The 72,089-nt window shown below is 41.6% G+C and overlaps 1 protein-coding gene across 1 annotated transcript; it reads left to right on the forward strand.

The window, feature by feature from the left end:
* The first annotated feature begins 1,063 nt into the window (after positions 1-1,063).
* On the forward strand, positions 1,064-46,102 carry DRAM1 (DNA damage regulated autophagy modulator 1). The gene is made up of 7 exons (XM_028121670.2): positions 1,064-1,369; positions 18,772-18,839; positions 20,227-20,369; positions 26,138-26,315; positions 30,315-30,373; positions 41,874-41,966; positions 42,540-46,102. The coding sequence occupies exons 1-7, from the start codon at positions 1,239-1,241 to the stop codon at positions 42,582-42,584; spliced, it is 717 nt and encodes a 238-aa protein (XP_027977471.1). The 5' UTR covers positions 1,064-1,238; the 3' UTR covers positions 42,585-46,102.
* Positions 46,103-72,089: the final 25,987 nt, after the last annotated feature.

A 72,089-nucleotide genomic window follows, 5' to 3' on the forward strand; every position in this document is an offset into this window, starting at 1 on the left:
GACTTCCAACACATATCCTGGGCTCAGAATCTATAACCCATCCTCAAAATCACCATACTCAGAAGAGCCCCCAGAACACAAATCCTTTTTGCAGCATCAATAAAGTATTTTAAAAGGTTTTTTTTTTCTCCTGACACAAAGCAAAAGTGGATGTATTTATTTTAATCTCACTTAAGCATCAATGCCTAATCCATCATTTGGGGTCATGTATTATTATTATTTATTATATATTTATTATCCTCTAATACCATATATATCACATATGGTATTATATATATAATATTTTATATTATAAAATATTTTGTTGAATATACAATAAATCAGCATTTCAAAGTGAAAAAAAAAAAGAAATGTACGAGGTTACCGTTACTCATCTTACGTCATGGTTCCCAGCGTGGGCGAACCCTGATCCGTGAGAGGAGAAAGGGAAATTTAATTTCTAGGAAATAACTCCAGGTCGGCTCTAGTGAAAAGCATAACTATGAGGCATAAGTTCTTGGCTGGGTGCAACTCAGTCCCACCTCGACTCCCACCGGCTCCTACACACTCTAGGTTTTCTCGTGGGCACCATCGAGGTGGGTGCCACGTCCGTGCCCCGTGAGTTGGCGAACGTCACCAAACACTTCTGTCCGGACCCCTGCAGCAGCAGCGGGATGGGGTGGATGTCGCCACGCAGTGGCCACACTCTCAACCCGCGACGGGCAGGCGGTGGGATCACGGAAGGGAAGCCCCCCGGGGTTCGAGGCCCCATACCCCCGGAAAGCCCCAGGGAAGGAGGGCCTGGGAGGAGCTGTTCGTTTCTACGGAGTTGCGCAAGAGCCGGGGCGGCCGGGCGGGCTGAGACTGCCCCGAACACCCCCGCCCGCCCGCGCAGACCCCCGCCGAGTCCGAACCAAAAGCGAAAGGAGCCCGGCGCCGCGTCCCTGCCGCTCCCACGTCGCATCCGCGGGGAGGTCGCCGCGCGCCTCCAAGCCCGCGGGACCGCCGCTTTGTGACTTCACTGGTTTCGCAACAAGCCTGGGCAGCCCGCGCCCCACCCACCCCCGGCCAGCCGCCCGCCTAGCCGCCCGCCGCCTCGCTCCGCTTTCCGCGCTTCCCTCCATCCGGGGCCGGGTCTGCCCCGCCGTCGCGGAGCCTCGGGTCCGGCCGCTGCCTGCGGGCCAGCACGTGCGCGGCTCCCGCGCCCCGCGTCCCGCATCCGGCCCCGCAGAGCGTAGCGCCCTCCCGGCGGCCGCGCGATGCTGTGCTTCCTGAGGGGAATGGCCTTTGTGCCCTTCCTCCTGGTGACCTGGTCGTCCGCCGCCTTCATCATTTCCTACGTGGTCGCGGTGCTCTCGGGGCACGTCAACCCCTTCCTCCCCTACATCAGGTGAGGCCGGGCCGGGCAAAGGAGCCGCGGGGCAGAGCTGCCCGCGGGGAGGGAAGGGTCCAGACCTGGCGGGGGCGTCCTGCGGGGAGACCCACGTCTGACGACGAGGGGAGCGCGCTCCGGGCGGCCGGGACGGGTAGGGAGGCAGCGGGTGCAGAGCCAGAGCGGTTCTGACTTCACCCTGAACATTGAACACTGAACCCAGTGGCGTCGGGAGGGGCCCAGGATAGACAATAGAACTTGAGACGGACCGTGGGACAGAATCCCTGAAGATGCTTCTTGGGTGGTATTGAAACAAGAATGGGGCCTGATGGATGCCATTTTTTTAGTGTGTAAGAGGCAGGTTCAGGTGTATGCTAAAACAGCTCACATATTTCACTTCCACTTCCCAACATCCTCATGGTGGATGTCCCGCGTATTTTTCATGCAAGGAGTCTTGTATGAGCAGACGTCGAAATATCATCAGTGTAACACTAATGTCACAGGTAGGAATGGTGGAAGCAGAGTTCACACCCAGATCCGTCCAATCCAAAAGGAACGCTGTGTCACCTCCAGGTCTTAGGGATCGGGCTTAATTAAGCTCTCCTGGATGGAGCTGCCCAGGATCCCTCCGGGTACTGCGCCCCCAAAGTCAGAGCCCTCAAATTGTCAGCAACTTATGACATATCTTGCGTTGTCATACCGTTTCTTTTTTCATGAGTTTTGGCCTCACCATTCCTGAGGGGTCCCTTCATCAGTGCCCAGGTCGTCTCGATCCTCTTCAAATGGCTTCCAGCTCTGTGCCTAGCCCCATGGCAATGGGCGTTCCTTAACCATTAGACCTATCCATCCTTATCCAAGTGCTGTGACCTGCATTGATTGGTGAGGAAATAATAAAGTTGGTGACAACCAAGGTTTGTTACCACTTTATGATTATAGAGATTGTAGGGCTTCTCCATCCTGCAGCAGAGCCTTATGGTGAGCAATGTTCTGTAATGTTTGTGGGCACCGAAGGGGAAATGAAGGTGAGGCAAAAAGAGCCTAGAGTTTGAAGCAAGGAGGAGAGCAGTGTGGAGAAGAGTTCAGAGAAGCAGTTAACGGTGGTGGTTTTGCCCACTCGGGAGGTGTTCCAGGCATCAAGGAGACTTTCCCATCAGACCTGGTCCCCTGCCGAAACCTGGACTGGGTTTCTCATGGCTCATCTCAGTCTCACATGGCATTGTCTCGCTTCTCTTGATTCTGAAGCTGATAGATCCTCTTAGACTTGCATAAAAGGGAGGAGTTTCTTTCCCTCTAATGCTTTTTATTGAGAAAATAATAGCTGTCCCGGATCTAAAGTTCAGGAACACATAATATTTGATATTCATTGGCGGGGGGAGAGGGGTGGAGAGTGTCAGAGGCAGGAGGGCTTGAATCTTTGTGATGTCCGATATAGTTGTGATTAATAGCACCACAAGGTGAACTTGAAATGGAAGACATTCAGAAATGGGGAAATGAGCTGACAAGATGAACCACTTGTGAGATGCTCAATCACAGACAGTCCAAAGAATAGGTATTAAATTTAACGAGGAAAGGAAGCCTTTAGGAAAAGCAGAAGTTATGGAGAAAAAGGCTGGAGATTGTCACCTTATTGCCAGGAGCCCCCAGCCTACAAACAACAAACACATGTTTTGCTTGCCCACATGTGTTGGGGGCTTTTAGGTTGTCTGCTCTCTCTGCCTATTTGAGCAGCTGGAGCACTCCATTGTCTCTCTGTCCCTCCTAGAAAACCAAGTCATTGAGGCAAAGGCAAGATTTAGATTAAGAACAAGGTACTGGAAAGTGATGGGAGTAACGCCAGATTTATCCATTTGGCCCCAGAAATGTTCAGCCTTATGTCCTGTAACTCATTTCTGCTGTCAGTGCCTCCCGGTCTCCCTTACCCCCACTCCCTCCACTTCCCTCAACTACACTGGCCTCCTTCCTGTGTCGTAAGCTTGTCAGGCACACCACCTCCTCATGACCTCTGCCCTGGCTATTCCTCTGCCAGAATGCTCTTCCTCCAGAAATTATGAGGCTTTCTCCCCGACCTCTTCCTCTGTTCAAATATTGATGAGGCCTGTTGCCCTATTTAAAACTGTCCGCTAGCACTCCTGATCCCCCGTACCTAGTCTAATTATTCACCATAGCATCTATCATTTTCTAACAGATTAAATACTTTATCTGTCTTCCTTCACTGGAATGTAAGATCCATGAGGGCTTTCAATATTTGTTGAATTAATATTTCTCAGGCATTCATTTTCAATAGAGTTATTCTTCCCCCTAGGGCCACATCCCCTTAGGGAAGCCTCGGTAAGATCATTGGTCATTGATCAGTGATTTGGATGTATTCAGGATGCTTCCCTTTTACGTGATGACATTGTTCAACCAATCCGATGTTTTGACAGTTAACGTTAAACACTGTATTGATTTATTTTTTAACAACGAAGGATTTATTTATTTGAGAGAGAGTGAGCGTGCTCACATGGAAGTGGGGCGGGGGAGGGGCAGAGGGAGAGAGAGAATCCCCAAGCAGACTCCCTGCCGAGTGGGGAGCCCTCCACGGTGCTCAATCCTAGGACTGAGACTGTGACTTGAGTGGAAATCAAGAGTCATCCACTTAGCCAACTGAGCCACCCAGGTACCCCCAAAATGTGAACACTTTAAATAAGAGCCATTGCACTTTAAATAAGAACCATAATCCTGGGAGGACCTCTTTGCAGTATGACATTCAAATTCAGCTTCCTCATTACATATCTTTTTGTAACATTGTTATTCTGCAGCATATTGAATAAAAGGCAAATAGCTCTTAGACCTGTGGAAAGATGCTCAACCTCATGAATGGAATAAAAATTCAAATTAAAACTGATGCCATTTTTCATCATTGGATCAGCAGGAACCTAAATTCTGATAACACACTCTATTGGTCAGACTTTGGGGAAATAGGCTTTCATGTGTTGCTGGTGGGAATGTAAATAGATTCAGTCTCTATGGAGGGATGTTGGCGTGTATCAAAAGGACGAACATATATCTGCAAGGTTACTTACAGTATTGCTTTTACTAACAAAAGGCTGGAAGCAATGCAGATTTCCATCAGAGAGGATTGACTAAATAAATATGGTTTATCCAAAGAATATGTCAAAGGAAAGCTCTCTATACATAGAATACTCTTTTTAAAATTAATACATTAGTGTGGAAAAATCTCCAATACATTGTTACGTGGAAAAAAGCAAGATGCAGAGCAAAATATGCTACCATTAGTGGGTGGGGGTGAGGGGAGATAGAGATTGGTGGGGGTAATAGTGTATACTTGTATTTGCTTGCATAAAGAAACTAATAAACGTGGTTTGTGTATAAGGAGGAGGTCATGGTCAGGGAGACTTTAGCAGGTGGAAAAGAGGGTCTTTTTTATTTTTATTTTTTAATTAATTAATTATTTAAAAAAAAGATTTTATTTATTTATTTGTTAGAGAGAGAGAGAGCACAAGCAGGGGGAGTGGCAGGCTGAGGGAGAAGCAGGCTCCCCGCTGAGCAAGGAGCCCGATGCGGGACTCGATCCCAGGACCCTGGGATCATGACCTGAGCCAAAGACAGACGCTTAACCAACTGAGCCATCCAGTCATCCCTGTGCCATACTTTTTAAAATTAGTCTTTTTATTTTGAGATAGTTGTAAATTTACATGCAGTAATAAAACAATAATGCAGAAAGATCCCATGTGTCTTTTACCCAGTTTCTCCGAAGGGCAATATTTCCGAGCCTGGCATGTCTTATTGTATGTATTTATTTTTTAGCCACATGGACTGATTTCCTATTAAAATTTAAATTAGAAACATGCAATTCAAACAGCCTCTAGACTTAACAAGCTGAAATAGCATATTGCAATGTTTCTGTATTAGGAAACCATTAATGCCCTTAAGGGTGTCAAAATGAAGGACAAATAAAAGTCAACCTCAAAGGATTAGTTTAAATTTTTACAAGGTCACACCCACATTCTTGAGCACAGTCATACTTAATTTGTTATACTTTCTTATATTCCCTCTGTGACCCAATCTCTCAGGCTATCTTGAATCAACTTCACTTATCAACTCCTCCCAGCTGATAAGCCACTCTCTTTTAAAAAATCTTCTTCTTTGGACTGTGTCTCATGCTTCCAGTATATTCTGTGGCCCTTTAAAGTTTTGTCAGTTCTGCATCCTGGTTGCTTTTTATTAACCTGGTCTCATTTTTTGTGCAAATACTGTTTGCTGGGTAGATTGAGATCTTTGGCCACTCCCATTGTTCCTCCTCATGACCACAAACCTGCTCAGTGGTTGGTGGCAGAAAACCGGGTCACCTAGAATTAAGCCACCTTAAAAACGAAGACCAAAATGGTGTAGTAAACAAAGTAAAAGAGGCTGGATCTTTAACTCCAAAATGAATCTAAAAATTAGGGAAATTTTTTTATCTTTCACTTGGTTAACAATTATAAAATTTAGGTTATAATCACAGGTGCTAGTTCTAACAATGAACAAAAGTCATTATAATGAACATATCTTGTCATGAACAAAGCAAAATGAAAAGACAAAATTCTTAAAATAAACAAAAATCTTAAAATGATTCAGGTGTGGATTTTTTAAGGGAGGGAACTTTCCAAGACAGTTTTATGATTGTGTGAAGTCCTTGATTTCACATTTGTCTTGTGAAGGGAGATAAGAAGAGGCTTATTTTTGCAAAAATGTTTTGTGACTTCACTTTTCCCAATGACCATTCTTAATCTGTGGGTAAGGTTATTGTCTTGATTATTGTCTATTTCTCACACAAAATATAAGTGTCATGAGGGTAGAGATTTAGGGTTTGTCCACTGCTGCATCCCTTGCATTTATGACAGTGCCAGACACGTAGTAGGTGCTCAGTAAATACTGGTTGAATGCGAAGATAATTTATGCCAGATGGGCCTGCTTTCAGTATGCATTTTGTTAATCTTGTCAGCTTCTCCTTAATTAATGGCTGATTCTGCCAGTGCTCATTGTTCACTAACTTGGGCTGCCATTCCAGCTCTTCTCCAACACCATTTCTGTTGGCTTCATGAGATTCTGCATGTTTTACAAGATTTGCAGCCTCACTATGTAGTCCATTTGACTTACATTATTGGATATTTACAACCTTTGATTATCCACCATGGTAGGTAAAGGAACAACATCGGAGCAGGCAACTTTAGCTGGAATACAACTGCGCTGTGTGCCCTCGCTATAGGACCTTGGACAGGCTACTTGATTTCTCTCTGCTTTTCTATGGGTTAGTAATAGCACATCCCTCATGCATTAAGGTGTGAACTTACTTAGAACTCATTAGCACCCTGCTGCAAGAAATTAAGTTCTCTGTAAGAATTTGCTAATAGTATTATTAAGGGACCAGCCCACATTGGTCTGGATAGATGCTAGGGTTAAGTAGGAAAGGACATTTGATTGAGGGCTAATTTTATAAGTAATCAGTTTATTTGTCATTATAGCAGGTTTTCTTTTTTAAGTAATCTCTACGCCCAATGTGGGACTTGAACTCACAGCCCCAAGATGAAGAGTTGCATGCTCTAACCACTTATCCGCTTATCCCCAGGTGCCCCCTATAGCAGAAGTTTTCTTAACCAACCTCAGTCAGCTTGCTGGGTTAACTGTAACCTCATTCTCTGAAAAATAAACGGACTGAAGCAAGTGGTCCCTGAAAGCCTCTCCCAGCACTGGTCGCTCTCTGGGCTGCTTGCTGTCTTCTGTCACCTGTTTCTTTTTATGCTTATCCGATGCTGGCTGTGTTTGTTCCCAAATGTGTTTATGCCAGTTGTATTTTTTTTATTGTAATTACATGATTAAACTCACTGTACATAAACTGTTGGTCTGTGAATGCAAAAAAAGAATTGTAATTTTAAAGAAAACTCTGTTGAATGCTTTGGGAAGATTCAAAAGAGACAAGTTGTCAAAAAATTGCAGTCTATTTAGTATTGTTTATGACAAATGTGAAGACTTAAAAGTGATTAAAAAACTAGAAGGATTCTGCACTCAAATTGCTTCAAAAGTATCTTTAAGGTTTCCTTCTACTTTAAAGAACCCAAAACTAGAAATGAGATCATTTGGAGTAGATGTGGTTTATATGCCAGGGAGACACACAGTGGACTGGTACTCTCATAACGGCCTTGGCCATGTCAATAGGTAGGCAAATGAATGTGCATACATTTATTTGCTTGTCATGTGTATGTATCCACATAAGTTTTTTTGTATCCACATAATTTTTGATGACTTCTGCCTAAACCAACTTTTTTGATTACTAACTACATTGCATTTCAGGCAATGGTGACTTTTGCTTCCATTTCAACCGTAACAGTGGGGTCTGGATATTTATAGCAGCATTATCAACAATAGCGAAACTATGGAGAGAGCCCAAATGTCCATCGACTGATGAATGGATAAAGAAGTTGGGGTATATATACAGAATGGAATATTAGCCATCAAAAAGAATGAAATCTTGCTGTTTGCAACGACATGGATGGAGCTGGAATAAATTACGCTAAGTAAAATAAGTCAATCTGAGAAAGACAAATACACCATATGATCTCACTCATATGTGGCATTTAAGAAAGAAAATGAACATATGGGAAGGGGGAAAAGAAAAAAAGGAGAGAGGGAAACAAGCCATAAGAAACTTTTTTTTCTTTTTTCAGAATAGAAAGAACTGTATCATAGAAATAAATAGCAAACATGGATCGAACATCCTAGGAATCCTAGGAATTTCTCATTTCTCTTACATGTTCATACAAACTTTACCTGTTTATGTATTTCTACATTTCCATGTTTATATTTACATTTTTTTATAAAATTGGATTCACTCCTACATATTTTAAATTTTTATTTATTTATTTATTATTGAAGTGTTATATTAGTTTCAGCTGTACAATATAGTCATTCAATAATTCTATACATTACTCTGTGTTCATCAGGGTAAGTGTAGTCACCATCTGTCACCAAACATTATTACAATATTATTGACTGTATTGCCTATTCTGTACTTTTCATTTTTGTGACTTATTTATTTTATTACTGGAAGTTTGTACATATCATTTTGGATTGTACTTTTTCACTTCTGTTTGTACTGTTACACAATATGCAGTTTTCCAGTAATAATAACTTGTGAAGGCACATTTTACAATTTTAAAATAAAAATGTAATAATCATAGTGAAAAAATCAGAAATACAGAAACAGAAAATAAATATTTCAAATCTCAACTTTCTAGAAATATATCCAATATTATTGGATTGATTTGCATAATTTTGGACTCTATTTACATACAATCACTCAATTATATCTAATATATATGAGGAGGGATACAAAATGCCTAGGGTTCATCAGTACAATCCATATAATACTCATCACTCATCTTGTAAGATATATTTAAGTATATCTGTAAGCATATTTATAAACAATACACATTTTTTCTTTTATACCATTAAGACCATGTCACATACAGTGTTGATGCCCTCAATTCATCATTTACCCCCATATTATGACAACGTCCCACCATAAGAAACTCTTAACGATAGAGAACAAACTGAGGGTTGAAGGAGGGAGGTGGGTGGGGGAGGGGCTGGATGGGGGATGGGTATAAGGAGGGTACTTGTTATGATGAGCACTGGGTGTTGTATGTGAGTGATGAATCACTGACTTCTACTCCAGAAGCCAGTAATACTGCACTGTATGTTAACTACCTAAAATTAAAAACAAACAAAAAACAGTGGGGTTTGGGATAATAATCAGATAATGAGGTCTGTGTGTATAAAGTCACATATTCTGACGTGATGCTAATGACGCTTCAGTCTTTTTTTTTTTTTAAGATTTTATTTATTTATTTGACAGAGATACAGCGAGAGAGGGAACACAAGCAGGGGGAGTGGGAGAGGGAGAAGCAGGCTTCCCATGGAGCGGGGAGCCTGATGCGGGGCTCGATCCCAGGACCCTGGGATCATGACCTGAGCTGAAGGCAGTCACCCAACGACTGAGCCACCCAGGCGCCCCAGATGCTTCAGTCTTTATAATGCGGTGATTATTACTTCATAGTATCTCTAAGCCATAGTATCATAAGGATGAAAATGTGGGCTTGCCATTGAAAACTTTTTTGTAGAAAAGTATCATCCTTGAAATGATAATTTAGAGCATCACATTTTCTTCAAAACGTTACCCAAATTAGTTAATCCTAAGAAAAGCATAATAAGAAAATTGAAGATCCCAAACTTTCACAGCTCAAAAATTAATTGAGGTGATGGATGCAGTATTGTGTGGCTTCTGAATCAACCATAAATGTGTGTAATTTCTCCTCTGTGTAAATTTTCCATTGTCATTGGATTACATAAAATTCTTTTTTTTTTCATGAAAAATAAAATTGGGAATGTTTTTCTTCTATTATTCCCACTTCTAAAAAGACAGTCGAGTATTGCTCAAAAGTCTGACTGCTGCAAGGCTGACAATTTTTAAATATAAGGTCTCAATTTCAACTTAAAAAAAAAGAGTGCTCTACTCAGCAGTCCCCCTTACCTGACAGTAATTGCATTTCAGTCCCTCAGGTACCTGCGTTGTAGACGCAGTTCTTGCCAAGGACATCTTACTAAGGCTCCAGAGGGAACGGCAGATGAGAAACTGGCTGTAGTTACATAGCACTACAAACTCACATGGAAATGACATGTTTTCATAAAAAGAAACGTAAAGTACTTTTCTAAGACTAAGTACTTTTCATCATCTTTAAGATGGAGATAAAAAGTACTTGCCTTACAAAGTTGTGAAGACCAACTAAGATGTGCCTGGCCGAGTGTAAGTGCTGAAGAAATGTTAACTTTAAAATTTCTTTTGTAATATTAGCAGCCGTAGTCCAAGCAGGGATGGTTTTCTAGAGACCTCTCTCAGAAAACTTCCCAAATCTGTCCTCTTATCACCTCCGGCTTCATTACCACCCTGGCCCCAGCCGCTGTCATCTCTTGACAAACTATTAAAATAGCTTCCTGTTTCATTGGTCCACGTTTGCCTCTCCATAGCCTTTTCACAACATTCTTTAAAAACATCTATCAACTTCATATCACTTCCCAGGGCTCAGCCCTCAACGGCTTCCCATCATCTTAGAATAACATTCAGAGTCCTTACCGTGACCCCGGGCCTCCCCGAGGCTCCCTCCCCTATATGCACACACATGTTCTCACTCAGTCCTCTCCAGCCACAACCGCTTCCTTGCAGTTCCTCTGACATATTGCCACCTTAAGGCCTTTGACTTTGCTGTTCCTCTGCTTGTAAATTTCCTGGCCCAAATATTCCACTTCATCCAGATCTCTGTTCAAGTCCCCTTCCCGGAATACCCTGTCTCAAGTAGGTGGCTCACCCCTCTCTGAGTCCTGTATCCAACTTACCTTTTCTTCACAGCGTTCATCACCCTAGACTCTTTTTACTGCCCTCCACAGATTATAAGTTCCACGAAGGAGGGGCTTTTTCTGTTTTATCTATCACTGCTTTCACCATGCCTACAAAATCACCTATTGTGTTGAAGGCAATCAGTAACTATGTATTGAATCAGTGAGTCCTTTAATTTTGTGTTGGATACTAAGCTTCTTGAAGGTTAGTGAGTTATCTTTTCGTCTTTGTATCCCCATCATGGGGCACAGTTCCCGACACTTAACAATTAAAAAAAAAAAAAGAAATCTGTGGGATGCCTGGGTGGCTCAGTCAACTAAGCATCTAACTCTTGAATTTGGCTTAGGTCATGATCTCAGGGTTGTGGGACCTAGCCTGGCATCAGGCTCCCTGCTGGGTGTAGAGGCTGCTTGAGATTCTCTCTCTTCCTCTGCCCACAAACTGCGCCCCCTCGCCATTTTTTTTTTTTTTTTGTGAACAAAGAGGGAAGTTGGACTGATAGAAAGGGGGGTAATTTGCATGTGCATGGGGTGAGAATAGAGTGAGTTGTTTGCATTTATGAGGAGGAAATTTCTTTTTAAGTTTAAAAATGGTTGCTATAGCTATATGGTGCCTCCCAGTTCAGAATAATCATCAGCAAATGAAGCTGCCAAAAAGCCCTAATAATTAAAAGTATCTAATAAAGTGTAATGACTTTTTATTATCATACTTCTTCCCTTCAAATATTACATTTAGATATTGTGAAGATAAAGGAATTAATGGTCTCCTTTATTGGTGCATTCAGTGTCTTCAGGTTCTAACTCCTGAATAATTTTTCCAAGCCTAGAATTTTAGTGCAATCCAATAAACTTCTGTCTGGGCAGACAGATAATTTTGCATATTGTCAGCTTGTCAGTCCCCCCACTCCTCCATAAACCATGATTCCAGGCTTTGGAATGATGGAATTACTTGTATCCAGTGATTTAGAGAACAGCATTCCATCAAGCTTATATTATCATGTAGGTCGTCTTTGCATTGTTTTCATTCCTGTGAGCATCAAATGATTATGCACTGGTATAAAATCATAAATTAGTTTGGAGAAGGATGTTAGACAACTTGGAATTTTCCACGGTGAACTTAATTTGTAGAGATGTAAATACAGGAAATGTAGATGTAAGTTGATTTCCTAGACACAATCCTACCCTAGAAACAACTGTCTACAAACAATAGCCTCAACAGCTTCTAAACCACATGCAAATGAACAATTACTTTCTATCCCTGTTGCAGTTTCCAGGAAGTGCGTTATTTACAAGGAGGCAAGTGAGGAGGCGGCTGGGATGGGGCAGGGCCAGAACCATGTGGCTTAAGCCATACTGTACAGAACCATGTGGTGGGAGTTGGGTGGGGAGACTATTTTGCAAGGTTGGGAGGCAACTGGTTTCACCTCTTACTCATTCTCCAGTTTCCTGAATCAGCACCCAACCAAATACTACTACCTCTGCCTTTGCACAATGAGATCATTTAGTTTGAGCTTAAAAAAAATAAAAATAAGAAGAGTCTACCCACAGTTTCTCTTGGTACCCCCTGGGTGTTATGCTCATCTGGATTCCAATGTCAGGCAGAGGATGTGATTTGATATTTATTAATGATATAACATATTAGCTCAAAGACTGAAAGACTTAAAAGAACATTTTAAGGTAAAAGAGCCTTTCATTTTTATTGATGATAATGGGCAACCACTACTATTCTTTTTTTTAAATTAAAGTATAATTAACATACAGTGTCATACTAGTTTCAGGTGTACAATATAGTGATTCAACAATTCTATACATTACTCAGTGCTCATCAAGATAAGTGTACTCTTAATCTATTTCACCCATTCCCCCTGCCCCCACCCCCCACCTGTCTCCCTTCTGGCAACCACCAGTTTGTTCTCTGTATTTAGGAGTCTGGTTTTTTTGTTTGTTTGTTTTGGTTTGTCTCTTTTTTCTTTGTTCATTTGCTTTGTTTCTTAAATTCCACATATGAGTGAAATCATACGGTATTTGTATTTCTGTGTCTTATTTATGTCATTTAGCATTATACCTTCTAGGTTCATCTGTGTTGTTGCAAATGGCAAGATCTCATTCTTTTTTACGGCTGAGTAGTCCTACATTGTGTGTGTGTGCGTGTGTGTGTGTGTGTGTGTAACCCATATCTTGTTTATCCAATCAGTGGACACTTGGATTGCTTCTGTATCTTGGCTCTTGTAAATAATGCTGCAACAAACGTAGGGGTGCATATATTTTTTTGAGTTAGCGTTTTCATTTTCTTTGGGTAAGTGCCCAGTAATGAAATTACTGGATTGTATGGTAATTATATTTTTAACTTGTTTTTTTAAAAAAGATTTTATTTATTTATTTGACAGAGAGAGAGAGAGATAGCAAGAGAGGGAACACAAGCAGGGGGAGTAGGAGAGGGAGAAGCAGGCTTCCTGCTGAGCAGGGAGCCCAGCCCGATGCAGGGCTTAATCCCAGGACCCTGGGACCAAGACCTCAGCCAAAGGCAGAGACTTAATGACTGGGCCACCCAGGCACCCCTATTTTTAAGTTTTTGAGGAACCTCCACATTGTTTTCCACAGTGGCTGCACCAGTTTACATTCCCACCAATAGTACACGAGGGTTCCTTTTTTCCCCACATCCTCACTAACACTTGTTATTTCTTGTCTTTTTAACTCTAGTCATTCTGACAGGTGTGAGGTGATATCTCATTGTGGTTTTGATTTGCATTTCCCTGATGATGAGTGATATTGAACATCTTTTCATGTGTCTGTTAGCCATTTTTATATCTTCTTTGGAAAAATGTCTATTCAAGTCCCCTGCCCATTTTTAATTAGATTATTATTATTTTTTGGTGTTGAGTTATATAAGTTCTTTATATGTTTTGGAATATTAACCCCTTATGGGATATATCATTTGCAAATATCTTCTATTCAGTAGGTGGTTTATTGATGATTTCCTTTGCTGTGCAAAAGCTTTTTATTTGGGAGTAGTCTCAAATAGTTGAATTTTGCTTTTATTCTTAAAAATTCTCAGAAGTGTCACATTTTTATTTGCTGCTTGGAAAATTTTCTTGAAATATATTCTTGAGCGAGGAGCACTTGGGTGACTCAGTCATTTAAGCGTCTGCCTTCAGCTCAGGTCATGATCTCTGGGTCCTGGGATCAAGCCCTGCATCCGGCTTCCTGTTCAGCAGGGAGTCTGCATCTCTCTCTCTCTCTCTCCCTCTCCCCCTCCCAGCCACTCGTTCTCTCTGTCAAATAAATAAATAAAGTCTTAAAAAAAAAGAATATTCTTGAGCGAAATTTCACCATATGTAGTTAGGTACCTTTTGTCACTTAATGGAAATAAATCACACACTGACCATTCTTACCTGTTAGATTGGGTAATTTGTGACTCAGATTGTATCTAATGCATAGTAGGTATCTCTTAAATATTTTGTTGATGAGCAGTTAAATTTCATGGTATTTGTGGAACCAAATAAAAAAATTTTAAAGCTGGTTTCATTTAATCAAACAACTGGTTATGAATGCAGTACACTAATATTTACCCAAATTTGTAGTATAGTGCCAAGTATAGGAATGTAGGCCCATTGGTACTCATGCACTGATGGTAGGCATTGTAGACTCTAGTCCTGAAAGAAAATCAGACTTATTATGATAGTCAATATTTGTCAAAAATATTTTACAATCAGTTATGGCATTTGAGGAGTTATGAGGTCTTGCCTAGTTTACACTTTCCTGGTATACAAGAAAGGCATGATGATCTCTTTTCATTACCATCATGGTTCATTCCCATGGTGTGCTGGAGCCAGCTAATATGTGCTCCTGAGAGCCAACTGTGTATATTTCTTCCCAATTCAATGTTCAGTGACCTACATTTTGGCAGCTTGAACTTTGACATGTTGGGAGCATTTACACCATGGAAATTGGCCTGTGCTACAAATCAGGCTCCCTCCAGAGCTAGTTGTTAAACATTTACCGGCACATCAGTGTTCATTCTCCTCGCCCACCCGCAATCATTCTAACTACTCCGTTCCTTGCCTGCTTTAGAGCACTACAGAGGCAGGGAAGTCAGGGAGTCAGATGCCTGGATTGTGTTAACAATGAAATTTAACTGAATAAAAATTTAAAGATCTTATTGGCTTTATTCATGGATTCATGATTTGGGCAGGATCCAGTCTAGCAGACAGAAAGGGGCTCTGAGGACCTGTACAAAATGAAAGACTTTTATAGGCAGAAGGGAGCAGGACAAGGATATTGATTATTGCAAGCTTACTTTCCCTATAGAGGGCAGGGGTCTTATCAGGCACATTACATAACTAATGCTGATCAGGTGATTCCTGAATGACTGGTTTAAGATTCCATTTCCAGGAGAGCTGAAACTTAAATTAAGTCTCAGTTTGGTGACTCAGGGCTTAGTATAAGCAATTCCATTTTGGGTCTGTTGTGTTTAGTAACTGGAATATAGATTCATCTCCTTAATAACCCCATGACCTTGAACAAATTATGTAACCTCTCTAATACCACTTTCTTCCTTAGTAAAATGGGGTTGAAATAAGACTCACCTCAAGGTTTTGAGGGTAAAATGCAATGATGTATGGTAACCACCTAACAGTGTCTGGTATGTAGTAAATGCTCAATAAGTGGTGTTTACTAGGTTTAGGTGGTTTTTTTTTTTTTTTTATTGCTAGTACTGATAGTCATTCATTCAACAAATACATATGGAATGGTTATTTACAAAGCACATTTGATTCTGCCTGTATGGTTTTACTTTATTTTTATTTTTTATTATTGTTATTTTTTAAGGTTTTATTTATTTATTTTAGAAAGAGAGAGGCAACATGAGCAGGAGGAGGGGCAGAGAGAGAGAGGGACAAGCAGACTCCCCACTGAGCAGGGGACCCCGAAGTGGGTCTAGATCCTGGACCCTGAGATCATGACCTGAGTGGAAGTGAGATGCTTATCAGGCTGAGCCACCCAGGCACCCCATATGGTTTTAAATGTACAGATAAACAAGAATAAAGCACCACCCTGAAATTCCCCTGAGCTTTCAGATCACATGTTTTATGCCATGGGGACTGTACATCTGGGCTCTTGACAAATGTCTTGGTTTACTATCAATGGGCAGATAGTTCCAGAGTCTGGTCGACTTATCTCCTGTCAGGGCACCTTCTTCTCTCCAACTACTTACCTATTCCCATTCCCATAAATAGCCTCACTCTTCCATTTCCTTCCTTTCTCCACAAATAAGCAAACAATCTCCCTGGCATGTGGCAGGTGCTGTCAGGCCTGTGATCACAAGTACTCTTGCATGACTCACCTGGAAGCTGCCTTTTTATATCCCGAGGCCAAGAACAGAAGGCTTGATTTCTACGTGAGATTTAATCTTTGGGCAAAAGGTCCCCCCGAGGGTAAAAGCTGTCTACCTTTTTCCATGACTGGTTCCGGTCCTCTCCTCTTACCCCACGTCATGCTCAGAAAGACATCCCACACACGGTGTAGCCTTTTCCCCCTCAAGATTCCTTTGGGGAGAAAAAAGGTTATTTGTAGGAGAAATGATAACGTGAAATTCTAAACCGTCCAGATTCTTACGGGTGCAAGTGCCACTGAGATTGAAATAGGAATAGAAGTATTTGTTGTAAAGGGGTGTCTTAACCTCTTTATACTTTTCAAATATTAAGTGTGCACAAAACTGGAAGACTCCTGCTGCCTTCTGCACACATGGGCTTCTTGTAGAATTCCTCAGATCATTTGAAGTGTGTCTTTTCAACATGATCAGTGTTTCAATACTTAAATTTCAGAGCTGTTTTAAAATGGGGTAACACTTAAGATGGGTACAAATTGTTTCATGCTGAGAACTCTCAGGCCATCAGTTTTAAACTGTTGCTTTATGGGAGCAGCTTGATGATGTAAAAATGTAAACCTTCGCTAAAATTAACAAGTCAGGAAACGACAGATGTTGGTGGGGATGCGGAGAAAGGGGAACCTTCCTACACTGTTGGTGGGAATGCAAGCTGGTGCAGCCGCTCTGGAAAACAGTATGGAGGTTCCTCAGAAGGTTGAAAATAGAGATACCCTGCAATCCAGCAATTGCATTACTTGGTATTTACCTCAAAGATACAAATGTAGTGATCTGAAGAGGCACCTGCACCGCAATGTTTATAGCAGCAATGTCCACAATAGCCAAACTGGAAAGAGCACAGATGTCCATCGACAGATGAATGGATAAAGAAGATGTGGGATATATATACAATGGAATATTATGCAGCCATCAAAAGGAATGAAATCTTGCCATTTGCAACGATGTGGATGGAACCGGAGGGTATTATGCTGAGCGAAATAAGTCAGTCAGAGAAAGACATGTATCATGATCTCACTGATATGAGGAATTCTTAATCTCAGGAAACAAACTGAGGGCTGCTGGAGTGGTGGGGGGTGGGAGGGATGGGGTGGCTGGGTGATAGACATTGGGGAGGGTATGTGCTATGGTGAGCACTGTGAATTGTACAAGACTGATGAATCACGGATCTGTACTTCTGAAACAAATAATACATTATATGTTAAAAAATAAAAAGAAGAAGAAGATAGCAGGAAGGGAAAAATGAAGGGGGGGAAATTGGAGCAGAAGACGAACCATGAGAGACTATGGATTCTGAGGAACAAACTGAGGGTTCTAGAGGGAAGGGGTGGGGGATGGGTTAGCCTGGTGATGGGTATTAAAGAGGGCACGTTCTGCGTGGAGCCCTGGGTGTTATGCACAAACAATGAATCATGGAACACTACATCATAAACTAATGATGTAATGTATGGTGATTAACATAACATAATAAAATTTAAAAAAATGTAAACCTTGGTATGAATGAGTAGAAAACAACACATCAAACACTACTTTCCAGCTCATTTAATTAATTTTTTTCCAGCTCATATAATTAATGAATTGATTGCGCCAGAAACGTCTTATAGAAACTATTTTTTTTAAAATAGTTTATCACAATTAATATAGCCTTGATATCCTATTGCTTCCATAAAGTTCTAATAGGGCATCAGTAATATTGCTCAGCTTCCCACCATCCTATTGTTAGCAGCAGAAACTCTTGTGGATAAATCAAATAATTAAAAAAATGTAAATGATGTGTTTATGTGTATTTAAAATCCAAATAGTTGCTTTTTCAAACTTGATTTTAGGCTCTTTTTCCCCTAAAATAGTCACATTCAATTCTTAACGAGAATGAACACACATCAAGTTTATTGGGCTTGATTATTTGAGAATCACCACTATCATTCACTTTAAATATTTCCTAGCTTTTTACAACGGAAAAAAAATTAATGTAACCTCTTATGGTAGAAAATGAGTTTTAGGTTTTTCAGAGCCAAAATGAAAATACTTTAGGGGCACCTGGGTGGCTCAGTTGGTTAAGTGACTGCCTTCAGCTCAGGTCATGATCCTGGAGTCCCGGGATCGAGTCCCACGTCAGGCTCCCTGCTCGGCAGGGAGTCTGCTTCTCCCTCTGACCCTCCTCCCTCTCGTGCTCTTTCTCTATCATTCTCTCTCTCTCTCTCAATAAATAAATAAAAATCTTAAAAAACACAAAATGAAAATACTTTAGAGCAAAATCGGACCAAGTCTTTGGAATTCAAAGTGGCCAAACACCCAGAAGAACCACTATATTAAAATTGCGAGTTTCGTGTCTCCCAGAGGTCTGAACATAATTCCTTTTTAATAACTTGGACATTTCGGGCGCCTGGGTGGCTCAGTTGGTTAAGCGACTGCCTTCGGCTCAGGTCATGATCCTGGAGTCCCGGGATCGAGTCCCGCATCGGGCTCCCTGCTCAGCAGGGAGTCTGCTTCTCCCTCTGACCCTCCCCCCTCTCATGTGCTCTCTCTTTCTCTCTCTCTCATTCTCTCTTTCAAATAAATAAATAAATAAAATCTTTAAAAAAAAAATAACTTGGACATTTCTCTTTGTCAGTGATACAGGAACAACACCTCCAGAGAGTGGGATTTTTGGATTTATGATAAACTTCTCTGCATTTCTTGGTAAGTACACAATAATTATTATAAATAAATGAAAAATTCCTAGTCTCAAGTGAAGTGAAATGTGTTGTTTACAGTTTGTATATAATTTTTTTAGCAGACTTTATTTTTCAGAACAGTTTTAGGTTCACAGCAAAATTGAGCAAAAAGTAGAGATTTCTCATATATGCCCTGCCCTCCAGCCAGGGTCTCCCCCACTATCATCATCCCCCACCAGAGTTGTACATTTGTTACAGTTGATGAGCCTACGTTGACGTTGACGTATCATTATCACCCAAAGTCCATAGTTTACATTAGGGTTCACTCTTGGTGTGTATAATTTTTTTTAACGATTTATTTATTAGAGAGAGATAGTGTGTGAGCATGCGGGCACACGAGCGGGAGGAGGGGCAGAGGGATAAGCTTACACAAAACCCAGAAGCTAAACGGTAAAGAATTGAAAGATTTAGTAGATAAAAAATTAAAACTTCCAAGTGACAAAAGATACAAAAAATGAAGTTAAAGATGGACCCGGAGAAAATTTGTAATATTTATAGCAGACAGTAGACTAGCGTGCATAATGTGTAAAAAGCAACTGCAAATTAAAAATGAAGAGACAAACTCAACAGAAAAATCAGGAAAAAATTAAATGCAAGTTTCAGAAGAAGAAATGCAGATGACCAGCAGACATACTGAAAGTTGCTCAATCTCACTAATGAGCAGAGAAATGCAAATTAAACCAACAGGTTGCCATTTCTCATTCATTGTATTGGCAATAATTAAAAAGGCAAGGGCATGCAGAATTGCTTTCAAACTCTGCTGTGAGAGTATAAATGCTAGAATACAGTGTTGGAGCAATTTGCAGATACTTTTTGGCATTTTAATTGTGCACAGTTTTTGCTCCAGTAATAATACTTCTAGGAATTTGTCTTCCAGAAGCACTGAAAGCATGCCAAGGACTTGTATACAAGGCTGTTCATTGAGCATTGTTTGTAACAGGAAAAACAGAGAGACAGGGTAGAAGTCCAACATCAGGGGAATTATGAAATAAATATATACCATGATGAGACCCCTAAGAACAATGAAGTAGACTTATTTCCACCAGCATGGTGAGATCTCCATGGTGATTTTCTTTATGTGGAAAAAAAGCAAGTCACAGAATACATGCACAATAGCATTTATGTGAAAAAGATAATGGGCAAGTTGGTGTGTGTTTGTGTGTATGTGTGTGTATATCCATCACACTGAGGAGAGAGTAAGAAGGGGTGAGGAAGGACTGGGTAGGTGAGTGGGAGACCATGGCAATTAATAAATTGAAATACAGACTTTAAAACAGCAATGCAAAAACTTTCCCTGTGTTTTCGTTCTAAAAGGTCAAATAAAAATTCATCAAAGTGCTTTTCTTTTTCAGGTGCAGCCACAATGTACACAAGATATAAAATAGTAGAGAAGCAAAATCAGACCAGCTATTTCAGCACGCCTGTATTTAACTTGGTGTCCCTAGTTCTTGGATTGGTGGGATGTATCGGAATGGGCATTGTAGCCAATTTCCAGGTATGTCCTGAGGTTGGTTGTGTTCTTGGGGATGATGGAGTATGTGTGTCTGGAGGAGAGAAGCAAGAACACAAGAGGATCCTTGTGCCAGGATCAAGTAGTTGATGGGTTTATAAAAGTTGGGATAGTGTGCTTCTTAGAAACAAATCTTTCTCATTTGAAAGTCAGTCCTGCCTGGCACTTGGGAGAGGTGGGGTGCATGTTTGCATGGTTATGAGAAAGCACATTTTGCTCCATGTTCCGGGCTCTGCATTGCTCCATGTTTAGTAACATGGTTGATGGCTTGGGAGAGCGACTTCAGTCATTGTAATAGTTTCGTTAAGAGTGTGAAAATATTTGGGGCACCTGGGTGACTCAATCAGTTGAGCCTCTGACTCTGGATTTCGGCTCTAGTCATGATCTCAGGGTCCTGAGATTGAGCCCACATTGGGCTCTGCGCTCAGTGAAAAGTCTGCTTCTTCTTCTTCCTCTGCCCCTCCCCCTGCTTGAGCTCTCCCTCTCTCAAACAAATAAAATCTTTAAAAAACAAAGAGTGTGAGAATATTTGTGTGTATGAGCGTGTGCGTTTACCAAACGGAGAGCAGCATCTGATTTCTTCCTTTGTCAGGTGAGGATATAGGTAATGGGGGTGAAATCCTTTGCTCAGGGTTACTCAGCTCATTCATTACAGAGCCAAAACATGGCCCCAGTGGAGGAAATTAACTTATATGGTGACTCCTCTGGAGTCTGCTCAGTATATTCTTACTGTTCGAAGTATTTGAAGAAACCCTGCTTGTTCTATTCTAACTCGGGGCTACCTGTTCATCCTGAGGTCTCTTTCAGGAAGGCATGGGAACTGTTTGTCTATGGAGACGATATTTAATATTTTAAAAGTATTTATTGCATTTCAGGTTTTACTAGTTATAATATCCTCCCCTCCTAGGGTTATTGTGAGGACCCCACGAGCTGATGTATACTCACAGCAGGCCATACTTGGCAGCCGCCATGGCTGCCATCATTACAGGCTTACGCTGTGTTGGTCTTGCTCTCTCCACCACTATGTTTTGTTTTGTTTTTTTTTTAAGATTTTATTTATTTATTTGTCAGCGAGAGCAAGAGAGTGCACACAAGCAGCCGGGAGCCATAGGCAGAAGGAGAAGCAGGCTTCCTGCTGAGCAAGGAGCCAGATGCGGGACTCGATCCCAGGACCCTGGGATCATGACCTGGGTGGAAGGCAGACGTTTAACCGACTGAGCCACCCAGGTGCCCCCTGAGTTTTCGTTTTTGAATGTTATAAATCCACAATTATTGTTTCCCTGTTAACACTGAAAGGTAGGTTTGTAGCCTCCCTGGAGCAAGTATCCAGGGCTTCATGGAGGGCACTGTGCGAATAGATTGCTTCTGGCTCCATTATTATTTTCCTACCCTTATTTTGCCTTTAATGGAGAAATGACACAAAGGCTGTAACACATGTGGGTGCAGGTGACATTGGTCACGTGGTGGAGACTCTTTCTTTATAGTTTATGATTGTATGCATTTGGTTTTTCATGACAACCAATGTATTGAAAATCTCCTGTTTGACAGACTTTACTTTCGTAAAGTAGCACATTCAGTGCTTTAACTTCTGTCATCCCAATAATGACCTTAGAAGTCAGGTGGTATTATTTTCCTCATTTGCCAGTGGAGAAATGGAGGCCCAGAGGGCTTCATCCTTGCCCAAGATTGAATGAGCACAGAAAGGCAGATGTGGACTTTGAATCGAAGCCATCTCTCTAGAACCTGTGGGAAAGAGTTAACTTCAAGGCCAAAATGGGGAAATCTCTGAAAGAAATAAAGCAGTTCTCTGAAACCATTCACAGTTCTAGTGCCAGAAAGCGTTACAGGAAGGGAAATGGAATTGGAGGGGCGAGAAGACGTGGAATGATATGATCACTAGTAGATGGTGGATATGAATTGTTCAGTGGGGAAGAGTATACACTATATGATATCCGATGACTTTGCTCTCCAACTAACTCACAGGATGAGCACAACAGCTGTCAGCTTTTCAACCAGAAAGGGCAAATGTTAGAAAGAACACTTGGAAGTCAGACCATTGAACTTGTGGTTCTCTTTAAGGTTTCAATGAAGTGATTACATCTTAACAAAAAACCAGCAATAGAATCTTAAACTTTCCTGAGAGCAAAGTATTTGCCTTGTCATTGTTCCCATAAGTATATCTTTACAACTTCCTTGTTTGATATCCTGTCATTCATTTTCAACATGTGGGGAGCAAACCAACTCGAGCCCTTCCTTCCCGAGGAATTGGAGGTGTGCAGGCAAGAGGGCACTGGCTGTCTTGGGGGTGGGGGTGTTCCTTGCATAGGAGCAAACTGCACTCATCAGAAGTTCAAGGAGCTGTCTGTCCTGAGCTGGTTGGGTGGGACGGCTACTTTTTGGTGTGTCTTCCCCAACCTCTCTCAGTCCTTTACTTTCCTTCAAGAAATTTCCCTTTTGGAAAAGTCAAGTTTTCCAAGATTTAACCCTCTCAGTGTTCTAGATTTCTTTTTACTACCTTTTAAATTAACAAGAGAGTTTTGAAAGAGAGATCCAGAAAGCATGCCGGATTTTCATTTTTATCCTCTATCCAAAATTCATGTCTGATCTAAGAATCATTTCCCTTCAAAAAGACATCTTTGCTCTGAAAAACAAACTGAGGGTTCTAGAGGGGAGGGGGGTAGGGGGATGGGTTAGCCTGGTGATGGGTATTGAGGAGGGCACGTTCTGCATGGAGCACTGGGTGTTATGAACAAACAATGAATCATGGAACACTGCACCAAAAACTAATGATGTAATATATGGTGATTAACATAACAATAAAAAAAATAAAAAAAAAAAAGACATCTTTGATGAAGTCAAAAAGACTTCACAGGGGGAAAAAGCACATCCAAATACAACTCCTGCTGACTCAAGGACCTTCTGATCCGGTAATGGCAGGGTTAATGTGGGGGCCCATGAATTTGCAGATGAAGATCCTAAAGGATATGTTGAATAGAAGGGGGTTGAGGAAGCAAATTCCCTGATAGTGCAATTGGAGGAAACAGAGTATATAAATGCAGGATGTTGATTTACTTAGCATAAAAAAGAAAACAGCGCATGGAAAGCATCAAGAATCTCAGAACATTATTCCTGAAAATTACTCATTAGCAGTGGACGCCTTTCTTTTTGTTCATTTTCCCTTGCCCAAATGTGCCTAACATTCAAAGGGGGGCAAAGATCTGTGTCTTCATTCTTTTATTTTATTGGTTTAATGTTGGTTTTATATTTGGTTTAATACTGTTGGTTTTATATTGTTTTTTTTCCCCCAGTTTTACTGAGGTATCTTTGGCATATAACCTTGTATTAGTGTGTAACAGAGTGATGTGATACATGTATATATTGCAAAATGATCACAATAAGTTCGTTAACATACATCACCTCACACAGGTACAATTTTTTTTTCTTGTGATGACAACTCTCTTAGCAACTTTCGAATATACGATATGGCATTGTTAACTACGGTCACCATGCTGCCCGTTACATCCTCAGGCTTTGTATCTGGAAGCTTCAGTCTTTCGACCCCCCTTTCCCCCATCCTCCGTCCCCACTCCTACCCCTCACCTCTGGCAACCATTGATCTGTTTTCTGTATCGATAAGTTCAGTTTTTTATTTTTTTTTAAGATTCCACATATAAGTGAGATCATACAGTATTTGCCTTTGTCTGACTCGTTTCATTTGGCATCATGCCCTCAGCATCCATCTGTGTGTCACAAATGGCAAGATTTTTTACTTTTTCATGGGTGAATAATTGTGTGTGTGTGTGTGTGTGTGTCACATTTTCATTATCTGTTCATCCTTTGACAGACACAGGTTTTTTCTATGTCTTGGCTGTTGTAATGCTGCAGTGAACATGGGGGTGTAGTCATCTTTTTGAGAGTGATTTCATTTTCTTTGAATTATTGCTGTTTTTCATTGTAGTAAAATACATATATAACATAGAATTGGCCAACTTAGGGGTGCCTGGGTGGCGGTTAAGCATCTGCCTTTGGCTCAGGTCATGATCTCAGGGTCCTGGGATGAGCCCTGTGTGGGGCTCCCTGCTGAGCAGGGAGCCTGCTTTGCCCTCTCCCTCTGCCCCTCCCCCCCTCAGGCTCGCTCTCTCTAGCTTTCTCTCTCAAATAAATAAATAAAATCTTTTTTAAAAATTGGCCATTTAACCATTTTTAAGTGTACAGTTTAGTGGTTTTTCAAAATTCTTTAAGTACTTAAAGGTATATAAATATTTTAAAGGGCATAGAATGTACTTTATTTTTCATATATAATCTTCCTAAATCTATATGCCCATGTTAAGTATCATAGGAATAAGAATCTATACCTAATAAGTGTGTAATTGATATTCTGTGTTGCAGAATGTTAATGCAGCCATATTTTATTATAACATAAATCAAGTAGTGCATTTTCCCCTATATTAGTAGGTTTGATACCAGGAAATAAGTTTCCTTAGAAAATAAGTTTGACCCAGGGTCCTGGGATCAAGCTGGATGGTTCAGTTGGTTAAGCATCTGCCTTCAGCTCATGTCATGATCCCAGGGTCCTGGGATCAAGCCCTGTGTCAGGGCTCCTGCTCAGCAGGGAGCCTGCTTCTCCCTCTACCTGCTGCTCCCCCTACTTGTACTCTCTCTCTCTCTCTCTGTCAAATAAATAAATAAAATCTTAAAAAAAAGAAAAGAAGTTTGAAAGTTTTTTTTTTTTTAATCTTCCTTTCCCATGTGGACAATAAAGACTTGATAACAGTTTATTTGTGAGCAGATGGAGAACACCCTGGTTCTGGGCAAGGCTGGATGGGTCCAGATCAAAGAAAAATCTGGGAGGGACAGGGTGTGGGTAGTGAGTTGGGGCCAGTAGGGGTCTAGGACCCAAACCAGGCTCTCTTGGACAATACTTTAACTTGCCCCTTTGCAAAGCTCACGTTTTCAAGTTCAAGCAGAGACAATCCATTGCTCAATACAACATCATTGTTACACCAGAAGGTAGGTGCCCATTGCACATTTGAAAGGAGCCTAAAGTGAGCTCCTTGAATGGTCCATCATGAGCATATTTGTGATCAATACCAGATTCTGTGCCTAGACTGGGTGTAGGGGTGCTTTCTGGTTGAAATGGCTGGGGGAGGATGGGGGCACAGGGCCTTGACTTGAATCTGCCTTTGCATGGCAAGGGCAGTGTCTTTACTTACATTTGTGTGTGCATGTGGGGTGCCTGGGGGAAGACAGAGATTATTGGGGAGCAGGGAGCCTGAAATCCACGCTGGGCATGTTCATGGAACCAGTTGTATACTTTTAAATGGAATTCATCATATAATCTTCACTGCAAACCTGCAAGACTGGAATTATTATGCCCATTTTACAGATACAGAAATTGAGGTTATAAACTAAGGTCACAGAGTCCAGTGGCAGATTTGAAATTTTTTATCCAGTTCTGCTGCACTCCAAAGCCCTCGGTACTCAGTTCTCCCACCTCTGAGGCAGACATCCCTCTGTCCTTGTGCAGCGTGCCCCCATTTGCTGTGGAACAACTAAGAGCATTTACTTTAGGGTCTGGAAGGCATTTCTCTTGGTAGTCCTCTGCAGGCAACTGCATTCTCCAAGGAGTGGTGGGTGCACCTGTGATGACGGTGGCTTTGAGTAGCCCAGCGTGGGTGGGGGCATGGGTCTTGCTGCGCGCAGACTCGTGCAGACTCACGCAGAGTAACAGCTCTTTGTGACTCTCTCTCTAGGAGTTAGCTGTTCCCGTGGTCCACGATGGCGGTGCCCTTTTGGCTTTTGTCTGCGGTGTGGTCTACACGCTCCTGCAGTCCATCATCTCTTACAAATCATGTCCCCAGTGGAACAGCCTGTCCACATGCCACGTGCGGTTGGCCATCTCTGCTGTTTCCTGTGCAGCCGTGGTCCCCAGTATCCTTTGCACATTTGTCAGTGTCTTCACGGGCTTGACCCTTCTCCCACTCCCCCAAAAGAGTATGAAAAAAAGCAAAGGTTAACAGCCCGGTTTCCACATGCTTCAGGAGAACAATTGGGAGAAAAGTGTAGTCGTTAAGAAAATATCTCAACATTGTCTGGTTAGATCAAAACAATCTTTGGGGGGAACCTGTGCAAGGAGAATGGAAACATGTCGAAACACTTTAGTCTGTTTACTTTCCTTCCAACAGGGAAAGTTTCGTAAGCAATGGGAAAATATTTATTTTTCTTTGTAGTGCTTGGTCAAAGGCACCAAATATTGATATTGTACTTAAAGTAACAGCCCTGTGAAGTCCCAAGAGCCAGTACTCTGCCCTCACCCTGCACGTTGATGATTCATTAGGTGGTTTGATTTACCCGTCTGTGTTAAGAGGTTTTAAAAAGCTCTCTCATTTATTTCTAAGGCAGTTGAAATACATTTAGCCTTCTCTTGTTATCACTGATTCCAGTTTCAAAATGAAATCTCATTCCATTTTCTAATTCAACAATGTGAAAAGAAAGTATCAATTTATATGCCTGTGCGTTCTGGTTTAAAGGAAATGAAAGCTTGATCCTTCTCTCTTTCTAGAGGCATTTAACAGAAAAAAAAAAAAAAAAAGCTGTGTCTTTAAGATGTGGAAAATTCCCATCTTTCGAAATACCATCTGCAGTCCTATCAGAGAAAAACTGCAGAGCCATCAAAAGATGGTGATTCCTGTCAGACTGTAGGAAAATAACAACTATTTTATTAGCGGAAACTTTGTTAGTCTGGATTCCGTTTTGGTATAAAGTGGGCAAGCTTGAGTGAAAATGCACCATGTGCTTCTAAATAGTAAGTTTTGCGTTTCTCTTAAAACAGAAGCTATACAAAATGTGAAGCCTAAGTACGGTTTTGGGTTTTTTTTTTTTAATCATCTTAGGGAAGGAAATTTTTAGTTACAAAATTTCTAAGCACAGAGGAAGCAAATCCTACTGTTGAGAAATTTAAACAAAATACATACCCTTGTTACAAAGATAGTTCCTTCGCAATTTCCCTGTCCTATTTATGGATTGAAGACACTCATGTTTCTCTCCAAATATATCTACTTAAAACTTTTAGCTTGTGTTAGTTGTAGAATTTATAGTAGCAGTGTTCGTAGTGTTAAAGCCAAAGTTTCTTGGTGTAGGAAACCTTTGCTTGCTTCCAACTTGAGAGGCACATCTTTAGATGTTAAAATCGGAGAGAATTTTAGCAAGAATAAGCATTTCGGCCCTAAGAGTTTCACATACAAATAGCTCCCATTTCTAGGTGGTTCTTAGGAGCCATGCCAAGGGATAGCATCCCCAAGCAGAAGCAGGTCATGTGCCTGTATTAAATCAACTCGAATGAATTAATCCGTATGGAAAGGTCTTTGGTCCTAAGCATTAGCATGGTATTTATATTTCTTTCCAAAGATTTCAAAGTATCTTTAAAATGCCCTTGTCTCTTGTTACTGTAATATTTCTGTGAAACATCCTCACTTGACTAATGAAGAAACTGAAACATAGATGAGGCAGTTGCTAGGATCTTGCTTCTAGGCCCTGCCTGTGAGACTATCCATCTTGCACCTGGCTTCTAACACTTTCAAAAGCCTTCACAAAATCACTAACAGCATAGAGCCCAGGTTCCTTCGCTTGAGACGCATAACCTGAGACTGCCTATTGAGTATTTTTTTTAAGATTTTATTGATTTACTTATTTTAGAGAGAGAGAGAGAATCTCAAGCAGACTCCTCACTGTGCTCAGAGCCCCATGTGGGACTTGACCTCACGACCCATGAGATCATGACCTAAGCTGAAACCCAGAGTCAGCGCTTAACATACTCAGCCACCCACGTGCCCCATGAGACTGCCTATATTTTTGACCTCATTCTTACATGGTCTCCCCTGGACTTGCCCCTTTCCTGTTCTCTGCTTTTGCCCATTCTATTCTCCCTGGCTGGATTCTCCTCCTCCACCTTGTTTTCTAGAGCTGAGCTGTCCAGTACGGTAGCCACTAACCACATGAGGCTACTGAGCACTTGAAATGTGGCTGGTTCACATGGAGACATGCAGCTAAGTGTAAAAACCACACTGATTTCAAAGATTTAAGAAGAAGAAAAGGAGAATGTAAAATATCTCATTATTAATTCTTTATATTAGTACATGTTGAAATGATAATATTTTTGATATATTGGGTTAGATAAGATATTATTAAAATTAATTTCATTTGGTTCTATTTTATTTTTAACTAATCTTTACACCCAACATGTGGCCCAACCTCCCAATCCTGAGATCAAGAGTCACATGCTCTACCAACTAAGCCAGGCAGGCGCCCCTCATTTGGTTCTTTTTAGTTTAGTTTTTTTTTTTTTTAGTGTAGCTATTCTAGTAGAATTTTTTTTTTTTTAAGGAGATAGAAGTTTATTGAATACACCACAAGGGAGAAGCGGGTAGGGCAGCAGAGGAGAGGCTATTTGCCCATGGGAGAATATTTTACAGGGGCGCCTGGGTGGCTCAGTCGTTGAGCATCTGCCTTCGGCTCAGGTCATGATCCCAGGGTCCTGGGATCGAGCCCCGCATCGGGCTCCCTGCTCGGCGGGAAGCCTGCTTCTCCCTTCCCCACTCCCCCTGCCTGTGTTCCCTCTCTCCTTGTCTCTCTCTCTCTGTCAAATAAATAAATAAAATCTTTAAAAAAAAGAATATTTTACATTACACATGTGGCTGGCATTAATTTCTGGGGTGACGCTGCTCTAGAGAGCTCCTCAGGCCTCAACTTACATTAGGCTCAACTCAGTGAAGACTTTCCTGACTCCTCAAATCCCATTCCACTCTGAATTCATAATTTTCCCTCTGAGTCATCATCGTGCCCTATTCTTTTCTGTCTTAATGCAGCACATTCCCTGGGCTTCATCCGACAAGGCTGTGATGTTTCCAAGAGCTGACACCAAGTCTGTTTTGCCAGAATTTTCTGTCTCCCCCTTCCTTCCCACCAGCATGGTACCTGGTGCACAGAAGATAGGACTCAAGAACAAAGAGTTAAGACGCTTTTAAACTATTAGAAACAGAAATATGGTAATGACACGATCAGGGAATCTTTTATTTTGAGAAAACAAGAAGTGTTAAGAATTGCAAAATATTGGGGGGTAGGGAGGGCAGGGAGAGGAGGTGCTGACTCTGAATTCAGAGGGAATTCTAAACTTCACATTGACTCAAAGCTTTGAATTCATAACTGTTTGCAAAAGCATTTTAAGATCATCTCATCTCTAGCTTTCTCTTTTGCCTTTATAAGCTCCATCAGAATGGCTGTCACGACTCTTTTACCGACAGCCCATGGAGGCTCTAGCCTCAGTCCCTGGCACTGTTTGGCCTCTCTAGGTCAGAGGTAGGATGTATCTCTTTGATTTGTAAACCCTTTAGTCCGGGAAGGAAGGACTCCGTTTATACCCAAGGACTTGATGGAATAAGTCTTTTTTAAAGACAGTAATGTGAATCTGTAGCTTGTTTTTGTAGAAGGACCTTGGTAGTTTGTGATGCTTTGATACTTTGAAATGTTAATTTTTCCTTAAAGCTGTTGCCTTGAAAATAGGATTTTAGGGAAAGAGTATTTTTATTCAATACTTTTGTTTAGGGAAAATAGTATTTTAAGGAAAAAGTACCCAACTGTCATTTTGACCAAATTTAAAAAGCACAGTGGAGCAAAATGGAGCCACAGAAGAAAATTTGACTATACGTAACCGAAAAGGTATTGCTAAAGAACGACTATAAATCCATGTTGTAATTTAAATGCTATCACAATTGAACTTAAGCTTTGAGATTATAAGAAGCTGACATAACATTTCTGATTGCAGAAATGTTGGTATTAACATTTTCACACTGTGTGATGATTATTAGAAGAATAGTCTTAACATTAAAAGACCTGTATTTTTTTGGAGCTTCCTTAACGATTTCCCTTTTTTAGTGATTGCCTGTGCTTCACTAATTTCTATAACCAAGCTGGAGTGGAATCCCAAAGAAAAGGTAAAATTTAACTCGTCTTCATTATGATTGCTGAACCTGGTTCCTGGGAATTATTTTCAAAATTTTGAGTTCCTAATTGAATTTCCTCATCAAAAGAGGTCAGGCACTTAATGGTAGGGGCTGCTGTGAATTAAGGTGTATGGAGGTCCAAGGAAACAGGGAGTGGTAAGCAGAGAAGATGAGACCTGCTCCAGTACAGAGGGCTTTTGTTTCAGGATGAACTGGAGAATAAATTATCTGTGCGGGCGAGGAGTTTGTGCAAAGCTGTAAGAGGTAGGCAGAGAGACAGGAGTCTCTCTCACCTACCCACGTAGGTGACCCAAATAAGCTATTGAAGGCTTTTGAACAGGCAAGTACATTGAAAGAGTATTAGCGGGTACCTATTAGTCAGAAGCAACCCTGGGATAAAGGACTGAGGGGAGAGCCTGGAGTTAGGGTGGCAGGGAGAAGGCAGTTCTCTAGTTTAGATTTCAAATCAGGATTGGCCTAGGGGTCTCAACATCACTCATCATCAGGGGAATGTAGATCAAAACCACAATGAGATAGCACCTCACACCTGTCAGAATGGCTAAAATCAACAACACAAAAACAACAAGTATTTGTGGGTATGTGGAGAAAAAGGAACCCTCGTGCACTGCTGGTGGGAATGCAGACTGGTGCAGCCACTGTGGAAAACAGTATGGAGATTCCTCAAAAAGTTAAAAATAGAACTAGCATATGGTCCAGTAATCACAGTACTGGGTATTTACCCCCAAAATACAAAAACGTTAATTCAAAGAGGTGCATGCACCCCTATGTTTATTGCAGCATTATCTACAACATCCAAATTATGGAAGTAGCCCAAATGTCCATCCATAGATGAATGGACAAAGAAGATGTGGTATATATACACAATGGAATATTACTCAGCCATAAAAAGAATGAAATCTTGCCATTTGCAATGACATGGTTGGAGCTAGAGAGTATAACGCTAAGCGAATAAGTCCGAGAAAGACAAAAAACATATGATTTCACTCATATATATATGTGGAATTTAAGAAACAAAACAAACGGACAAAGGGAAAAAAAAAGTGAGAAAGAGAGAGACAAACCAAGAAACAGACTCTTAATTATAGAGAACAAACTGATGGTTATCGGAGGGACAGTGGGTGGGGGGCGATGGGTGAAACAGGTGAAGGGGATTAAGGAGGGCACTTGCTGTGATGAGCACCAGGTGATGTATGGAAGTGTTGAATCACTATGTTGTACACCTGAAACTAATGTAACACTGTATGTTAACTATACAGAAATTAAAATTAAAAACTTAAAAAAAGTGAATAAAAAAAGATTAGCCTAGGGTAGAAGTACAAAGGGGAAATATTTATGGGCGTTGGCAAGTGACAGACATGAGAATAGAAGGACATGAAGAATCAAAGAGGACTTTCAGATATTATCTTGGGGGAAGCAAAGAATCTGTCCCTGTGAGCAGAGAGAAGCAGAGTCCCAAACAGGAACAAATGATTCCATGAGGGGAAGGTGGGTGGGTTTGGGTTTAGAACTGTTGAACCTGAGGTTATAGTGAAACATTAAGGAGAACTGCCCAGTTACTTGTGGGACTAGACCCGTGCGGGTACTGGGAACCATCAGGGCACAGGGTGGAGTGGTAATTTCCAGCCCAAACATCAGAACACCTGGAATTGAATGTTTGGAATTGAGATGGACTCATGCCACGAGGTACGCATAGTGGTGGCTCATCTAGATGCCATATGGGGAATGAATGATGCCCAGGAGAGGGGAGTTGGTGGGAGAACAGCAGTTTGTTTTTCAAGGGGCAGGGTAGTTACTGATGTTTTTCCAAAAAGCAGTTTCAGTAAAATGTTGGCTTTAGGCCAATTGCAGGAGGGTAAAGAAAGGGTGAGAGGGGTGGTTCATTCATTCAGCCACCAATGAATGTTTGGAGGAGAGAGGAAGAGGAGAAATGACATGGTGGCTAGAGGGCCAGTGGGATCAGGGGATTTTCCACGGCAGGGTTCTGGCATGTGATGGAAGCCTGCAGGAGACAACGGAGAAGGGGCACCTGGGTGGCTCAGTCGCTGAAGCATCTGCCTTCAGCTCAAGTCACGATCTCAGTGTCCTGGGATCCAGCCCTGCTTCCAGCTCCCTGCTCAGCGGGGAGTCCGCTTCTCCCTCTGCCTCCTTGCCCTGGGCTCATGCTCTTCCTCACCCTCTTCAGACTCTGGAGAGACTGGAGGTGGTGAGGAAGAGAATGATCCAGGCAGAAGTTAAAAAAAAAAAAAAAAAGTCCTTTCTGAAAGCGAGACCTCATAGCAGGGCGGCTTTGGATGTACTTTACCAATTCAGCCACTGGAGGGAGACCTTCCACCACAAATCAAACAAAACCAGCTGCTGGGAAGAATTCATCAGAGTATATCCCCCAGGCAATTAAAAATTGTTTTTCATTTCATTTTCTATCTTAAAAATGTGAAAAATACCTCATTTCCTGTTCATGCCATAAATTACCATTGCTGCTCTTGTATTGCTTTCTGGTCCCAGTATCAATGAATGCACACAAAACCCTTTACATTAATTCACTGAATGGAATAACGGCTTAGGTACTGCCCCAAACTTCTGTGGCGTTCTTGGGAGCTTGTGTAGCACACTCCTGTGCATTCACTTACTTGGTAGGGATGGTGAGAATTCTAATATCATTCTCTCATGTCATGTAGCAAGGAGATTAGAGCTTTGCCTGCATTCCCACAAGCGTAGTGGAAGAGTCTGCACTCCTAGTTCAGTGTGCTTTCATTAAATATGCTAAAGAAATCGAACGATAAAGGATGGTCACCAAAAGGAGGTGGGGCCTCAGTTCTCTACCCCCAGAGCAGGCTGATCGGGTTCTCCCCGGTGTGAGCTGGATGAGGACCGGGATGGATATGAACATGCATGGGGAGAGTGAGGAGTGCTGTCTGTGAGAGTTTGATGCACTGCAGTGAAATCTTCACTGGATCAGAGAAAGCACCTGTCACCATGGAACCAACCTGCAACCCACCATATTTGTGTGTTCATGTGTGTAACCTATAGCAGAGCAGAGTGAAGTCTGAAAAAAAATAGTTCACTATTTGAAATCAGAGAACTGATGACAGTCCACAGGCCTAATCTGGCATGTGGGCTCAAGTCAGAATGCAGACATGCAGTTTGCACTCAGTGTTTATTTTATTATAGTTAAGTAGGTTCCACACCCAGTGTGGAACTCACAACCTGGGCTTGAACTCTCAACCCTGAGATCAAGACTTGAGCTGAGATCAAGAGTCGGACGCTTAACTGACTAAGCCACCCAGGCCACCTTTGGATGGTGTTTAAAAATGTTTTAAAGTAATTTACCACATTTAAAAATCAGGAGAGATCACACGACACACACACACACACACACACACACACACACACACATTAAGATTTCTTTTTTTTTAAATTTTTATTGTTATGTTAATCACCATATATTACATCATTTGTTTTGGTGTACTGTTCCATGATTCATTGTTTGTTCATAACACCCAGTGCTCCACGCAGAATGTGCCCTCCTCAATACCCATCACCAGGCTGACCCATCCCCCCACCCTCTCCCCTCTAGAACCCTGTTTGTTTTTCAGAGTCCATCATCTCTCCTGGTTCATCTCCCCCTCTGACTTACTCCCCTTCATTCTTCCTCTCCTGCTATCTTCTTCTTTTTCTTTTTTCTTAAAATATGTTGCGTTATTTGTTTCAGAAGTACAGACCTGTGATTCAACAGTCTTGCACAATTCACAGCGCTCACCGTAGCACATATCTTCGCCAATGTCCATCACCCAGCCACCCCATCCCTCCCACCCCCGACCACTCCAGCAACCCTCAGTTTGTTCCTGAGATTAAGAATTCCTCATATCAGTGAGGTCATATGATACATGTCTTTCTCTGATTGACTTATTTCACTCAGCATAACACCCTCCAGTTCCATCCACGTCGTTGCAAATGGCAAGATCTCATTCCTTTTGATGGCTGCATAATATTCCATGGTGTATATATACCACCTCTTCTTTATCCATTCATCTGTCGATGGACATCTTGGCTCTTTCCACAGTTTGGCTATTGTGGACATTGCTGCTATAAACATTGGGGTGCACGTACCCCTTCGGGTCCCTACGTTTGTATCTTTGGGGTAAATACCCAGTAGTGCAATTGCTGGATCGAATGGTAGCTCTAATTTCAACTGTTTGAGGAACCTCCATACTGTTTTCCAGAGGGGTTGCACCAGCTTGCATTCGCACCAACAGTGTAGGAGGGCTCCCCTTTCTCCACATCCCCGCCAACATCTGTCGTTCCCTGACTTGTTAATTTTAGCCATTCTGACGGGTGTGAGGTGGTATCTCCTTGAGGTTTTGATTTGGATTTCCCTGATGCCGAGCGATGTTGAGCACTTTTTCATATGTCTGTTGGCCATTTGGATGTCTTCTTTGGAAAAATGTCTGTTCATGTCTTCTGCCCATTTCTTGATTGGATTATTTGTTCTTTGGGTGTTGAGTTTGATAAGTTCTTTATAGATTTTGGATACTAGCCCTTTATCTGATATGTCATTTGCAAATATTTTCTCCCATTCTGTCGGTTGTCTTTTGGTTTTGTGGACTGTTTCTTTTGCTGTGCAAAAGCTTTTTATCTTGATGAAATCCCAATAGTTCATTTTTGCCTTGGCTTCCTGTGCCTTTGGTGATGTTTCTAGGAAGAAGTTGCTGCGGCTGAGGTCGAAGAGGTTGCTACCTGTGTTCTCCTTTAGGATTTGGATGGACTCCTGTCTCACGTTTAGGTCTTTCAACCATTTGGAGTCTATTTTTGTGTGTGGTATAAGGAAATGGTCCAGTTTCATTCTTCTGCATGTGGCTGTCCAATTTTCCCAACACCATTTGTTGAAGAGACTGTCTTTTTTCCATTGGACATTCTTTCCTGCTTTGTCAAAGATGAGTTGACCATAGAGTTGAGGGTCCATTTCTGGGCTCTCGATTCTGTTCCATTGATCTATGTGTCTGTTTTTGTGCCAGTACCATACTGTCTTGATGATGACAGCTTTGTAATAGAGCTGGAAGTCCGGAATTGTGATGCCGCCAGCTTTGCTTTTCTTTTTCAAGATTCCTCTGGCTATTCGGGGTCTCTTCTGGTTCCATACAAATTTTAGGATTATTTGTTCCATTTCTTTGAAAAAAGTGGATGGTATTTTGATGGGGATTGCATTGAATGTGTAGATTGCTCTAGGTAGCATTGACATCTTCACAATGTTGGTTCTTCCAATCCATGAGCATGGAACGTTTTTCCATTTCTTTGTGTCTTCTTCAATTTCTTTCCTGAGTATTTTATAGTTTTCTGAGTACAGATCCTTTGCCTCTTTGGTTAAATTTATTCCTAGGTATCTTATGGTTTTGGGTGCAATTGTGAATGGGATCGACTCCTTGATTTGTCTCTCTTCTGTCTTGTTGTTGGTGTATAGGAATGCCACTGATTTCTGTGCATTGATTTTATAGCCTGCTACTTGACTGAATTCCTGTATGAGTTCTAGCAGTTTTGGGGTGGAGTCTTTTGGGTTTTCCACATAAAGTATCATATCATCTGCAAAGAGTGAGAGTTTGACTTCCTCTTTGCCGATTTGGATGCCTTTGATTTCTTTTTGTTGTCTGATTGCTGTGGCTAGGACTTCTAATACTATGTTGAATAGCAGTGGTGAGAGTGGACATCCCTGCCGCGTTCCTGACCTTAGGGGAAAAGCTCTCAGCTTTTCCCCATTGAGAATGATATTCGCTGTAGGTTTTTCGTAGATGGCTTTTATGATATTGAGGTATGTACCCTCTATCCCTATACTCTGAAGAGTTTTGATCAAGAAAGGATGCTGTACTTTGTCAAATGCTTTTTCTGCATCTATTGAGAGGATCGTATGATTCTTGTTCTTTCTTTTGTTAATGTATTTTATCACGTTGATTGATTTGCGGATGTTGAACCAGCCTTGCAGCCCAGGGATAAATCCCACTTGGTCGTGGTGAATAATCCTTTTAATGTACTGTTGGATCCTATTGGCTAGTATTTTGGTGAGAATTTTTGCATCCATGTTCATCAAGGATATTGGTCTGTAATTCTCCTTTTTGATGGGATCTTTGTCTGGTTTTGGGATCAAGGTAATGGTGGCCTCATAAAATGAATTTGGAAGTTTTCCTTCCATTTCTATTTTTTGGAACAGTTTCAGGAGAATAGTATTAATTCTTCTTTAAATGTCTGATAGAATTCCCCTGGGAAGCCATCTGGCCCTGGGCTTTTGTTTCTTGGGAAATTTTTGATGACTGCTTCAATTTCCTTAGTGGTTATAGGTCTGTTCAGGTTTTCTATTTCTTCCTGGTTCAGTTTTGGTAGTTGATACATCTCTAGGAATGCACCCATTTCTTCCAGGTTATCTAATTTGCTGGCATAGAGTTGCTCATAATATGTTCTTATAATTGTTTGTATTTCTTTGGTGTTGGTTGTGATCTTTCCTCTTTCATTCATGATTTTGTTGATTTGGGTCATTTCTCTTTTCTTTTGGATCAGTCTGGCCAGGGGTTTATCAATCTTGTTAATTCTTTCAAAGAACCACCTCCTAGTTTCGTTGATCTGTTCTACTGTTCTTTTGGTTTCTATTTCATTGATTTCTGCTCTGATCTTTATTATTTCTCTTCTCGTGCTGGGTTTAGGCTTTATTTGCTGTTCTTTCTCCAGCTCCTTTAGGTGTAGGGTTAGGTTGTGTATTTGAGGCCTTTCTTGTTTCTTGAGAAAGGCTTGTATTGCTATATACTTTCCTCTCAGGACTGCCTTTGCTGTATCCCAAAGATTTTGAACAGTTGTGTTTTCATTTTCATTGGTTTCCATGAATTTTTTTAATTCTTCTTTAATTTCCTGGTTGACCCATTCATTCTTTAGTAGGATGCTCTTTAGCCTCCATGTATTTGAGTTCTTTCCAACTTTCCTCTTGTGATTGAGTTCTAGTTTCAAAGCATTGTGGTCTGAAAATATGCAGGGAATGATCCCAATCTTTTGGTACTGGTTGAGACCTGATTTGTGACCTAGGATGTGATCAATTCTGGAGAATGTTCCATGGGCACTAGAGAAGAATGTGTATTCCGTTGTTTTGGGATGGAATGTTCTGAATATGTCTGTGAAGTCCATTTGGTCCAGTGTGTCATTTAAAGTCTTTATTTCCTTGTTGATCTTTTGCTTAGATGATCTGTCCATTTCAGTGAGGGGGGTGTTAAAGTCCCCTACTATTATTGTATTGTTGTCAATGTGTTTCTTTGCTTTTGTTATTAATTGCCTTATGTAATTGGCTGCTCCCATGTTCGGGGCATAGATATTTACAATTGTTAGATCTTCTTGTTGGACAGACCCTTTAAGTAGGATATAGTGTCCTTCCTCATCTCTTATTACAGTCTTTGTTTTAAAATCTAGTTTGTCTGATATAAGGATTGCCACCCCAGCTTTCTTTTGGTGTCCATTAGCATGGTACATGGTTTTCCACCCCCTCACTTTCAATCTGGGGGTGTCTTTGGGTCTAAAATGAGTCTCTTGCAGACAGCATATGGATGGGTCTTGTTTTTTAATCCAATCTGATAGCCTGTGTCTTTTGATTGGGGCATTGAGCCCATTTACATTCAGGGTAACTATTGAAAGGTATGAATTTAGTGCCATTGTATTGCCTGTAAGGTGACTGTTACTGTATGTTGTCTGTGTTCCTTTCTGATCTTTGCTGCTTTTAGGCTCTCTCTTTGCTTAGAGGACTCCTTTCAATATTTCTTGGAGGGCTGGTTTCATGTTTGCAAATTCCTTTAGTTTTTGTTTGTTCTGGAAGCTTTTTATCTCCCCTTCTATTTTCAATGACAGCCTAGCTGGATATAGTATTCTTGGCTGCATATTTTTCTAGTTTAGTGCTCTGAAGATATCTTGCCAGTCCTTTCTGGCCTGCCAGGTCTCTGTGGATAGGTCTGTTGCCAATCTAATATTTTTACCATTGTAGGTTACATATCTCTTCTCCCGAGCTGCTTTCAGGATTTTCTCTTTGTCTCTGAGACTCGTAAGTTTTACTATTATATGTCGGGGTGTTGACCTATTTTTATTGATTTTGAGAGGGGTTCTCTGTGCCTCCTGGATTTTGATGCTTGTTTCCTTCCTCACATTAGGGAAGTTCTCTGCTATTATTTGCTCCAATATACCTTCTGACCCTCTCTCTCTTTCTTCTTCTTCTGGGATCCCAATTATTCTAATGTTGTTTCGTCTTATCGAATCACTTATCTCTCGAATTCTGCCCTCGTGATCCTGTAGTTGTTTCTCCCTCTTTTTCTCAGCCTCTTTACTTTCCATCATTTGGTCTTCTATATCACTGATTCTCTCTTCTGCCTCATTTATCCTAGCAGTTAGTGCCCCCATTTTTGATTGCACCTCATTAATAGCCTTTTTGATTTCGACTTGGTTAGATTTTAGTTCTTTTATTTCTCCAGAAAGGGTTTCTCTAATAACTTCCACGCTTTTTTCAAGCCCAGCTAGTATCTTTAAAGTCATGATTCTGAACTCTAGGTCCGACTTCGTACTAATGTCCGTATCAAGTAGGTCCCTGGCTGATGGTACTACCTCTTGTTCTTTTTGCTGAGGTGATTTTTTTCGTCTTGTCATTTTGTCCAGAGGAGAATAGATGAATGAGAGAACAAAATGCTAACAGGTTAACAACGTCCCCAGTAAATATACTGTATACAAATCAGAAAAGACCTGAAACCAGGGGAAAAGAAAGGGAAAGAAAGAAAAAAGAAAGAGAAAAAAAAAAGATAAAAACAAAAACAGAACAATACAAAAAAAGCAGAATGTGATCAAATATGATCAGGGTAGTGCATAGATCAGTGCCACACACTAGATTTTGGGCGTATTTTCGTCTGTTAGAAAAAAGTGCCTCCTAAAATTTTAAAGGAAGAAATACATATATGTACAAAATAAGGGTTGATACAATGAAGGGATAGAAGATGACTGTAAAGATGAAAATTATAAAAGATTTTATAAAAGGACTTGATAAGATAAGAAGTTGTTCGAAAAAAGAAAGAAGATTTAAAAAAAAGAAAAAAGGGACAGAATGTGATCAGGCAGGAGACTAGAACAGAACCATACACTAGTGATTTAGGGTATATTTTTATCTGTTAGAAGAAACTATCTCAAAATTTTAAAGAGAGAACAACTTATGTATATATGCCAAAAATAAGGGTAACTACTATGAAGTGATAAAATACGACTCTAAAAATGAAAAATAAAAAAAATTTTTTTTTTTAAAAAGAGATTGATAAGATGTTGGTTGAAAAAGGGAAGAAGAAAAAGAAAAAAAAAACAGTTAACAAAAATTAACTTTGATGAACTAATGAATCATGGTAAAAAAAAGCCATGAATTCTATGTGCAGTATTCCCCTAGCGCTGGAGTTCTCTCGTTCTCCTTGATCGGTAAACTTGGTCTTGGCTTGCTGGCTGTTCGTGCTGATCTTCTGGGGGAGGGGCCTGTTGCTGTGGTTTCCAAATGTCTTTGCCGGAGGCTGAATTGCCCCGCCCTTGTCGGTCCGGGCTAAGCAAGCTGCTCAGGTTTGATCTCAGGAGCTTTTGTTCCCTGCAAGCTCTCCGTACAGTCTTGGAGGACCAGGGCAAAAATGGTGGCCTCCCAATCTCCACCCGGAGGAGCTGAGAACTCGGGGCCCCGCTCCTCAGTGCGCCCCCAGAGAAAAGCAGTCACTCCCTTGTCCCTGGTCTCCGGCCGCACTCCGTGCTCACCCGGCCTGTGACCGAGCGTTTGTATCTGTGGCACCCGACCCCGTGTGGAGTCTCCAAACCCAGCAGATCCCTGTGGTGCGTTCCCGCGCCGCTCCTCCCCGGGAAGGAAGGGGAGTCTCCCCGGATCTGCCGCCTGTTGGGTCCCTGCTGCAGGAACAGTGGCCCAACTGGGCCGCGGATCACAGTTTATGGGAACCCCGAGCTGAGAGCCCGCGCCTCAGCTCCGTCTCCGCAACTGGCTTCCCCGCTCCGATACCTGGGAGCTCTGGTGCACTCAGGCTCCCCCGGTCTTTCTGTGACCCCAAGGGTCCTGAGACCCCACTGTCCCACGAGGGTTCCACCCCCGCTTAGCCACTGGAGCGACGTCCCTCCGTGGAGCCGTCTTCTAAAAGGTCCGATTTTGTGCTCCGCGGCTCTATCACTTGCCAGAAGCGGCCGGCAGAGGCCCCCTCCCCCACCGTCTATCCTCCCGAATATCGCCTCGGATTCACTTCCCCGCACGTCCTACCTTCCAGTAAGTGGTCGCTTCTCTGTTCAGAGAGTTGTTGCTACTCTCCTCTTTGATCTCCTGTTGAGTTCGTAGGTATTCAGAATGGTTTGATCCCTATTCAGCTGAATTCCTGAGACCAGACGAAATCTAGGTCTCCTACTCCTCCGCCATCTTGCTCCGCCTCCACGTTAAGATTTCTTAATCTCTCAAAGCAGCACGGGGGTCATATTTTCTCATTTCGTGAAAATGGAATTGAGCTGATTAGGAGTGGGTTCCCTGTCCTCTCTCTTTTTGCAACCATCAGTTCCATTTATTTTTATTCTTTGGCCTCCATAGGAGGAACTCCCAATTAAAGCCTCCACTCTTGCTTTCCATTCTCTCATCTCTGCCCCCAATAAGGTAAGGTACCATATCGATGTCTCCTTAGCCTTTGCTCTGTGGCTGTGTTCCGATAGGACATTTTCTATAGTAACAGAGAAACACAACACCCAGTGAAGACAGCCACGCTCCTCTGCATGCGAGCACTCATTCTTTTTAATAAGGGCCCAAAAGCTGACTCGATGTTTTTTAAAGCATGCATTTCAACTTAGGGATTCCTAGCAGTGGGAGAGCAAGTCACGCCTTGAGTGGAAAGATTTTCTTCTCTCTCTGTCTTTTTTTAAGATTTTATTTATTCATTCGAGAGACAGAGATACAGAGAAAGAGAGAGAGAGAGAGCATGAGCAGGGAGAGAGGCAGAGGGAGAGGGAGAAGCAGGCTCCCCACTGAGCCAGGAGCCCGATGTGGGGCTTGATGTGGGGTTGGATCCCAGGACCCTGGGATCATGACCTGAGCCTAAGGCAGACGCTTAACCATCTGAGCCACCTAGGCACCCCAGTTTTTTCTTCTCTTGAGTCCAAATTTGCTTCCCAGTCTCAGCCATTCTGTGGCCCTTATTCTGCCTTTTTGAAGTGCATAGACTAAGTCTTAAAACCAGAGTGTATGAGAGCCTGAAGAACTTTTGGGATAATTGCGTTCATGTTCTCATTGGGCAGGTGCCCTGATGTTCATCCACCTGCCCTTGCTCACTGCGTTTTCTCAAGGAGTTGACTTATGCTCACCCGACAACTTTCCTCTCTGGTCCGACCAGCTTTTTATTTCAGTACATACACTACAGTGAACGTATTTTGGCTATTACTGTTTCTTTATTGTTGCTTTTAGGATTATATATATCACGTAGTGAGTGCAATCTGCGAATGGACAGTGGCCTTTGGTTTCATTTTCTACTTCCTAACATTCATCCACGATTTCCAGGTAGGTATTTACCGGTTCTATGTTATAAATTGCTGACAGTTAGGGTTAGGAGAACGCCATAGAACATTTCTGACACTTAAAAAAGGTAAGAGCACTATCTTTCTTTTAACCCTTATGTGTTTGAAAAGATATGTAAATATCATAGAGTTTAGTTTATTCCCTAAGGGAAGCATCTCTAACAGTTCTCCCAAACAATGACATTTTCATATGTTCTCTGTCCCCTGAATGCTCAGTCATATATCCTGGTTATTAGCTTTCTGAGGAGGCCTCGCTGACTAGTTCCAAGTAAAAGGAAATATGTCCTTTTAATAAAAATTTGTTGTTGAAAAATGTTTCCAAGGCAGAGAAGGTGGGACCTTAACAGGTTTGAGAACAGAGAAAATCGTGCATTTTGAAACAAGTGAATTCTTAGCTAAAAGGATATAGAAAACCAAGAAAATTCTTTCAGACCCAACTCAAACTCTGCCGAAACCATAGTGAGGTCATCTTGGAAGGGTCGGTGTGGAGCTGTGGGGAGTTGGTTGCTGGCACCGGTTTACTTTCTTTGAAACCTTTTCCTTTTGTTTTGAATAGAGTGTCACCCTAAGAATATCCACAGAAATCAATGATGATGTTTGAAGAAAGAAGAATGGTATCTCACTCAGTGAGAGTCGCAGACAATTTCTGGAAGCGGTAGGGAGGACAGACAGGGTTTCAGTGTTGCTCTGAGTGGAATGTATCTGCGGCACGTCCACGACTTGAATTTCTTTAAGAATTCCCAATACTTGTACTATTTCCAAAGGTATGTTTTCCTAGAGAATGTAGAGCATATATGGCATTGTAGCAATGTTTTTATAATTTTCCAAGTAGACACTTTTTTTACATGAACAAATTCATACGGAAAAGAAAAGGTGTTACAGAAAATGGAGAGCTCTTATTTTTGCACAGATTCTGTTTTGTGTTTTCTTTGTGTGTAAGTGATTTGTAGGAATACACTAAATGAGGAATTCACTAACAAGTAAAATCAGGGCATATTCATTTTTAAATTTTATTTTTAGAGAATGAACGGTCTAATTTTATATCATGATAGCATTTATAAAGTTTGATTTATAACAATCATAAAGATTTAGTTAACAAATGAACACTAACAAGGATACTCTGATTTTTAAGTGAACTAAGCAAAATGCTTCTATTGAAAGGCCTTACTTACTCTCTCTCTATGCACATTAACTCTAAGTGAACACAGAGGACCTCAGTTTTTAAATTCCGTCCCCCGTGGGCCTCCCTGCTCACAGAGCCACAGCTTTTACCCTTGTTGCCAACTGGCATTCCATAGTGGGCCCGATTTCAGGTGAGATGAATTCAGCAAAACAGATTAGAAAAGCCTTAGAACAACGATAAAATGGAGGTGAGCACCTGACAAGGAAAACGACACTGGATTCCGGATTGTTGTCCTGGCTGGATAAGCAAGGAGGGAAAGTATCTCAGGGACCATTTGTCGAAGGCAGGATTATGGGAAGAGACCTTTGGTCAATACTAAACCTCCACAAAAGCCAATCTGAAAAACATTAAAAAGACCATTGGTAAAACCACCCTTTATTGTCACCGGCATAAAGTGATCTACATACAGTCTGACTCAGAAGCTGAAACTCACGTCTGAAATTCATTTCCTGCCACTAAACCTGTGGAAGAGAATGTACGTCTGAGACAGAGGAGAAAGAGAGGGTGCAGGGTGCAGGTTATTTACTCCTTCTTTTAATGCCTGTGGCTGAATGTTTGCACACTGTATGAAATGGGAGTCGGTCCTTTATTAAGCACGACCGACAGACTCCACCTTCTCACCCAAAGCACAAATGACAAAGGAAAAGCAAATGGTTCCAGAGTGAGAAGTGGGCCTTGACAGCAGCCTCTTCGACCTCAGTTGCAGCAACTTCTTCCTAGAAACATTGCCAAAGACGAGGGAAGCAAGAGCAAAAATGAACTATTGGGACTTCATCAACATAAAATGCTTTTGCACAGCAAGGGAACCAGTCAACAAAACCAAAAGACAACTTACAGAATGGGAGAAGATATTTGCAAATGACATACCAGATAAAGGGCTAGTATCCAAAATCCATAAAGAACTTATCAAACTCAACACCCAAAGAACAAATAATCCAATCAAGAAATGGGCAGAAGACATGAACAGATATTTCTGCAAAGAAGATATCCAAATGGCCAATAGACACACGACAAAGTGCTCAACATCACTCAGCATCAGGGAAATCCAAATCAAAACCTCAATGAGATACCGCCTCAGTCAGTCAGAATGGCTAAAATTAACAAGTCAGGAAACGACAGATGTTGGCGAGGATGCGGAGAAAGGGGAACCCTCCTCCACTGTTGGTGCGAATGCAAGCTGGGGCAGCCACTCTGGAAAACAAGTATGGAGGTTCCTCAAAAAGTTGAAAATGGAGCTACCGTATGACCCAGCAATTGCACTACAGGGTATTTACCCTAAAGATACAAATGTAGTGATCCGAAGGGGCACATGCACCCCAATGTTTATAGCAGCAATGTCCACAATAGCCAAACTATGGAAAGAGTCTAGATGTCCATCAACAAATGAATGAATAAAGAAGAAGTGGTATATATACACAATGGAATAGTATGCAGCCATCAAAAATGAAATCTTTTCATTTGCAATGACGTAGATGGAACTGGAGGGTATTATGCTGAGCGAAATAAGTCAATCAGAGAAAGACAAGTATCATATGATCTCACCGATATGAGGAATTTAAGAAACAAGACAGAGGATCATAGGGGAAGGGAGGGAAAAATGAAACAAGATGAAACCAGAGAGGGAGACAAACCATAAGAGACTCTTAACCTCAGGAAACAAACTGAGGGTGCTGGAGTGGACGGGGTAGGAGGGCTGGGGTGTCTGGGCGATGGACATTGGGGAGGGTATGTACTATGTTGAGCGCTGTGAATTGTGTTAAGACTGATGAATCACAGACCTGTACCCCTGAAACAAATAATACATTGCATGTTAATAAAAAAAATTAAAAAAAAGAAGTGGACCTTGAAATGTTAAGGCTTAGATCTGAAAGTTGAAGAGAAGGCCTTGCTTCGAAGACCCTCCAGACCACAAATCTGCATCCAGCCAAGTGGGTCCAGCTTGAGGACGTTATGCCAAGGGCAGAGCGGCCCACCTAGACAGCCTGAGAGGACATCTGGGAGTGGGGAGCACATCATGGCTCCTCAGTAACTATCTGTCGAGTGAATGAAGCAGTCAGCCACCTCTGCAATGACAAACTGTGTCCCCTCTGCATTCAGCAGTGAGAACCCCATAACCATGTCTGAGTCTGTTGCAACTTGTAATGCTGTGGCTCCCCACAGTAGCACTGGAAATGAAAGACTGATTGAAACTACGTCAAGCATTCCTTATTCTTAAGATGGAGGGGAGAAGTGTCACTTAGCTGTGCCAAGGAACCTGTAGGAGAATGAATCCATGGTTGGGACTCACTTGGAACAGACTTTTCTTCCCTGTACTTCTCACAATGCATTGCCATTCTTCATTTCCTTAGCTCTCTTTGAGATAGATTGGGAGCTCCTTGAGGGCAGAGTATGGGCCTTAATATTTAACTTTGTAACTGCAGCATTTACCAGGATGCCTCCTGGTCCATAGTAGGTGCTTGATCAATATCACTGAATGCATGTATGAATGAACAGAGGAAGGCATGACTAGGCATATTTGTAGTGCTGCGTAATGAGGTTTACACTGGCACACTGCTTACTAGTGAAGCAGTAAATGAATAGTATCATTTATAATACTGTTATAAATGAACCGTATCACCCAGTAATGTTGACTGTTTTGCTTTGTGTACTGTAAACATTTCAGTTGTTTGGGCTTCACCACTCTAGGACAACTCTCTTCAACCTGGACAGTTACCACCGAAATTGTTAGATGGGCTAGATAAAATGGTACACCTGGCTTGGCCAACTGAGAACACCAAAAATCACTGCAGACAATCACATTCTGCTGATTCCATGAAACCTCTAAAGCTGGTCTTATCCACAGTTCGGTATTATTTCTAATTTCCATGAACTTGCATTTCCTTGGACCTCATGGCTGAAAGAGTAAAATAAAATGAAATATTTCTTTATTTTAGTAATTTGTGTCTCAGTTCAATTACAACATGTCGAGTAGGTACTACTATGAAGTCTATATATCCAGGAAACAATTCTAGTTCCGCTTGGGCCCCCATAAAGACAGAGTTTAAACCTTATGTTTTCTTAATTCTTGTAGCTTTCCATGTGGGCGCAAGTGGTTCATCTTTGTAGAGATTCCAACATTAGCATAAGAAGTTTGCATCAGTCTAGACTCTTAGAGGTGAAGGCACCAGAAATCCAACTCAAATGTGTGGAAGAAGAAAGAGGCATCTATTGATTCAAGTCCAGGGGTGGAGTTGGCTTCAGGCATGGCTGGATCCAAAAATGGTAGCAGAACTCCCTCCTTCTCCTAGCTCTACTTTTTTCTCCATTGGCATCCTTCACAGGCAGGTTTTCCCCTGATGGGAATGAGATGGCTTCTAGAAGCCTGAGGGTGACAACCTGTCCAGTGGAAAGAGGGGACCTCTCCAGAGTTTGCACAAAACCCCGTGAGTTGAAGCTCATTGTCTCTGATTGGCTGGCTTGGGTCACATGGCCATCCCCGCTCAGGGAGGTCTGATGCTCAGATTAGTCAGCCCTGTGTCACGTGTCCCCCTCTGGAGCCGGGAGCGGTCAGCAGTGTCCGAAATGCGGGGCTGGTGGTGGGTGAAAGTTCTCAGAAGAAAGGAATGGGGAATGGGTCTGGGACAGACCCAAAGCAGTAGATAAGTAAACCCCCCCCACCCCACCCCCCACCACGAGGAAAGACAACCTAACTTGTTTCAGGGTAAATCAAATTATACTTGCTGACAACCTTATCAGGTTAAAAGAAGTAAACCATTTAGGTAATAAACATGCCTTCAGTTAACTTAAAAGTTACGCTTTTTCTAGCTTCTTGTGTTTTTATTTAACCCCTGTGTGGTTGGTCAGGCAGTAACTTATCACATGTTTCAGATGAAGAAATGCAGAGAGAAGCTCAGGGATGTGCCAGAGGTTCTGCTGCCGGCTGGAGTCCTGTCGGGGACTCTTGTTTTCCTGATTGCTAATCAAGTGGGTCTTTTTTCTTTCTTTCTCTTTTTTTCTTTTCTTTTCTTTCTTTCTTTCTTTCTTTCTTTCTTTCTTTCTTTCTTTCTTTCTTTCTTTCTTTCTTTCTTTCTTTCTTTCTTTCTTTCTTCTCTCTCTCTCTCTCTCTCTCTCTCTCTCTCTCTCTTCTTTCTTTCTTTCTTTCTTTTTCTTTCTTTTTCTTTCTTTCTTTCAAAACACTAACAGAATTCCACAGAAATTGCATTTCATAAACCAAATTAAGTACATCAGTGTTGTGCTGTGTTTGGGTTTCCTAACATCCCTTGCATGTGGCATTGTCCCATGTTCCCATTTTTTACTCAGTTGGAGACACACTGGTCTGGTGTTTGGGCTGTGGAATGAGGAAGGAGGAGTGGGAGGGAGATAAGTGGTATCCCATTCTCTCCCACTCCCTGATTCTGGCAAGCTGGTAAGGCCAGCCGTCTCCCCACACACATATTCTTGGTCTGGCTCTGAACGCCCCACATTCTCAAGGCCAGAATGTCATGCATTTGCGTCCTGTCTGTTGCATAAGAGAGCAACCACAGCCTCAAGCCCTGGAGGAGAAGCTTCTGACTTTCCTTGGTCACCCCCAGGAGACTCATCTTCTAAAAGGAAGGTTAGCAGGATGCCAGACTCATTTCGGGGGTGGCCGTGACTTCCAAAACCCATGCTTAAAAAATGCTAAACGAGGTACCAACAATCTGTTCTGTGGTTTGAGCCAGGGTGCCATGAGATGCCTAGTAAGCCCCAGCTTCGGCAGTACCTCAGCAAAGAGCAGTGCTCTGTGCCCCCCCCCCCCGGCCCCAAAGCCAGCTCCACCTCTGGACTCGGCAGTTACAGGAGTTGACAGCCTTTTTTTTTTATGTTCAGTTAACCAACATATAGTACATCATTAGTTTTTGATGGTGTTGAACGATTCATTAGTTGCGTGTAACACTTGATGAGGATTTCCCATGCATATCCCTGTCAGAGACCCGACTGATACAATCACCCAAGAGTTCCTCTGATATGCAAATACAGTAACTGCTATTATCTGGCTCCCTGGGCTGGGGTGGAAAGATAATTTCTAGATAAGTGGGGATTCAGCTGCTTCCACTCACAGCCCTTACTTTCTGAAGCATTTGTTCTTATTTTAAATTTTTTGAATCAGTGCTAGTATTCATGGGATTCAAAAATCAAAACAATATAAAAAGGAACTCTGTGAAAAGCCTTTGTACTCTTCTTTTATCCACATTTACTCAATACACGTCTTTTTGCAGATATCCACTTTTTAAAAAATTTTATTATGTTGTGTTAATCACCATACATACATCATTAGTTTTTGTTGTAGTGTTCCATGATTCATTGTTTTCGTATAACACCCAGGGCTCCATGCAATACGTGCCCTCTTTAATACCCATCACCAGGCTAACCCATCCCCCCACCCACTCCCCTCTAGAACCCTCGGTTTGTTTCTCAGGGTCCATAGTGCAGATATCCACTTCTTATGAAAATACAAGCAGAAACACATTTAATAATGTTTCCCTTTTAACTTCTACCTCAAATGTCACATACTATACTGACAGCTTTGAGCCTTCCTTTGACTAAGCAACATGTCTTGGAGATGCTTCCTTAAAAATATATAGAGAGTGTCCTCATTTTTTTAGTTTGTTCTGCTACATCTGTGTAGTATTCCATTGTGCGCTTATGCCATTGTTTATTGAACAAGTGCCCTATCTGATGAACAGTCGTGTGGTTCCCAAACTGCTGTAACTGCATGTGAATGACCTTGTACATACATCATTTCACACACGTGCAAGGAAACCTGTAGGAGAAATTCCCACAAGCAGGAATGCCGGGACGGATAGGAACTGCATCTGTCATTTGACAAATACTGTCATCTTGCCTTCAGAACGTTTTTACTTGATCATTTTTTGTTGGAAAACCTTTCCAACTATTTTACCCTTTCTTCTAAACTGAGGATGCTGACTATAAATTCACCTTTACTGAGATGTGTGGGTGGCTCAGTTGGTTAAGCGTTGACCCTCGGCTCAGGTCATGACCCCAGGGTCCTGGGATAGGGTCGGGCTCCTTGCTCAGGGGGAGCCTGCTTCTCCCTCTGCCTGCCCCTCCTCCTGTTTGTGCTCTCTCTCTCTCCCTCTCTGACAAATAAATAAATAAAATCTTTTAAAAAGTAAATAAATAAATTCACCTTTTCTTGGTGAGTCATTAATTCATCAATAGGCACCAATGTGCATTCTCTGGTAGATGGTGTGGGACAGAGGCAGGCTGACCATGTCACTGTTCTACGAACACTCTCCCTCTTTGTCCCCCCACCTTTCAACAAAAGACTTTATTTATTAGAGAGACAGAGAGAGAGAGAGAGAGATCACAAGCAGGGAGGAAGGGTAGAGGTAGAAGCAGACTTCCCACTGAGCAGGGAGCCCGATGAGGGGCTTGATCCCAGGACCTTGGGATCATGATCTGAGCTGAAGGCGGACTCTCAATCGACTGAGCCACCCAGGTGCCCCTTTATTCTCCCTTTTTATTTAAGCACCAAGGGCAGGGAGGGCAAGGCTGTTTGCTCCCCTCTCTGTGGACAGCAGAACTCTACTGTCTTCTCTCTCCTCCCCCTGGTTCCTACTCTTCTCCTTTTTTAAAAATATATATTTTTTTTATTATGTTATGTTAATCACCATACATCACATCATTAGTTTTTGATGTAGTGTTCCATGATTCATTGTTTGCATATAACACCCAGTGCTCCATGCAGAACGTGCCCTCTTTAATACCCATCACCAGGCTAACCCATCCCCCCACCCCCTCCCCTCTAGAACCCTCAGTTTGTTTCTCAGAGTCCATAGTCTCTCATGGTTCGTCTCCCCCTCCCATCCCCCCCACCTTCATTTTAATGGTCAAAAGTGTCTCCATCTCACTTAGGTTTTTCATTGTGATCTTGTGCTTTTGTTACTGTCTCTTCTAATCTCGTCCTTTCCTAGCCACTTTCTCTTTTTGGTGTCTCTTTGAAGGGCTACTACTTCACTTACACTTTCTTCTGAGAACATTATGCTTTTATAGACATCAATCACCAATCTCAATATCCCCTGCCCCTTTCCAACCAACTGACCCATGATAAAACACCAGGGGGAATTCACAGATCCTTGGGCCCTTCCTGACCTAGTTGCTTGGTGGTCACTGTGGAAAGACCCAGTGAGTGGGGGGACACCAACAATGCAGGAGCAGCAGAGAGAAAAAGAGAGAGAAAGGAAACTCCAGCTTTGAGAAACTTAAAAAAAAAACAACCTTATTTAGAAATAATAGGCTTTAATTTTGCTTAGATGTACCTTTTATGGCCACTGTATAGTACATCATTAGTTTTTGATGTAGTGTTCAATGATTCATTAGTTACACCTAGTGCATTTTTTTAAAATTTATAAACTTTACTTTCTAAAGCAGTTTAGGTTCACAGCAAAATCAACTGGAAGTACAGAGTTCCCCTCAACAAGCACAGGGTCCCCCACTGCCTGCCCCCCCACCCAGAGTGGTGCTTTCATTACAACTGATGGACCCACACTGATACTATCACTCGTAGTCCATGGATTATATTAGGGTTCACTCTTGGGGGTGTGTATTAACTGACTTTGGACAAATGTATAATGGCATGTGTCTACTATTGTAGTATCAATCAAAATGGTTTCACTGTCCTAAAGGTCCATTTGTCATTTTGAACAAGAAAATCTTATTTGGAATTACCTACAGAGAGGCAGCATAATTGTTTTCAATACCAGGTACTAGGGACTTCTGCTTAACCACCAAGGACATTTATCTCCCTGCTTGCATTATCACTCAGATTCTGTTAACATTTGTTGAGCATCTAACCATATCAAAGGCCCTGAGAGAAGGGAATTTCACCACAGTTAGCTCCATTTTACCACTGAGGAAATTATTGCAGTCAGGTTGTCACCAGGTAGCAAGTGATTGGGGTTAGGACCCACCCCAGGGCTATACCTCCTGCAGTCAACCTTTTCCATCAGGACGGTATGATTATCAACCACTATCGTGCGATTATGAATGAATTTGTCAGCTTTTCCAGTCATATAATACAATGCCCTAAGAAGTCAAGTCTCTAAACTGGCAAGTTTAGAAGAATGTGTGAAATGTCTGTGTTGCTTTGAAAGGGCGGATCCTGGTTGAACTCTGCAGTTAAGATGTGGGAGGGAGGAGGTAGGTCCTGGGAATCAGAAGTAGAAACATAATAGAGGGGGACTTGTATGCCGTTCCCGATTTTTGGTGGGAGTGTGAAATGAACTTTTCTGCACCTGTCCACGATCCTTGAGGAGGAGCCCAGAAATGGCCAAGGATTCCTTTGGAGACTGGGGCTTGGGGAGAGGGCTTTCAGTGTGATTAAGACTTTGGTGGCTGTGAGGTCTTCTTAGGACTTTCAACTCTTATCTTTTGCTTCTGGTTGGTGCAATAAATGCAGACTTAGGGTTGTCTCCTGTTTGGAAGTATCTGCTCTCTACTTTCCAAGGGGGAAGTCATGGTGGGGTCCAGAGGCTGCCCCAGGCTGGGAAAACACCAGGGGGAATTCACTGGGTTTCGCATCAGACTCCAGCACGCCGTAAGAGTTCTCTGAGTCTCCAACAGCTGCAGGGAGCAGTAACGGTCTCAGGACTTGGGGGTCCGGGGTTCCATGTCTTTTGCCCATCAGCCTGATATTAGCACCAGTGATAGGAATGCCTGGAAGACAAATTTCACCTCCTTGAACAATCCTTTTGCTCAGGGTCAGCCCGGAGAAGCAAGTTCCGGGTACCACCCAAGAAATCTGATTTAAAGCGAAGAGTGATGTCTTTAGGGCTGGCCAGCGATTTGACAGCTGCTAACATAACCTTTAACACGTGTATTAAAATGAATACTGAGCTTAGTTCAGTCTGTCATTTCCTCTTAATACTCGAAAAGCCACAGTTTTGTTTGAAAGTTCCCTCAAAAGGCTCTAAGTGGGTGAATTTATTTTTCCGCTTGACTGCACTTGGAACCCTCAAGTAAGAGCCACCTTGAAATTGAAACTGGGAAAATCCCAGGTTTCTCTGGCCAAGAGAAGCAGCAAAGGTATGTTCTGAGGTTTATTAAATAATTACCTAGTTGTTGACATGTTGGGGGAGAGGGAAAAAAAAAGCTGAGGTGTTGGCAAGTATGAATAGAGGTTAGTAAAGATGTTGGGTCATGTGGCTTATAAATGAAGTAGAACATTTTCGTGTTCACTGACCTTTGGCTCAGACCAAACCAAGGAATGTATTCTTCTCACTCAGTTAGTTAGGTCTTTGTGTGGTATATCATTATTTTGACTGTCTAAATGACCACGGTGAAATGTGATCCAGCGAATCCTAAAGATCCATTGACTGTTGAGATCAGACACAGCAATGACTTGAAGGGAAGAAAATGGGAAGAAACAAAACCCAGAATTAATTGATCATTTTGACTTCCCATCTGCAGTTGGTCTGAATGGCAGATTGGGACAGGTTTCCTAATAAATTGTTCTGAGACTAACAATTCAGAGCTTCAGGAAAGAAGGATGTTCTCAATTTGTTGATACTTTTGATCGGTATCCCCAAAATTTCAGCCATTTGTGTGTCTCCCTTGTAATTTTCTGTCATGCTATTACTGCAATTTACACTTTTCAATGACTCGCTGTATGACTTAACTATTTTTATTTTAAGGAGAAACTTCTCCCACTGCTTCTCCTCTTGGACTGCCTAGTGTGGTAAGTGGTGTTAGCATCCACTGGGCCACCAAGGGCAGAAACTTGAGAACCATATCCTGGGCTGCTCACTCTGCTCCCCACCCCACCTCATGTTCTATTAACTTTATCTCCTATGTACAGGGTGAACACATAGTTCACCCAAACCAGGGTATTTTGGGAAATGAAAGAGACACTCTTGGTAATCGTACCTAGAATAAACTGGATCTGTCTGAAGCAAATGGGAATGTGTGGCCAAACCATTTCTATGGTCTTGAATCTTCTTCCTCCTCTCCATTTCCACCACCACTACCTTAGTGCAGGCCTTCATAATCATTTGCTTGGACTAATGCTATTTCCTTGATTTCAGTCTCGGTCCTTTATAACACATTGCACGTACACATTTGATATATCACCCTCTTAAATCCTTCAATGCCTCCCCATAACTTGAGGATAAATTTCAAATTCCTCAGTATGGTCTATGAGGCTCTTTACAGATCTGGTTCCTTTTTGTTTTTCCAGCCTGTGAACTCATTTATTTATTCATTTGTCAACATTTATTGAGAGTTACTCTGAGTTGGCACAATGTTGGCCTCTGGAATATAACAATAAATAAAATGGGTTTCTGTCCTCAAGGTATTTACAGTGGAATGGTGAAACCGCCAAGGAAATACTACAGTAAAACATGCTATGGTAAAGCACTGCACTCTCTGATCTCATTAACTCTGCGGTTTGGGGACTAGTAGCATGAGCATCACCCAGAAGCTTGACAGAAATGCAGAATCTTAGGGCTGTGTCCCAAACCCACTAAATCCAAATCTGCGTCTTAACAAAATGCCAAAGTGATTGGAATGTACACCAATTTGCAAAGCCTAGTCTGTGGGACCAGTTGAAGCACCTGGTTCAGATTCCCAGGGACAGTCAACGCCTGGAAGGGAACTTGGAGGAGGAGACGGTTTGCTAAATGAAGGCAAGGTGGGAAAAGTCACACAGTGGAGAGATTTGCCTGTGCTGCGGCACAGAGGCAAGAGAGAATATGCTGTTTGGTGGGAATTACAAGTTGTTCAGAATATTGGGAACACAGGTTGCAGGTGGGAGCCTTAGCTAACTCAGAGATACTCTTTTTCAAGGAAAAAAAATGATCAATTTCAGCACCTCCAGCAAATTTCTTCTTTGAGCCCATCTAGAAACATAGTGATTTAGAAGAAATACTTTGATTCATAGAGACAGCAGAATAGAGGTTACCAGGGGGCTGGGGGGGAGAGGAGAATGGGGAGTTACTGTTTAATGGGTAGAGTTTCTATTTGAAATGAAGAAGTTCTGGAAATGGATAGTTGTGATAAGTGGTACAACATTGTGAATATACTTAATGCCACTGAATTGTACACTTACAAATGGTGAAAGTGGCAATTTTTATGTCATGTATATTTTACCACAATTTTTAAAAAGTGAGTACTTTGGAGTCAAAGAAGACTTAATTTTCCAGTTCCAGCTTTGCCATACTCTTGCCATGACACCCCAGGCAAATCAGGTAACTTTTTGGGAACTCAATGTCTTCATTTATAAGATGGGACTAATGATGGTACCTGCCTGCTAGACTTGTCCTGAGGATTCATTAGAGCAATGCGTGCAAAGCGCTGGGAACTTGTTGGATTATCTTTATGCCCATTCAAGCTTGAAAAGCACATTCTTAGCACAATGCCTGGGATAGCCAGAGCTCTGCACTGTAGTTAGAATTACTCCTTCCTTTCCTTTTTGATGGTTTCCAATTCTGGCTGCACATTAGAATCACCTGGAGAGTGTTATCAAACCCCATTGCCTGGAAATGGGGCAGAAGCATCATTACTCCAGGTGATTCCAATGTGCAGCCAAGGCTGAGAAATTCTGCAATAGCAGTGGGTCACAAACTTGAGTGTGTATCAGGATCAGCTGGAGGGTTTGTTAAAATAATTCCTGGGCCTCATCCCCAGAGTTTCAAGTTTAGTAGATACAGACCAGCCCTTCACTTTATTCCATTATCTGTCTACTGGCTCTTTCCTTTTGTTTGCAGTCTGTATTGTTCTACCCACTATCTAACCTCTTCCAGGTCCATTACTCTACTGAAGTTTTTCTTGAAAACATTTGCCAATAACCTTTTTTCATGCCAATGGTCTTAATATTCACCAAGCCATTCTGGTTTTAGACACAATTCACCATGTCTCAAAATTCTCCTCCTTTGAATTCAGAGCCATAGTCTTTGTGTTTTCTTCTTTCCTTCTCCTTCCCCAACTTAGAAGTAGGGATTTCCCTGTGAGACTCCCATCACCATATTCTTGGGGCCCTATACTTATCCCTTAGAAAGAACGCAGTCTTTGATATGGGATAAACATGGGTTCATACCTTGTACTTGGGCAATTCACTCGAACTCTGAGTGAATTCTCATTTTCTTTCTGGTGAGTCATGGGTAATGATAACAGCGCCTCTGTAATAATACATCTCTGGCACATAACACCTAACTATTTGTTATTATGGTGTTTCACCTTTAAGAACATGGTAAAATCTTGAGAATTCCAGGAGCAGTGGGACTAACCCATGGGATACAGAGGGCAGAGCCAGGGATTTACCAAATCAGGATTTACCAAGAGGTAAGGAATGGTCCCAACCAAGGAGTTTCCAGGGGGCCTGGGAAGACGTGGAAGTGATATATGGGATTTGAAAAAAGGAATGACCAAGAAATTCCCTGTGACAACATTAAAATGTGAGCCTATGGTCTTGTCCATGCACAGGAAGGGTGTTATTAATGGTGCTAGGATGGGCTATGGAATGGTCCCAGAGGAAACCCACAAGGGAATTTCAACCCCATCAATGTGGAATTCAGTCCCTTTGGCAAGAAACAAGATGATAAAGAACCTGTTACAATTTGCACCATTTATTATAATTGTGTGCAAAACATGACCGCGGGGTGTTACACAGAGCTCTTGTTACAAGATGAGGTCTCTGAGTGCTGTTCCCGTCGATGATGTTATTCAGCAGGATGGCTCACATGTTGAAATTTGAAACTCCTTGGGTGAAGAATCCCTCTGCAGGCTGTACCAGATGTTGCTTGTGTAGCTCCCCAAGCACAGAGAGATGAGTTAATCCTTGAATTATTCTGAACTTGCATCAAACTCAGAGGCTTTGATCCAATGAGCCATGGCAATAAAAAAACAAGGCTATCAGAAGAGCTGTGGGTGGTAGTCCTGTCTCTGAGAGAGGAACGGGGCCACTGGCTGACGGTTGCATTCCAGAAGGCCTCCAGATGCAGAGAGCCATGAGCAGAGGGCCTCACTTAGTGTGATGTTGTGAAAATCCTGCACTTGAAACACATGTGGTCATAAACAAAAACTTCCTCACCCTTTAAAGACCCTGCCGAAGTATCACCCTCTCCAAGCTGTTTCCCCTGAATGTTCCTCACTGACCCCACTTACCTTTTTTTAGCCTCATCATCCATAGCACACAGCTTGACACTTGGTTATTCTCCAAATACACAGTCTTCCCTCCCCAGTTATATGGTAAGTTCCTAGAGGTCCTAAACCAAATATATTTTATGTTTCTTTGTATCCCTGAATGCCAGCACTCTAAGAGGCATCGTGGTCATCTTTTCATCCCTAAAATCTAGTGCAGTATCCAGCATATAGCAGACACTCAGTAAATGAGTAAATAGGTGCTTATTAAATGAATGGAATTGACTGATAGCTAAGTGAAGTTGGCATGGCATAAATAAGGGAAGATGTCACAGGCGTTTTGTCTTATTTGCCCAGCACCTCACCCCACCCCTCTCTTCCAGAACCTTCCTTTCCTTATCCTCATCTTTGTGGTTCCCACAGGATTTGCCATGTTGTTTCATGACTCTCTGGAGTTTACCTGACTCCAACTGCTTCAGTGAATCCTTCCCTGGGATTTTTCAACTTGGAACCAGAAAGAATGTTAAGATAGGTTTTGTTTTTTATGCTTTGTTTTTTTTTTCCCCCTAGTGACCAAAGTTATTAAATGTACTGTTAAGTTAGGGAGCTATTGGCCCCCATGTTTTTTGCCACTTGAAGAAAGCTGATCACTAGCTAGAGAGAAGAACGAAACTAATGAAGAGAGTGAATGGAAGCACAGAGACAAAAATAAAAAAGAACTCTGATGGTTTTGAGCTCCTGGTTTCAGTTGTTCCCATGCCCCAGGCACAGTCCTGTCTTTGGGTTTCACAGACATCACATTATCCCTTATAACAAACCCCTCCTTTGCTTAAATGAGTTTGAGTTAGGTCTCTCTGTCACTTGTAACCCCGTAATCCTAACTAATAAAGAAGTCCCTGCTTAGTGGCAGACACTCCATAAAAAAGAATGGATGAATAAAGTCACACTAGACCAAATTATGAAGTTTTACAAACAAGAATTTTTCAAAACTTCCTATTCTTATTTGTGGTTCTGATAAATATCTCTTTGATACCCGCCCTCCTGCCACTGCCCCCAGGGGTAGTGCAGTTCTGAGTATAGAGGGGGCACATGGTGTACATGGCAGCTACAGTTTCTGGTAAGTTGATTCTTCATTTTCATTTTCAATGATTTTTTAATCTGTGTGTGCATTGGTTGAGAATCTCAGATGCTTGGGGCTGCAAAGCCAGCTGTGCATGATGGAAGACATTTGTAACAACTCTGTAAAGTGCACATGGAGTGATGGGTTTTGAACAGCAGCTGTGAACTGAACACAAAAGGATGGTCCTCAGAGGCAAAGGGAAGGAGTCTTTAAATAGCGCCATGGTAGACAAGATGGTACTAAAGACTTACTGGTGTCCACATTTTCTGAACTTCAAATTTAGCCACATGTCCCAGTGTGTATGAGAGAAATTTATGGGAACAATGGGACAGCTTATTTGATGTTGGATCACCGGCTCAGTATCTCTGGTTACCATATTTATAGAACTAATCTGTAGCATCAGACCTTTCTTTAGACAGGCTGGTCTACTTACTGCCACCCAAATGGCCATGTGCGTTTTATCCTTAACACATTTTCTCAGAAAAATCCTGGTGCCAGATACCTCTTCTTGCCTTACTTCATTTCCTTTCATTCATATCAAACCCATCCCCCAAGTAAAGCTATCCTATCTCCACCAGAAGCGACTGTTCTATCCTGCCATACGTGACATTTTATCATTCATTCTAAGAATGCCAAGTATAGGCTCTTATCCACACTCCCTTTCCCATGAAAAAATCCCTAATTGATATTGGTGTTCCTTCCACTCAAGGCCAGCAAGAACTTCAGAATTCATCTCAACACAGAATGTGAGGCAGCCAATAAAGGCCCTGGGGTTGGCAAGTGGCATGAAACCCAGTTGCTGTCTCTGATCCATTCCCTTATATTGTTATTTGAAGCTTTTGGATGTGCTGTTTCCTTTCTCCAACTGAGCTACTAAGTCCTTGGGGATAACAGCAAGACAATATCAATAATCATAACAGCAACAACAATAATAGCAGCAAATATTCCTTGAATACTTGTATGTGCTGGCACTGTGCTAGCCGTTTTAATCCTCAACACAATCCTGTGAAGGTATTAGTATAATCTGTGTTTTATAGATGGGGAGTCTAAGTCTTATGTTTATTTGTTAAATTGATTTTTAAATAAAAATTATAGATATTTACACTGTATAACATGACTATTTGATACACATGTATATAGTGAAGTGATTACTGCCTTCAAGCTAATTAACGTATCTTCTCCTCTCATAGTTACCACTTTTTGTTATTGCTGTGATGCGAGCACCTGAAATCTACTCTCTCGGCAAATTTCTAGAGTGTTAATTATAGTATTATTAGATATAGTCACCATGATGTACATTAGATCTCTATATGTATTCATCTCATATAACTGCAAATTTGTACCATTTGACCGACATCTTCCCATTTCTTCCACCTCCCGTCCCTGGTAACCATCATTCTACTCTTTGTTTCTATGCGTTCAATATTTTTATAAGTGACGTCATTCAGTTTTTTTTTCTTTCTGTGTGCGGCTTATTTCAGTTAGCATAATTTCTTCTGGGTTCATAGATGTTGACATTTACAAGACTGGACAATATTCCAGTACACACACACACACACACACACACACACACAACAGTTTCTTAGTCCATTCATCTGTTGATGGACACTGAGATTGTTTCCATATCTTGAGTCTTAAAGATAATAAGTAACTTGTCCAAATATACACAGCCAGAATATGGCAGAACCAGAACTTGACGTCCAAACCTTTGCTCTTAACCAATGTGGTGTGTTATGTTGTCCTTCTTTGCATTGTCCAACCAGCACAAAGCTGTGTGTATAAGTATTTATTGAATATAGAGGTTCTGTGAATATAGGGTTTTTATGAAACAATAAAGTTCTTCACAAGAGACAAAGGGAAATTGAATTGAAAATACCAGAAGCACAAAGAGTTGGAGCATACTTGAAAGGAGCCTACTTCACTTTCCCAGTACCCTTGGCTAAAGGCAGTGCCATTCCCCATTCCACAAATAAGCATGCTTTATGCAAACAGAAATGCTAAAGATCAACTCTAAGGAGAGGGGCACTCTGGTGAAGAAGCAGCTCTGGGAGTTTGAGAGCCTCCCGATGGATCCTCTTGGGGGCTCTGCTACCACAAGTCACTGGCACCTCTCTGGGATTCAGTTTCCAAATTTGTAGAATATTTCATTTAGACTTGTTTATCACTACCCAAATATGTTTCCTGGAGTATTGGCCTTACAAGAAATTCATATAAAAAGTAGTTGTTCTGTCAAGTGCTAATGGGAAATTGCATTTCCCCTTGGGTGACACATAATCCATATTAAAAGATATGAGTAGGCCAGCAGGAAAGAACCTGCTTATTTAATGTTTACTTAATGTTTATTTAACTCAGCATTTCCTGGCCTCTTTGGTTTCACACAGTAGCTGCTAATATCTCAGAGCTAATACACTTAGGTTAAAAAAAAAAAACAATTGGCTAAATAGTTTCTAAAGATCCTTCCTAACATTCTATAAATCTCTAAAACAATAATCTTACTTGACTATAAACTGCCCTCAATGAATTAAAGGTCGAGTCACAGTTTCAAGTTTTTGAGATTTCTTTGTCAGAAAAGTTGAAAGGCTATTAAGATGACCTATCCACGTTTAGCCGGTCATGCTGCCCTGTGATTTTCCTGAAGTGGACAGTAGGGGGCACTAGTGGACTGCAGTAACGGTCACCTCTCCACAAACGCCGCAAGGAAGGGCCAACTGAAGTTGTAGCAACAAGCCCCGATTCCCTTTCCAGCTGAACAGAAAGCTAGTGAGAGCCAATTCCTCTCCCTTTGGGGTCTTTCTCTCTCTGTGGGTCTGTCTCTGTCTCTCTCCCCCCCTCGGAGGAAATATTGGGATTGAATCAGGATAGATAACACTGTATGTGTCCTTTACCTTTAGAGACAAATCATATAAGGTGACTCTTTCCAACTGCTTGTCATTGGTTGTGTTCATTTTGGAGCAGTTATACTTGACAGTGGAAGTTATTGGACTAAACATAGAGCCTCGAGTTGAAAAAGGAATTCTTTCCTTTATCAATTCTCTCATTTTAAAATAAAAAATTATATAGGTGAAGAAAAGAATAAACTTTTTTAGGATGTAATTTCTTTTCAATTTATATTTTCTCTCTAAACTTTGGGTGTAAGGCTTACGCAGTAAGACTTTTTAATGATGTAGCAGACTATAAAAGGCTTGCGGGCAAAATGGAGATACATAACTTTTTCCCACTCATTTTTGTCATTTTCCTGTGAAGTAGAACAAGGCAGGCAGGCCTCCCTAACCCAGGCAAACACAAGAGATTGGAATGACCCATTCTAAGATATTGTCACTTTTCCTCCCTCCTCCATCATTGTTAATTCCTCGCTTCCCCCCATGCTGCCCCTACAAGGAGCCCCCCCACTAAGGAAAGAAATTTTACATAGACTTAAAAAACGTTTTCTTCAAGAGAAAGTATAAACACGATTCGGGAGTATAGCCTACAGAAAGGAACAGAGGACCGAGAAATCACTTTTCACCCTAAAGAAATTCTCTACATCCCAGCTCAGAGGAATGTTGAGCTTAGAGAGAGTTTTCAGCATTCACTTCATCTCATCCTTAACTTGTGTACTTGAGGGGACCTGAGGCTCAAGGCCATGCAGCAGCCAAAGCCTGCTCTTCCCACGACCGCTTGTTGGACCCCAGTCCCAACATTTTAGAAGATTTCAGGCCCTCATATTTGCAGGCAGCAAGGTGCACAAGCAATGGCCACATGCCACACTGATTCTATATACTGGCGGAGCATCTTGTTTGTGACAATCCCATTCTTGCTCCATGAGAACAGGGGGGGAAATGGCTTTGAGGGGATGCTGCTGGGCCAGAAAGCAAAGCCCAGTTGTCTGTCTGATTTCTGATCCATCTCTGCTACTCACCTCTCTCAGAAAGATGCTGGGAAGAGCTCAGAAGTTAATTAAGCAGTTTAAGCTCTTTGGAAAATTTCTAGTGCCTGAGAATTCCGGGAAGTACTGAATCACAAAGTCAAGAAGAGGAAAAGTTTCATGAGAAAAGGATGAAATGAATATGTATCGAACAACTCCCATATTGTTGGACATATTTTTTTTTCAACCTCATAGTCACTCTTAGAGGTAGGCATCCTGTGATCCTCTTTTTATAGAGAGAGGAGGAAGAGTACCCAAGTGGTTGAGGTGGTGGGCCCACATCACTGAATTTATAAGCTAGGATTTGAACTCAGGTCTGTGTTCACTGCTCAGAACCATTACACATTTACTGTTTGCGCTCACCTCACTAGGGTGAGGCTCAGTCCATATCCTCTATGTGTGAAAGATTTTTTTCCTAGACCTCTTTCAAACCTGCACAGATAAAAATATTCTAGAGCCACATTTGTGTCTGCCTTTCACAATCATAAGAGTGAGCAAATTCTTCCTAGCATCTAACTTAAATACCCGTAAATGCAATGAGAACTACTGGCCTTGCCCTCAGGGAACATGGAAAATGGCTACAACGTTTCAGTTAGCAGCAGCTTCCAGTCCTGCTTCCAAATTGCTTCTGTTAAAAGAATCTCCAATTCAAAACACATGCACTGTCATGGATCCTCACCCCTGCCCCAGATGCTCGACTTTTCTTTGGCCCCTTTTAGGATGAGCCTGAAATATCACTCAGAATCAGGCCCCGTTAACCAGATTACAGTCAAGGTGGATCAAGTCTTTTCCTCTACTCCCATTGCTGAGCTGAGATCTGGTCGGATCCCTTTTTTCAAAGTATGTTCTAGGGCTAACTTTTTTTTTTTTTTTTTTTTTTGGTGATCACATACAAGGGCTTATGGCTGCCAGGGACCAGAAAACAGAGTTTCTTACACAGGGAATTTGGGCACTTGTTTTGATTCTTTACAAATAGAAAAATTTAGCCTGGCAGTCCCTCAGCAAAAATTACATATTCAGGGCATGATAGGAATGTGTAGCATTACAACAACTTACACTTAAGCTTTGTGGAAAATGAAGGGAATCTGGAGGTTAGAGACCTGGGGGTGAATCCTGTCACAGCCCCTTAGTAGCTATGTGATCTTCACATGTTAGTAAACTTCTCTAGACTTCCATTTTCTTCTCTGTGGAACGCAAGTAATAATACGTAACTCATAGAGATATTGAAAAGATTCCTACGAAGTGCTCTGCAAACATTTTAGAGATATTATTATTAGCACTATTGCCATTGCTTCAGCACTAAAAATGCCTATGCCTGATTCAAGAGAAGAATAAACTTCAATCTTGCTACTTTGGGGCATACCTTTATTCTAGACATTTACTATGTGCCAGGCTTTACATATTTCAAGTCTCATGTGTATTGGCTCATTCTTACCTAGAAGGTAGATGCTATCTTTAACATTCTCATTTTACAGCTGGAGCAAGGAAGTGAAGCAAATTACCTGTTTCTATGAGCTCATAAGTGATAGAACCTAGGCAGTCTAATTCCAGAATCCAGCTCCTGAGCACTTTATCAGATAGGACTCATTTTGGATATGAGTAGCAGAAACCCAGTGTAACAGTGGCTTAACATAGATAGAAGTTTGTTTTTCTCTTATGTAAGAGTCTAGAGGTTGATAAATCAAGACCAGATTAGAGGCTTGGCTCCACACACTGTTCAGGGCTCCAGGCTCCTTCTCTATTCCAGTTCTCCTGATGGGTAGTCCTGTTTCCAACATTCAAAATAGATGCTAGAGCTTTAGCCATTACATATACATTCCAAGCAGCAGGATAGGAGAGAAAAGGGATCAAACACATGCCAGTTATTAACGGAGGACTGTTCCCGGTTGCGGCCATTTGACATTTCTGCTTACTTTCCATTGATCACAGTAGCAAGGGGGCTGAAAAATGTAGTCATTATTCTAGATGGCTTTGTGGTCGGTTAAAAACTGGAGGATTTTATTACTGAAAGAAGGGAAGAGGTAGTCAGAGGTTAGATGGATGGTATGGAGGAGGGGGAGATAAAGCTGGAGAGGTGGACAGGGGCTGGGTGAGGAGAACTTACTAAGACTCTACTGTTCACTACTCTAATCTTTGGGTTAATCTTAAATTTCAGCAGGTGGCAAGGGAAGGCAGGGCTGTCTCCTGAAAACCACCAGTTATGGCCACTGAATGGCCCTCTGAAGCCTTATAATAGGCGCTCCTAGAATATAATACAGGTGTCCACCTTGGTGGTGGACTTGAGGCTGTTTTCAGTCTGAGATCCATTAGCTCATTAGGTTAAAATGGGGCTAGGTAGCTTTTGATTCATGTCTCCAGAGAGTGCAGAGAGAGGAGGTGGGGTAAGAGGACACTGAGATAGAACAGAGGCTGAGTGGCCCCTGGCTGGCTTCCCTGAACCTCCAGAGAGAGCCTGGATGCCACACACTGGAAAGTAACTTCATGGGTTCCAGAGCCTGTTCCCATACGCTCTTTCTCTTCAAATGCACAGTAAGATTGTGGTAAGGGTTGCTTTGCTCCCTATTTTGCCAGTGAGGAAAAGGAAGTCAGAATCTTCCTAGGATATTCAGCAGGATGAGGTCTTAGAATCTGTGTTTTCACAAGTATGCCAGGTAATTCTTATGTTCAAATTACTCTGAGAAGCACCATGCTCAGGGTGCTGAGTTATATGGAAGGGTCACATCCAGAGTGGCAGATGAACCAGGAAACCATAAACTCCATGATGGCATTGAGTTATATCTTTCATCATCACTGCTCTATTTCTACCAGCACATTGTAGGTACTCAGTACATATTTGAAGAAAGAATGAAGACAAGTTTAGGTATCCAGGCTTCTTGGATTCTACTTCCTCTGGTGCTGTGGAATAATCCTGGAATAAGCTCACGTTTTGCCTGCTTAGTGCTGACAAGGTAGGAGATACATGCTATTAAAACTTCCATTTTAGAGGTAGAAACTGAAGTTAAATGACTTGCACAAGGTTACATAGATAGTAAGCAATAGAACCAGGATTGAAACTTGGGCTCTCAAATATCATACTCTCTTGTTTCTCTGGTAGAGAATAACTATTCCATGTCAGTAGATTTATCAAAGCTCAAATCATTCCCCATGAAACAGAAAAAGTCTCTTCCATAGATATTTAATATAACAGTTAACCTAATACACAAATGTGAGTCCCATCACTTGACACAAGTGTTACAGAAAAGTTCCACTCTGCTTCATAGACTATTTGCTCATATTGAAGTGCCAAACTAGATTGGCAGAGAGGAACATATATCGACCTTGAATGTTTACTCTGCTCATGAGCACACATCTGTTTTTGTTAATGGGGATGAGGGCAATCAGAGCTAACTCTCAGAAGCAGACATTCTTGACGTGGAATTCTCTCCCAGTCCGTGAAGTTTTATCATCCCTCAGGCTGAAGAACAGGTTGTCAGTTTAGACACTGGCCAGTTGAACCTAGAAGCTTCTCGACTCTTCAGTTCTTTGGAAGGAGGCACTGTTTCTTCAGGGTCTTTAGCTGAAGTTGAATCTTAAGGAGATATGAAATTTTATGGTTGAGCAACTACATCAAAAAACTCCAGGTAGACTTAGAGGAGTTAAACAGTTCTGTGGGGGGCCAATCGAACAGCTCTTCTGTTTTCTAGCAACAAATTCTAAGTACGAGAGCTGACACCTTTTCCAGTCTTCCTTCTCAGGCACCACCCCCCCTCCCCTAGTCCACTTTTGTATCTACTGTCCCAGCTCTAGCATATGTGAGCAAGGAGAGGTTGCCCACATTGTGGAATGGTTTCCATTTCCTTCCTTTGCTGACATTCTTTTATAGAAGACACAACACACAGATTGCATTGGCAAATGTTGCCTCATAACGTGTTTGGCACCAGCAGCCTTTGTGTGTTTTCTTGCAAGTTCTTCATTTGTCTTAGATGCAGGCAATGCCCTCTCACCAACTGACCACCATGAGATAGGAGCACATAAATCAATGGGTGCTCAGTTAGTGGGTCTCATGAGGACTTTGCTTTGTCACTCAGCTGCTTTACCTGAAAAGGTGTTGTAGATAGGACTATATGTTCCTTGGAGGAAAAGGAATGTGACTGGGTTTGGGGATCTACCCCACCACCCCAAATGATGAGAACTGTTGTCAGTTCATTAACTGACAGAAGCTATGTCCCATGACATCTGGTGGAAATGAAGCTTTTTCAAAGAGCAGGGTATGAAAAAATAGTGGGGATGGGAGGTGTAGATATAGAGGGCCTTGATAGTAAGTCTGTTCATGAAGTTCATAAGTCTGTTCATAGTCTGACTTTACATTTCTTTTCTAACTCACTAAAATTATTGTGATTTTTTTTCTTAACTATAGAAGAAATATGATGACTTCTGGTTCAATACTTCTATATGTAATTTCTTAGACTTGACATTTATATTTTGCTTCTAACAGTTACATTGTCTTCTGAGATATCTGCTCATTCCTTTGGGAAAAATATTATGTAATATGTACATATAACCTCTTGTCCTCCCAGCCACCTTCATCACCTCCCCACCCCCACATGCCACACAAGCTTTCTCAAATTATAACTCTGCCAAATAAAGGGAACTGGAGTTCTGCATCCTGCCTTCCTGTGGTGCTGGCAGAATATGATATTGGGCAAGAAACAGGTGCTTAAAGATTTGAGCAGGAGGGGACTTGCACCCACTCTAATGCCTCTGAGGTAGATGGACCTGAATAAGGTATGTCTAAATGTGAAAACTAAACATTACCTTCAAGGTTTTGGGAACCCAGATGGTCTCACCCCTTCATAAAGTTTCCCCTGCACCTAGCTTGGAGGGAGATGAAGTACCAGCACAGAGCCCCACCACCTTTATAATATCCATTCAGGGCTCCAGGTTCCTCACCATCTAAGAGAGGGAAAAGAAACTGGAAAAAATACCTGATGTTGAGCTTTCTGCCAATTTTGTCCTGTGGGACACTGAAGTTAGATTTAATTTAATGTAGAAAAATAAGGAAATGTTATCATATACACTGAGTATTATGTAAGAATTATTGGCTGTTAACAATATATATAAGACAAAGGGATCTCAATTTTCAAGGAAATTAAAATTTAAATGAGACTTTTCTCTCATTAGATTAGCAAAGATGCTTTTAAAAGCTCACACTTAGATGTTGAATAAGAGTGAAGAGAAATGGGTATGCTTATGTACTTTCAGTGGATCTATAAATTAGTATCATCCTTTTGGCTCATAATTTGGTCATTAAGAGGCTTAAATTTTGACAGCAGTTCTTCTTCCACCAATGTTATGATGAAATAATCAGAAACTTGGGTAAAAATGTATACACAAAGATGTTCACGGTAGTGTTATTTATAGTTGTAATGAATATGATATAATGATTTAGGTAACAATGTGATTCTAATGATAAGAAACTGGTTAAATACATGATGGCACATCCATAAGATTTCATATTGAAGTGGTCAATAAGACTTTTTAAAAATATCATGTCTCTTTCCCAGATGAAATTAGATATAGATATGTATAAGTCAGCTCTTATGGTATACACACCACCTCAAAATTTAGTGGCTTAAAAAGTTCTCAAAATGTGTGAATTGGCTGGATGGTTCTTCGGGTCTAGGCTGGCTGGAACTTGATGGTTGAGAATGACATTCCTTACCTATGTCGGGTAGCTGAAACAGATGGAACAGCATGGCCTCTCTCTCCATGTGATCTGTCATCCTCTATGTCAATCTTGGGTGGCTCTAAAAGCATTAAGAGAAACAAGCCTCAATGCACAAGGACATTTTAAGCCTCTACTTACTTTTGCTACTACTATCCCTTTAGCCAAAGTAAGTCATATGACCAAGCTGAGTCAAGGGATAGAGAAATAGACTCAACCTCTTGATTGGAGGATCTGCAAAATATTGTGTCCATTGGGAAAAAAAAAGTCACACCACATGACTTGATTTGGCTAATAAAATGTGAAAATTTGGGGACAGAAGCTCTAACAACCAATGCATGCTTTCCTATTTTCTCCTTCCCGTCTTACACACTAGCCGGATACATTTGAGATGGTAGCTGATCTTTCCGGCTTGGTTCCAAAATGATCAAGATAAGCAGAATTGCCATGCCAAATTGCACTGGACATGAGGCTTGAATAAGGAATAAACCTTTATGATTGTGACGAGCATTCAGTGTTATACACAACTGATGAATTGTTGAACACATCAAAAGCTAATCATGTACTATATGTTGGCTAATTGAAAATAAAAAAAAGAAAAGAAATAAACCTTTGTGGCTTGAGGCCATGCAACAAAGTTGAGTTTTTTTGTTATTGTTACAAAACCTGGTCTATCCAAACTAATACAAAAACTGTGTAGGAATTAAAGTGATATTTTAAAAGAATGATTTTTCATGTGGGGAAGTGTTCATTATATAATTCTATATCAACCAGCAGCTTATAAAGTAGGTATATACTTTTATAATCCTAAATTTGTCAAAACAAGCAAAACACAGACACATAGCCTGGAAGGAAATACATCAGTGTTAACAATGGAATTACAGGTAATTTTTATTTTCTTCTTTCCCATGTTTTCCATTTTATTTATAATCAGTGTTTATTATCATGCTAGATAATATTATTTTTTTCAGTCACTGGTCACTCAACCCTGTCCATTGTCAGGTGATTTACTGTACCTCCTATGGGAAGATTTTATGTCCTTACCTCATTGGGTTTGGCTATGTGATATGCTTTGGCCAATGAAATGTGAGTAAATATGGCATTCATCATGTTGGAACAGAAGGTATAAGACTCATCTTAAGGCTTGGCCGGTTCTCTGCTCTTTTCAGGTATGTCCCATGTAGGGACTGCTCTTTTGGCCTGTGTCCTGAAATAAGAAGACAGAGCAGAGCCCAGGGTATGAGATAATAAAAAAATGTATATTGATCTTTGCCCCTGGTTCCTGGCAAAGAACACCTGAAACTCTTACAATACTCTAAGTGATCAAAGCAGTAGCAACATCTTTTGTTCCAGTATTTGGTCTTTGACCCCTTTTCCTGACACAGAGCTCCCAAATCTCTTGGTATTTCCTGGGTGACAGCAGTGTCTTTGTTCTATGAGGTGACTCTTAGTTGCAGGCTGGTCACCAGAAAGACAAAGCCATGATTAGAAGCTTGGAAGAAGGGACAGGGACTAGGAATGGAGTTAATGATTGATCATGTCTAGATGATGAAGCTTCCATAAAAATATCGAAATTATGGGGGTTCAGAGAGCTTCTGGATTGGTGAACACTTGGAGGTGCTGGGAGAGTAGCATGCCCAGAGAGAGCATGGAAGCTCCATGCTCCTTCCCTCTACCTTACTCTATGTAAGTCTTCTATCCGAATGTTCACCTGTATTCTTTATCATATCCTTTTATAATAAACCAGTAAACAGTAAGGAAACTGTTTTCCTGAGTTCTGTGAGCCACTCTAGCAAATTAATCAAACCTGAGGTGCGTGTCGTGGGAACCTCTGACCTCTAGCTGGTTGGTCAGGAGCACAGGTGATGACCTGGACTTATGTTGGCATCTACAGTGGTGGTGCTGGTGGCTGTCTTGTGGGACTGAACCATTAACCTGTGGAATCTGATGCTGTCTCTAGGTAGGTAGTTTCAGAGTTGAGTTGAACTGTAGGACACCCAGCTCGTGTCACAGAATTTCTTGGTACAAGAAGACCCTCACACATCTGTTATCAGAAGTGTTGTGAGTATGGTAGTGGTGTGAGGATAAAGGGAGACACACAGCTGGAAGTGTAAGTTTCTCTTACTCACCGCACTTGGTGAAAACCAGAGCCCATCTCAGCCTCCAGACAGCATCAAGAAGAAATAAACCATTATTGTTTTAAGTTGCTGAGATTTGTTTTGTAAACACAGCAAATTTGGGAATATTCTTTTTTTAAGAAAAAAAATCTGAAAATTGGCCATCAGTGGCTCATAAACCACCAAATTCCAAGTTCTACCCACACACAATACTGCTTTCTTCTTTATCTTTCGCCTTCCCTTTCAGTTACAGGGTGGAATACTACAAACCAGGTTGTTCTGCAACAAACCAGTTCACAGATCCAAAACTGCCCCAGTCCTCTTATAAAGGCCACATCCCCATTTTCTGGGGATGTACCAGGATTGCCATGTTTTTGGATGCAAGGACAGGTGAAAAAGTAGCTCATCTCTTCTTTGGTAAGAGAATATTTTAGCTGTGGCAGAGAGAATGGCATTATTCAGAAGTCACCAACCAGCACAGAATCCTTATCATTCCACATTAAAATAGAATTGTTTCATCCAAAACCCTACTGGGGGTTTCATAAGCTATATATAGAGGGGTTGATCATTTACACACAATATACTCATTCATTCAAGGAAAATGTGACTTATTTTTCTATAAACTACATAATCTTCCTTAGGAGCCCCATCCTGCTGAGTAATAAGGAAACTTAGATTTAAATACCTCAGTATGCCCTCCCTGTCTTCTCCTCCAGAACGTATACATGTAAATACAAACATTTGCTTATTGTGTGACTGTGGAGGTGGGCAGGTGGGAACTCAGATCCCATGCTACTCCTTGGATCTTCACTGTCTTTGAGGAAATTATTTCCCTGTGTATCTGGTTACTCCTTGCTCTACTGGCACCTTCTGTGGACATCTGTGGCTAGAATGCTCCAGGTCTGCTGTTTCTCAGCTCAGTCAGGGCCTTCCTTCTGTGTCCTTCACTGGGCCCTTACAGGACTTCTGGGTAAACTTCATGCCAGGTGGGAGCTGAGGGTGCCTTGCCCCGTGTGGTAGCCCAGATTGGTAGAGGGGGGCACTCTGTTTCATTCCAATTGCCACCCTTGTGCAGAAGAGGAAAGATATGAGCTAGACCTCCTGCCCTTGGCCTTGGGTGATGGTCACAGAAGGAAGTGGGCCATAGTCCAAAAATTGGAAATGAGGGCCATAGTCCAAAAATTGGAAACGAGTGCTCTTGTTCCTCAAACCGGAACAAGATTCTCTCTTGCTTCTCTGAAAGCCATGCTTGGGCCATGTTTGGGAGCATATTTCCCATCTGTTTTTCATTTCCCCAGCATAGAATGTGGGAGGCCAGGATCACACAACATTCCCTTCTCATTCCCCAGATGCCTCTGAACTCTCTTCCTTGAATTTTTTGTTCCAATACATGCTGAATTACTTGAATGGCTCCCAGCACACACCATGCTATTTCATACTTCTGAGCCTTTGCCCGTGCTGTTTTCTCTGCCCAGATTGCCTCTCCAACACCCATTTCTCTTGAAAAACTTCTACTCATTCCCCAAGGCACTGCCCAGGACTCTTCCTCCAACATGCTCACTTCCCTCTTGGCAGTTTGCACAATGAATTTCATTAAAGAGATATTTTTTGTCTGTCTTCATCATGAAAACTTAAAGGCACAGAAGCCCAGGGATCCCATTTCAAGCATCTTTGTTGTCCTGATGGCTGGTACAGAAAAAGTGTTCAACAAATGTTGGTTTAAATAATTAAATCTTGGTAAAGTGTACATAGTATATCTCTCTGTATTTCTTACAACTGCTTGTGAATCTACAATTATCTCAAACAGATTCAGTTAAAAAAAACCCAGCTTGATGAGCAGGACAAATTATTCTCTAAAGCTCCCTGTTTACCCACTGGGAGAAGACCAGAGTCGAAAAATCCAAGGTCTTTATGAAGTTGTCATTTCCAAATGGGGATGGATGGTTCAAGCTATTAGTAGTCAGGTCCCCTGTACCCCACTTGCCCTTAGAACTCTCAAGTCCTGAAAGGCTTTGAGGAAAGGTGAGACACCTGCTAGCACATACAAATTATACCACTTATAGGGCACCTGGGTGGCTCAGTTTGTTAAGAAACTGCCTTCGACTCAAGTCATGATCCCAGGACCCTGGGATCGAGCCCCGCATCAGGATCCCTGCTCAGCGGAAAGCCTGCTTCTCCCTTTCCCACTCCCCGTGCTTGTGTTCCCTCTCTCGCTGTCTATCTCTCTGTCAAATAAATAAAATCTTAAAAAAAATTATACCATTTATAAAAAGGAGCCCTTTCAGGCAGATGAATGAAAAGTGAACTCCTTTAGGCTTTGTGGATGGATAGTGTCTGTGTGTGGAAGAAAGGTATGGCACCCTTCCTCTGGGTGCTTACACCCACACAAACAGACTAAGGTGTATAAGCCTGAGTTTAGCATGCCCGCCCGCCTCCAGCCCTGCACTCATGTGCAAGGCCTAATCTGAACACAGCAGTCCCAGCCTGAGTATTTCCCTAGGTTTGCCATCTCACTTCGAAGGGCCAACGGCCATGTTTCCATGCACTTGGAGTGGTTGCTTATGTTGAAACATTACTGGTGGGTATAAATATATTGTGGTTAATATGGATATATATTTTCTGTTAACTTTCTTAAATGAATCAATGTGAATAAAGAATGGTTGGTTTATTCTCCACAAAAATTATTAGTGAATTTTATTATTATTAATAATATTATTTATTATATTAGTGAATATCTCCTCATTTTGGGTTTGTTCCTAGTGTAAGTTCTTGTCAGATACAGTCATCTGGGGGCTTCTTTTTTCCCTGAAGAGTGAAAGTGAGGGTCCAGGAACCAGTGTCGGTCCCCTTTATGAGTGGCCCTCCAGGACTTTGCTAATCTAGGCAGAAGTATGCATTTTAGTTAAGATTATAATCTGTTGCCTAGAGTGGCAATTCAGTGACAGCCTATCAAAGTTCCTTC

Source organism: Eumetopias jubatus, unplaced genomic scaffold (assembly GCF_037043125.1).
Source record: "Eumetopias jubatus isolate StellerSeaLion01/CBP00866 unplaced genomic scaffold, mEumJub1_p1.0 scaffold_8, whole genome shotgun sequence".
NCBI classification, from domain to species: Eukaryota; Metazoa; Chordata; class Mammalia; order Carnivora; family Otariidae; genus Eumetopias; species Eumetopias jubatus.

Coding starts and splice junctions, on each gene's coding strand:
- DRAM1 (XM_028121670.2), top strand. CDS start 1,239: ATGCTGTGCTTCCTGAGGGGAATGGCCTTTGTGCCCTTCCTCCTGGTG. Junction 18,840..20,226: donor AAACTTCTCTGCATTTCTTG/GTAAGTACACAA, acceptor TTTCTTTTTCAG/GTGCAGCCACAATGTACACA. Junction 30,374..41,873: donor AGTGGAATCCCAAAGAAAAG/GTAAAATTTAAC, acceptor TGTTGCTTTTAG/GATTATATATATCACGTAGT.